Consider the following 69,273-nt stretch of genomic DNA (forward strand, 5'->3'; position numbering starts at 1 on the left):
TTGCCCTTGAGCATAGTCGCTCGCTAGATTTTCCATAAGAACCTTTTTGAAAATATTTTGAAAAGGTGGCTCTGATACCACTTGTTAGAACCTAATGGGGGGGGGGGATTTAGGTTCTATTGGCAACTTTAGAAATTTAAAGCAATTATGCAAATACGCAAGCGAAAGACTTAAAGCAATTAATAATAAGTGCAGTAAATAAATGCGTAATGTAAATAAAGCAGTAAAAGGGATAAAAGATGTTTATGGAAGTTCGACGATAAATCGTCTACGTCTCCCCTTCTTGGTTAATATCAATTAACCAAGGATCCACTAGCACTTTGAACGACTTGGCTTTGATGGCTCCAAGGATAGCCTTACAACTTGACACGATCATCGCGCCGATACAACTCAACACTTGGCCTTAAGGGCTCCAAGGATAGCCTCAACAATCACACAACACTTGGTTTCACACTCAAGTGTTTACACCAACGATTTTCACAACCCCGGATACAACTCGATATATGAATATATTTTGAAAGCTCAAAGGGGCTACAAATTGCTCAACAAATGTCTCAAATAATGCTTAAGAGGATTGAGAGACTTGAAGATGTTGGGATACTAGAAATGGTCTCGGAATGCCTCTATTTATAGTTGGAAATTTGGCATCGATCGGAACTTCTGTTCCCAGCATCGGAGCTTCCGAAATTTGAATTCTGAGTCACGCGGTTTGTACAGGATCGAAACTTTCGATCTCACTTCGGAGCTTCCGATCGGCGCATTAAATATGTTGTCAGGCAAAAGTCTTCCGGAAAAGATTATCAGGCCGCCGTAGTAGATCGGAACTTCCGATCTATGATCGGTGCTTCCGATCTCGTCACTTTGTAGCTTCCGTTCTGTTTCCGAACAATATAAAATTCCTTGAAAATAGATCGGAGCTTTCGAACCATGATCGGAACGTCCGATCGTCCCTTAGCTTCCGAAGATCATTCTGTTCCGGATCGGAGGTTCCGAACTCCAATCGGAACTTCCGAATTCATAGTAGTATAAGTCTTTGAAATTTGTTTCTGATCTTGAATAAACTTGTACGAAATTGAGCTTTGAAAATTTTAACTCTGTAATAAGCTCATTGTAAACAATAGTAACATTTTAACCTAGATTTGTTAATCATCAAAACATAAACAAAAGGGCCTTGTTAATGCATTAAAAACATTAATCTCACAATCGAGATTTATATGCGTTTAAGGCGTAACAACGTGCGCACGCGCGAGCCCCTAGCTCGCGCGTGCACAAGTCAAGCATCCAGAGCCCGCATTAAAGCCGCGCGCGCGAGAGGCGCAAATGGAATAAAAAAAACGGGCCTTTCTCCTTTTTTTTTTCTTACTTTCTTCTCCTTCGTTTCTCCTTCTCCCCTCTAAACCCTAAATTCCCAAATCTTTCTCCTCCAATTTCTCCATTGATTCTTGATATTCTTGCTCTTAAATTGCAGATTTATGGAGTACATCATCGCACTTTCATTTGGGTCCATCAATTGCTGTCGGAATCCTCCATTTGTGCACTCCTCCTTGCATCGCCGCCGTTCACCACCGCTTGCCGCCGCTGTTCCGGTCGACCACCAACATGCCAGCCAAGAGATTCCGTTCTTCCGGTCCTATCGTCGCTAGCTCCTCATCCTCCGCTGAATTCTCCAAAAAGTTCGTCTCTCGGGAAGCCCAAGAAAGGTACGAACATGCTCGACTAAATCGAAATCCTATTGCTGAGCGTGGGATTACTATGGATTGTAATGAATTTGTTGCATTGGGGATTATTAAGAGGAAATGGTCTGTGTTTTGTCGAGTGCCCGAACCCGCCATTATTCCGGTGGTTCGGGAATTTTATGCTAATGCACCTTCCCGAGAGGATTCGAAAGCTTTTGTCAGAGGCAAACTGGTATCATATGATGCAGATACATTGAATAGATTCTATGATACTCCTGCTGTGGATGACAGTAAATTTAGGAGTTTTAAGGCTAATCCGGATTATTCTTTGATGTTGAGAGAGTTGTGTTACACGGGAGTTCATTGGCACGATCCTCTCCGGGTCACTCATTTTTCGGAGAGATTTCTGAAACTTGAGCCGGCGTTGTGGTATGCTTTCATTGCCCGACGACTTTTACCCGTGCTTCATACTGTTGACGTGCAAGCCGATAGGGCTATACTGGTTTATGCTATCACGAAGAGGTGGCCGGTTGATGTGGGCACCCTTGTCCACGATTCCATTTAGTATTCGATGATGAATCCGACGGTGGGTCTCTATTTTCCCCACACCATCACAGCCCTATGTCGTCAGGCAGGTGTACCGATTAGTTCCGATGAGGAGTGGCTCCCACCTTTCAAGACCGTCGACGAGAAGCTTGCTACATCTAAGCAAGAGAAGCGCAATTTGGAATTTTGTAGCGGTCAGCCTCAAGTGGGGAGCTCTTCTAGCAGTCGACCACCGCCTCAGGCCTCTCCTCCTCGCCGCACCGCGCATGACATGGCCATCGAGAGCTCGGCTTTTGATCACTATGACATGAGTTATTTTCAGGCTACTTCCACTCATCTACATAATGTGGAAGACATTATGCGCAGCATGGCGACGCAATTGGGACTTGATACTTCGGGCTTTCGAGCGGCTCCGTATTACCCACCTCCATTCCCATTCCAGTCCACCGTACTACCTCCGTATGCTCCGGTCGCCCCACAGGATCCATCCATTCCCGACGCGGAAGACGACGACTAGTCACCAGGGGAGTCTCTTTTTACGTTTTTGCATTTTGTGTTCTGTTTTGCATTACCGTTGTTCGTAGTTTCTTTGTTGTTTTTGTGTTTTTGTATTTCTGAAGCATTGAGGGCAATGCTTTGGATAAGTTTGGGGGGGTATCTAATTATTTTTTTGTCGTGAGTTGTGTTCATTCTGTTTGCATTCATTTTGTTTCGTTAGTTGCATCTAGTTCGTACATAGCATATCATTTTGTTGCTAGTGTGTTGAGTCAAGAAAGAATTGGATAGCATGGCCAATGATGACACTGTTTGATCTGTTTTGAAAACTATAATTCATGACCGTCTGCCTATCTGACCAATTTGAACTGGTGAAACCAATTAGATGAATGATCTCTAATATACTCGGTGACTTGTGCTAGAATCTGAGTTTGAAAAATGCAAACATAGAGATGATTGAGGCGTCGTTGTGAATCTTGGACCTAATTTTCTTTGAATTCATTATCTCTAGTTTCCCCTTTGAGACCACACTTATATGAGTACGTGAGGTACATTTTCTGAATTTGTTAATAATCATCGTTCACTGTTGATGATTGGTTGTTTCTGCACTGATTGAATTTGTATGAGTTGATGGTGAATTGAAACGTGTCTAGAACTAGTTCGAACACTCTTCGAGGCGCAATACAGGCAAAAACTGTGATTAGGGATGATTTAGGCAATTTTTCTGTGAATCGATTGAGCCTTTCAAGCTACCCATTGATACATTTTATCCCTAGTACCTTATTTGAGCTTTAATGAAATCGAATGGCATGCATGAACACGTGTGGTAGACCCCATTCGTCATCTTTTCACGGACCTACATTCACTACCAACTACTAGCTTAAACACTAATTCCCACCTTAAAAGGAGTAAATTGCATGTGTAAATGATATGTCCTCCTGTGTTTGAATTTGAAGAGTGGAGTAGTGTGAAAAAAAAAGAAGAAAAAAAATGTGTAGTTGTGAAAAAGAGAAAAAAGAAGAGAATTGATAGAATGGGTGGAAAAGAGAAATCGGAGAATATGTGAATCAATGGTTTAATGAGGTGATTTAAAATGAAACAAGAAAAAGGAGGTGAATAAAAATGGTGTAGTCATAATTTACTCCTTGCTTTGAACTGTTCTTCATTTGTAGCCATAAGCCAGGCCTAACGTTCCAAGCTTATTAAGTCCTCTTGACCGAGTCACAGTTGCCCAATATACTAGTGGAGAAGAGTTGTGAGAATTTAGCATATGGACCGTTGACAGACACTGTTGATAAATATGAATTTGTGATCAAAACACGCACACACTATTTTTCTTGGTATTAAATTGTTTATGAGTGTGTTTATTTCATTTGTTTGATCCCCTGTTTACCTTTAAGAAGTCCTCATGATTTAGGAATATATGGATTGAATTTGGATGAAGGTACTTTGGAACATGAGTTGAAGAGATTATAAGTTTATGCGGTGAACTAGTTTATTTATAAAATTTACGTGTTAGTAGGTTTGATGGGATTGGATGTGAATTTTTGTTTAAAATTTTTTTTTTTTTCTGAGGCCATTGCTCCATAGTAGTTCTTGATTCTTGTGTGTGTGTTGTTTAATCTTGCTCGAGGGCGAGCAAGGTTTAAGTTTGGGGGTGTTGATGAGTGTGTTTAGTATGCATTATTTTATAGCATTTTTTGTTTAGTTTGCATGCATTTAGGTTAATTTCGTAAGTTTTATTAGTGTCTTTTGTTATGTGTTTGCATTAGACTCACCTGGTTGAATTTTGTAGGGAATTAAGCAAAAATTGGGATTTATGTTCGTCCAAGGCGCGCGCGCGCGAGCCCCTTGCTCGCGCGTGCGCATAAGAGAAGTCCAGAGCATGAATAGAAGAGGCGCGCGCGGGCGAGCTCATGCCCCGCTCGCGCGCCGAAGAGATGTCCAGAGAGTTACAGAGAAGCCGCGCGCGCGCGAGACAATCGAGGATGCACTGTTTGTCTAAGTTGCGCGCGCGCGAGACTGCCTAGGCGCGCGCGCGCGTGTCCGCATAACCTAATTTCGAGTTTTTTTTAGTTTGAAAAGGACTCCAATTGGCGCGGCCGTATAAATAGAATTTTTATGCTATTTTCAAGGACTTTTGATTTTTTTGGAGTACGGGCAAGCTTACGGCGGCTGTGGAGCGAATTTCTTCAGAATTTCTTCTATTCTAGTATTTTTATTTTATGTTTTTAAACTTGATTTATTGAATCATGTTTGTTAGTGAGTAGTTTCTTTTCTTCGATCAAGGCAACGTGATTGGGCCAGACAGTTTATGTAAAAACTTGATTTGTTTATTTGAGATTTTCAGACTTAATTGATTTTATTGATTATCGAATTATGCGAAGTTTATTAAAGAGGTGATGTCCAAGAAAAGGGGGCAACAAGAGAATGAGGTGGTGAGCTTAATTGAAGAATGTAGAGTTGTGCTCCAAAAGAAGATGCCACAAAAGCTGAAGGATCCAGGGAGTTTTACTATTCCTTGCACTATTGGTTCTTCTTATTTTAATAATGCACTTTGCGATCTAGGTGCTAGCATTAATCAAATGCCTTTGTCTGTTTTCAGGAGCTTAGGACTTGGCGAGGTGAAGCCCACAATGATCGCATTGCAACTAGCTGATAGATCTATCACATATCCGCTTGAAATCATTGAAGATGTTTTGGTAAAAATAGATAAATTTATTTTTCCGGCGGATTTTGTTGTGCTAGATATGGAGGAGGATGCAAATATGCCACTGATATTGGGGAGACCTTTCTTGGCCACTGCTGATGCCAAGATTGAGGTGAAGAATGGTGAGTTGTTGATGGGTGTGGACGGAGAAAGAGTTATTTTTAACATATTCAAGAAATCAAGTAATCCACCCATCGAGGAATTATGCATAATTGAGCGAGTTGTGAAGCTAGATGGTCATCCCAAACTTGATCATGAGGTAGATTCAAAGAAGAATGATCCGAAGGTGTCAAAGAAGAAGAAGAAAACGAAGAAGAAATCAAAGTTTAAAAAGGTTGTTGAATATATTTGGAGGGTGAAAGCGAAAGGGAAGACCCTCAACAAATCGGAACCGGGTTAGAATTGGAATACAGTCGGGCTATGGACTATAAACTAAGCGCTTCTTGGGAGGCAACCCAAGCTAGTTTTTAGCTACTTATAATCCTGCACAAATTGAAAATATTCAATTCCATTTGCTTTGAATTCTGAGTCCTTGTTTACATTGATATACATATGGATGCTTACCTACTGCCGATTATACTTGAGACTAATGTTAATCGAAAAAGTCATGTTGATCTGTGTGAGTAAAAGTTGAACTTGGTTGAGAGTATTTTGAAACTTGAGGGCGGAGTTAATGATTTTATGAAGCTTACGGATTGCATGATTTTACCGAAATTTAGGTGGGTAGAGGAGATTGGCAAATCACACACACACGAGGAAAGCCAAATTACGGGACAACAAACTTCAGAAAATTACTGGGACTTTTAGAGACATTAAATCTGATCTCTACCGTTCACAATGAATTTTGGGATGTTTTAAAGCTACTGTCAAAATTTCAGCTCAATCCGACGGCTAGAAATCAAGTTATGTTTTTTGCAAGAATGCTGCGCGAGTTGGATGCGCTATAGCGCACCCGCGCCCGGAACCGGTGCACCCGCACCCTGTAGCTTTAATTTTGAGAAAATTATCGGTGATCAGCACCCCTGCACCCTAGGACAGCGCACCCGTGCCCTGGAACCCAAAAACGCGGCGTACCCGCGCCTGACGTGTCTTATTTTCGGAAACTTTTAGTCTCAAACTTGAAAAGGACTCTTTGGCATATATCAGATTAGAATCGAGGGTTTTCATGAGTTTTTGAAGGCTAGAGAGGGCTAGAGACCAAGGAAAAGGGAGAAGAAGCATTCTTGGCACGAAGACGGACGAAGCGACTACCGGAGACGGAGAAGCATCATCTACCTTCGTTTTTATTTCATTCTTTTTCCTAATTTTTTAATGATGTTCAAGAACATGCTTTGTTTGATTTTTATTTTCATTATGAACTAATTCCTTTGTCTAGAGGGACGACGTAGCTTGACTTGAAACCATTTTTTTGATATTTTGATTGATATATTAGAATTATTCATTCGTTTTATTTGTATTTTCCTGAATTGATTGCGTTCAATTTACTTGTCATAGATTGAATGATATTTTGTTTAGAATCTATCACTCGAGAGAGGAGATTTTGAATACGACATAGGAAAATACATCTTTGGTGTTTATATTGTTCGAGAGGCATATAACTCCATAGAAGTCATGGAAGAATTCTTGTGCTATTTACCGGATTTAATAATTGAATTTTGATAGAGATATTGAGTTTGCTATTGAATACGAATTTCTGCTTGACACTCGAGAGAGGTAGTAGAAAATAATAAAAATTCTTGGTTAATAAACTAGAAGAATTTATGATATAGATTTCTTTATGAATTAACTTGGTGGATGGTTAAGTGATGTCGAACTTCTAGAATTTGTCTCTCATTGAATTTTTGTCTTGCGAACTCGTCGTTAATTAATTTTATTTATTGCAAATTTTAGTTTGATATAACTCAAATCATTCTCGTAGCTCTACATAGGATTAAGATTTGATTAGTTGCAAATATTTAATATAATATCATTTTATTCATTCTCTGTGGGATCGACTTGGACTCATTTTCTATATTAAAACTTGACACTGTGCACTTGCGGGTACAAAATTACGCAACACCATGATATAATTTTAACACTGAATTTTAGATTGTACCAGTTCTCCAAAAATGAGCATATACCTATTGTCTTAAATTGAAATCGAACAATTCTAGATTAGTTTCAAAGCTATCAAACATATCTATATTTTTTTATTTTGACACCACAGCAAAATTAGGGATGAGTTAATACCAGATCTAATTGTAAGATACTATTGAGACATGAGTTCGAACAAGAATTTAATTATGTACCGATTATGTAAATTCTCCATAACTAATTCATTTCTTAATCAATCTCAATGATTCCAAAACCAGATGCCAGCTTAGAAACACATCTACATTTTATATGCAGACATCAAATCCAAATTCGGAGTAAAACATCATCATAAAATGCAATTTATAGCCACCCAATTTCTTTGCTGTCAGAATTCGACTAATTATTGGTTTATTTCTCTGACACAAAACATATGAAAAAATTAATTTCCTCAGGATTTGAACTAAATTGAACCATGTGCATCCCTCGTCAAATTATTACAACAAACAAGGAATTGTTCAAGGCTCCAATGACAAGTTCTTAATTATAGTTCAATACTACTTGATTAGTCACAAAATAATAAACATTCACAGAATTCCTAGTAAAAGAAATGATACATAAGCAACAAAGATAACACAATTAAGACGATTAACTTTAAACCATACGAACTTAAGTAACAAATTGTAGGGAATCTCACAAGAACTTCAAACTTCTATGATAAGAATCAATGCATGATATGTTAAACATGTGACCGCTTCATAAATTCTGTCAAATAAGAGGCCGTAGGACTTCCTTTTGTTGCAATTCTGTTTCTCATCAAGAATTTGATATGGTGTTGGAATTTTCAGCTGAACCTTCAGATTTATAGTATATAAAAAAACTATAAAATATCATGCATTAAAAATCGATCCGAAATTGATTGTAGTATGTGTCGATCACCTGCTGCGGGCTTGAACTTGTTATGTAAATACTAAATATTATCTTTGTTTTGAAATTCCACCTCTTTTGAAATCTGATAAAAAAACAAAAAAACAAAAACAAAAACAATTAACTAAAATTATATCAAAGGATGATCTATACAGACCTGTGGCTATAGTTTGGTAGGTCCGAATCGAACAAAATTAGGAAATCATGTGTTCCACGAACCTTGGAAAGCCACATAAGACTATAAGAGGAATGTTCCTGCTGGATGTGAATTTTCTCCAACTTGAAATTCACTGTGTGGTTCTTCTGTTTTAACCACATATCTTGAAGGATTCCCTATAGGTTTTTTCACCTTCATGGACATTCATCTTTAGATCTACTACTTTAAGATTCGCAAATGAATCTGCAAGATCTTGTAAATCCTCAAGATTTAATCTTTCTAAAGTAGTCACAGATAATATTTTTCTCAGATACTGCTTTTATATGATTAATTATCATTTATTCATTAGTTAAAGGGTTTTGCACCATTTTGGTTTTATCTTTTTGATGTAACAAAGGTTCGGTACCAAACGAGAGTGGTAACCTTTCTCCTTTTCTAGAACTCGATGTTTGTTCTAGATTTTGGATTTTCATTTGATGATCGATATCCCTTAGAGTCACAAGAATTTCTTCTTGTTTCTTAAGAATTTTTTCAATATGCCGAGGTATTTCATACAGATGGTTATTGTAATATTGTACCGTCTTTGGATTTCATTAAGATATCCGGAGAGCTTAGAAAAATCTGGGGTAATCTCTAAAAATTGGGAGTTAGAAATCATATTTTTTAATCCCTTCAGAGCTTACAAAACCAGAGCCTTATTAATTAAGACCTGTAGTAAAGAATCTATTTTAAATATATTAACTTGTTTATAGGATTTCATATAAATGAAATTCCCTTGGTTCAAACCTTCGTTTGAAATCATTTTTTGTTGAAAATCTCCTCTTCAACAAAGAAAAGTATGATTTAACGAATAATATTACGTCTGAATAATTAACATAAATCTCTGATATCATTTTTAGCATCATTTAATCAATTATAAATAAACATGATATTTTTTTTATTCCTTTTAAACTTCATGGAGAGTGAAAACAAACTTTTTAGGCCCTAGAGAGTAAATCATAACTTTTATTTTGGTTTAGAGATTTTTCACAAATTTACTCTAAATTTAAACATAAAATTAATTATTTTTTTGACAAATCAAAGAAACGAATCATTTAAATCAACATGATAGTTTGAGTTAATGAGATCCTAGTATATGGGTAATACTCAAATCATGTATTCGATGGTTCATATTTTTACACATGACGTAATTAATGATTTATTGTTGACGTGACAATAATAGGACATTAGATCTATCATTGTGTACCCATATGCATGCTATGTTGAACTTTATTAAGGAATACCTATAGTACTGTAAAATAATTAATGATTGTCACATCCTAGGGATACACCATTATGTTTTATCATGTCATCAAACTTTCTGTACGTCAACATTGACAAATATCTCATAGGACATAGAACTTGGGACACCCGTACCAAATGGATAAGAAATCTCATAACTAATGTAAATTTTTTTTGCAAATATATATATATATATAATTCAACAAAATAAAATTGTGTCTGGATACCAAACATGAAGTCACTGGTGGGACATCTGAGTCCATGGGAGAATGAGATCACAATCAGTGGCCTAATTAAAGATGGAGGTTGGGATGAAGATCTAATTCATAGTCGCTTTAACTTTTATGTAGAAGGGGAAATTTTGAAGATTCTATTACCGAGGGATGCTACAGAGGATGTTCAGTTTTGGCGATTTGATTCTAAAGGAAGATATTCTGTTAGAGATGAGTGTCGTTTACAGAGGGCTTTTTTTTGCACCACATGACAACTAGCCACATTTTCCTTATGAGAAATGGTGGGCGTTTTTATGGAGACTTTCATTACCTCCTAAGATCCGTTTGTTTTGGTGGAGTATATCTCATGATAGTATTTTGACTAATCTGAATTTAGCTCGTCATCATGTCCCGGTTTCTACAGTTTGTGATTTATGTGGTTTTTATGCTGATTCAACTTGCCATGCCTTATTTTTCTGTCCAGCGATTAAAAAATGATGGAATAAGACGGCTTTTGTTTGCACGATGAAGATGCCTTATAAAGCTAGTACCATGGAGTTCTGCTTCTGGATGCAATCCCACTTGTCTAAATCGGAGTTCGAGGAATTTGCAATCCATTCCTGGGCATTTTGGAAGACTGTTGTTAGCATTTGAAAAACAGATCAACCAACCGATATCAGTAGTTCATGGGGAGTTGTTGGCAATTCAAGATGGGTTGAATTTGCTGTATGAGCATAATTTCATAAATGTGCACGTTGTATCAGATCCTCTCTTGACAGTGCAAGCAGTCACGGCTGAGCTGGAGCATCTTGGATACGAAGGAATTTGCGTGAAAGATATTTGCCAAAGATTGAAACAACCGGTGGTTTCTAAGTTCTATCATGTTTCTAGATCGGCTAATCGAGTAGTTCATATCATTGCTAGTTTTGCTTCTTTTTATCTTCACCGTATATTTGGTTGAATGGAGTTTTTCCTTTTTGGTTGGTTCGACTTGTATTAGACAATTATCATCAATAAATTTACAAATTTACCAGTCAAAAGGATTGGAGTAAATTTAGGAGCGTGTGATTTCAAATCTACCCTCAAAATTTTATTCATTTGGTTTATATGATTTGAAATCTATAAACTATTTTTTTATTATATATATAATTTTAAATTCATTCATCAACCTATATCTTTTCAGATTCAATAATTTCAAATACTTTGATTTGAAATCCTCCCACAATTAATTCAAATCATCAACCTTTCTTCATGCGATTTTGGAGAAATTATACGACCAAGATCTAACACATGGATGAAGCAATATTTAATTTGTTGAGAACATCAATAAGATATAACTAGTTTTCAAATTTACATGGATGAAGCAATATTTAATTTGTTGAGAACATCAATAAGATATAACTAGTTTTCAAATTTACGCAATCAAGAATTTAGGGGTGTTCATTCGGGTCGAATCAAACCGAAAATTCAGTTAGCCGAACCGAATTTCACCGAAAACCGAACCGAATTTTGCGTCGGTTCAGTTAAAAACCAAAATTTTTTCGGTTTGGTTTTTGGTTTAACCGAATTTCTATTTATTTTATTTTATTTATTTATTTTATATTTATTTATTAAAAAAATTTAAAATGAATTAAAATATTTAAAAAAAATTAAAAAAATTTTAAAAATGGTTTCGGTTCGGTACGGTGAACCAAAGTAAAAAAACCGAATCGAAAACCGAAAACCGAAAATCGAATCGAATTTTCGGTTTAATTTTTTGTTCAAACCGAATTTTCGATTTCGGCTCAGTTCGAACGGTTAACTAAATCTTGAATATCCATATTCAAGATCAATTTATTGAACAAGGTCGTTCAATCGTATTGTAGGCCTTAAACATCCTACAAATTAAAACAAGGAAAAATTAAATAAACCTACATTTTTCTAGAATTGAAGAGTCATAGAAAAAAGCACCTGATTTAGTGGTTGAGGAAACCTCTTTTTCTTCCTTTTACAATTTGTTGAAAATAGTGGTTGTGGTCATTTAAGTCCCTTTGTCTGACTTCTGCCATTCACCTCCTCTCTTGGCGCCTGCTTTAGGTCCTTCAATTTCCAAAGTACTATAATGGACTATTAAGGCTACTTTAAATATATATAATATAATTATGATTTTGTTGACCAGTTTATGTTGTTGAGGAAAGCAGTAGTAGTAATTGAACAATTTGAAGGACTTTTACTAATCTATGAATCTGATTCATTAATTAGAGGAGACATTCGTATCTTGTCCCAGTACATGCATGCATTATCACATCATATTCCTCCACAACATTGTGTAGAGTTGATGCATGATCTTATGTTCCGAAAAATATACCTAAAAGTAGACGTAGTGCATTGAAAAATCAATAAACCTCAAGCGACAAATTTCATATCATTGTGGCAATATAATATTAAAATTTTTTGACCATATGCTAAAGTTTCATTTGTTGACTACAACCGATGGGGGAAAGAAAAAGAAATCCAAAAAATTAGAGCCTCACGCTCCTTGATCCGCGGTGATGAAAACATTTGCATGAACTGGTGCATGTGATTGAATCACTACCTTGTTACCGGACACGTTTCTCAACACATGGATCGGGAAAGAGGCGGCGGCGGCGTCTGCGACGAATGTGTAATCTACACGCTTGATGAGGTCGGGAAACACCAATGCCGAGTTGAAATCTGCCACCCATGAAACACCATTCCCTTGCACGCTCGTTCGTGCTATGGTGGATTTCAAATTCATCCCATTGACGTTGTTCCCGTCGATCACGACTTGATCGACTTTCGTGAAAGGTCCCATCTTTTGGTCCAACTGAACAATGTCGACACCCTTGCCAGACCCAGAGAACATGTTGTCCACTATGTTCACTCCATTCACCACACCCTTTATCGACTTGAGCACGATAAAGGCGTCGCCGAGGAAGAAGCTGTTTGATATGGTGAGCTGCACCGGGTCCTCTGCCACAATGCCGGTGAAATCGAAGTAAGAATTCACGATCCGTGTCTGAGTCAATCCCGGGAGTTTGAGGTAGATTCCCGTCCCGCCGAAACCCGTGGCCTTGTTGTAGCAATGGACCTCGGATATGATGTTGGCTTGACCCGTGATCAATATCCCGAGAGCAGCTGAGAATATGACAACATCGTTGATCGAGTTGTCGTTCCCCAGCAGTTCGATTCCGGTGCCCGTGAAGCTCCTCTCGCCGGGATCACCTCCGGCGGTGATGTGCTGCCCAAGGTACGAGTGTCGGACGGAGGTTTCGTGGCCGCCTTTTACCGAGATACCGACGGTGCTAAAATGGGTTATGTAGCAGTTGTCTATGTTGGTTCTCAGGGATTTAGCCACTTGAATTCCTCCACCCCTGTAATTACAGTCCACCAACAAATCTCGCAGCGTTACGAATTCGTAGTAATATTCTAATCCGCTGGGCGAGGCCGGCGATAAATCTATCAGATAGCCGCCGTTTGGGAAACTGTCGGATGCCTTCAGTGACCCTCCATGAATCTGTCATGCACCAAGAAAATCACCGGTAATAAAATAAGATATTGTTTGCAATCTCTACAAATAAATAATTATGAAGATATTTTTTGCAAATTTGTTGCCAGAATTTCCATAATTACTTATTTTTAGAGGTTGCAAACACTACGTAACATCGTCAATCTGGGATAAGATTAAAGAAGCTAGCTAGCTATTGCAAAAAATTACTCACTAGCAAGTTCCCTCTTCCAGAAACAGGGAATTGTATGGGACGACTGATAGAGTAGCTGCCACCATCAAGATCAATTCTTGCTCCACCAAGATTAACGATTCCGTTCATCAAGAACCCGCTACCCGGTAATTCGAGCGCATCCGATATCGCAGCAATAATCGCACCGGTGCTGTCTTCTTTTCCTGTTGGATCTGCTCCATAAGCTGTGACATGAAACACCTGAGGAGGTGCCGCATTAGCCTGCACGTACAACATAATATACTCGATCGTCACGATGACCATATCGACGATCAAATCGGGGCTCAAGGATTAATTTGCAAGTTACTTACATGGTCACCCAATGCAGCAGTAATAAAACTGAGCCAGAGCATGGCTATTCTCGAGTTCTCCATTTCTCTGGCCTAGAAATTAGAAACAAGCCAAGGGGACTTTTCGTCAATGTAGATTTACAAGACATGCACAATAATTATATGGACAGTGGTGAAATAGCTTGCTAGCTACTTATTATTAGGTAAAAAAGAATTAATTACATATAGAGAGATGTTACGAAATTCGATTAACTATAAGTTTATAACCCATGGAAAGAGAGGGTACCAACTGTAACAAATTAACTAGTAGTTTGAGATTTAAGGAAAGATTTATTCTTCTTCATCATGCAAATGACACCTCCATTCAATTGTTTTATGGAATTAATTAATTAATTCGGGTGATAATTCTTCATGTAACAAAGCACGATCAGACCTGAGTATACGAAAACCAGAGAAAGGGGACAAGATTAATCTACGGGAAAATGTGATGATCGTGATGCACATATTTATAGGGAATGAAATGTCGAACAATTATTTAAGTTACCATAATATATACATGGTATTTTTCTAATAATGAGGCAGTTGGATTCCCATTGTCAACATTTTTCATGCAAACACGTGTTCCATTTGAAATATATAACTCAAATTTTCATAACTCTAAATGTATTTCACGTTTAGCACGTAATATTACATGCATGATACAGGAATAATTTCTGTTTAATGTCAAGTTAAGCGAGCCCAGCTAATTGCATCCTGGACCAGAATTTGAATTTGTTTGAAAATTCAATAACCCAAAAGTGGGCTTTTGAAACTTTTATTATTTGTTATGGGGCTTTGCTTGATGGTCCGGCCCAAAACAACCACGCAACAGAGGAAACAACAAGGCAGCAATCGCAAAAAGAAAAGAATGACCGAGTGACCAATCCATACATAAACCTCACTGCAAAAACCCCATTCCTCCAAAGTAACTTTGATATATCAAGAAATGATTTATTTATAAATTATTGATTTTTTATATTTTTATTTCATATTATAAAGTTCCCTTTAAAATTCTCGTATTATATTATAAAGTTTAAAATTCTCGTATTTCATAATTATATAAAAATCATTTTGTTATATCTCGTGTGTAATTTTGTAAATATCATAACTAGGCTTAATAAACAAAATATGTGAAAAATATGATACTCATGCATTATTTTACACGCATAATATATGTGTCCATTCACTAGATATTATAATATACAAGTATAGATTAATATGATACATAATACATTCCATTTTCAAGCTCCAAATTATTGTGTTAGATTTATTTTTTTTAATTTTTTTATCATCTACTAATTATATTTGATTTAAATGAAAAATTAAATTGAATATCTTTTCTGATCGCGTAAAACATTAAATAAATATTAACAACTCGACACACACATAATATTGTATATACAATACAATATCATATATAAATATTATGTGTTACACGTATATTGATTTTACAAATTTAGTTAGGATATGAAAATTTAACACTTTTATTATTAATTATTAATTAATTAAAATCAACATATAAAAATCAACAATTTAATAAATAAACACAATTATTATTTTTTAGAAGACGAACAAAATTGATGTCAAAAAAAAAGAAAAGAAGACGAACAAAATTATATATAGATATATATATATATATATATAAATATTATTATATCATTATATTATATTAACATTAATAATAAAAAATGTTAAAGAACAAAAATTAACAAGTATATTAGGTCCGTGAGTCTCTCATTTCCTTGACAGCATACATAAATTAGACGGTCTGGCCAATTGCGACCCCTTCTCCCCTCGGAAACCCTAAATTGTTCCCCTTTTCCCAGAAATATTTCAACAACCGAAACGAAAGCCAACTTTGTCGAGCAGGATCGCGGAGAGTAAGAGAAGAATCGAATCGAAACAGAGCGGAATCCGATGGGGAAAAAGAAGAAGAGAGGATCTGTCGATAAGATGTGGTGCTACTACTGCGACAGGGAATTCGAGGACGAGAAGATATTGGTGCAGCACCAGAAGGCCAAGCACTTCAAGTGCCATGTTTGCCACAAAAAACTCTCCACGGCGAGCGGCATGGCCATCCATGTCCTCCAGGTTCACAAGGAACAAGTCTCCCAGTCAGTTTCTCTCTTTTTCATCTTGTTCTCCACCCGCACACACATCCACCACAAGCTGTTCATATTAGTTAACCTTGTTTGGGTTTTCAATATCGATTTTGATGTTTTGTTTTAGTTTTGTTCATTTAACTAACATTAGGGGGATACCTAGGGTTTCTCTGATAAAGCACTCGCGTTAATTCCGGGAAATTGATATCCGTGATTTACTTGAGTTTTCAATTTTCCATAGGAATGCTTAAATTTGCAATTTTTTTTTTGTTTACTGATTTTCATGATTGCATTCCTCACAGAGTTCCAAATGCAAAACCTGGAAGGGAATCAACAGAGATTGAAATTTATGGAATGCAAGGAATTCCACCTGATGTTCTCGCTGCTCATTATGGAGAGGAAGGTATGCTTGCTGTTGTGAATTTTCCCTTGAATCAGGTTTGGCATCACTTTTGGTTTGGTTTAGTATTGACTGGTGAACCATCTACAGATGATATTTTCTTTGGCTCATTTTTTCCATTGGTACTCCTTATATTTTCGTTGAGGGAGGATAGATGTCCTCTAATTGTTCCGTCCGACACTTACGGAATGGGAAAACACATACCCTCCTATTCTAAAGGACTGTCAGTGTAGATATCCTTTTAATCTCTATTAAGAGATTAAGTCCTTACTCCTTACACCGAACAGTCTATCTCCTCCATCTGCTTTCTATATCGCTCCTTACGCAATGAACATATCTTTTCTTTGCACTGCACATGACGAAAGCAATGAATGGATATCAGGACCCATGAGATCTGAACTCCAGCGGTGAATCTGGTAGATATATTACTCCTGCTGACTGCCATTTGTGATGGATGGTGCTGTCCAGGGTATTTTATGTTGTCTGCTGTATGTTAAGTGGGATGTATTGAAAGATAAATAACTGAAACCAAACTGAAGTAGACCATTTTTTGAACGGTTCAGTTTCCTTTAGTATCTCTTTTTCTTTCTTTTAAATTTATCAGTAAATTTAGTTCTTCTTGGAGGACCAAAGAGTTAGGCGAGTGAGCAAAAAACCCGTATTGAATCTGATTATCTGATCAGCCTGAACCTCATAAGATGGACCTCTAATATCTCGAAATTAAATATTGGAATTTTATGAAATCTATTGCATTATATTCTTCAGTTGATAGTTGATACTTTATTTGAACCTTCTTAATATTTAGAGAGCTCAGTGATTGAATTCTGCTGTCATTACAGATTAATGTATCCATTAGGGCTGATATCCTTATGATTATTTTTGTTGTTGCTTTTTACAGAGCAAGAGATTCCTGCAAAAACAGCCAAAGTTGATCTTGCATCATCCCAAATGGTTGGTGGCGTGATTCCGGGAACAATTGGTACTGGGTTTCCTCCCAGGCCAACTCTGGGAACAATGCCCCCATTGTATGTTCTTGTTTAATTAAATTTCGAACTTTAGTTTGTTCTGTATATAATATACAATAACTTTAAGAAAGTGAGAAAATAGGATGGATTGTTTTTTTGGCTTGCATTGTTAGTATCAGATATTGTACCTACTCCGAAAATGCTATTCTATGCTTGTGAATCGGCAAATAATGCTACCAATAAATGTAATTCCTTGTATTCTTTAAAACATTATTATCTTTGGAAACATTACCATCGTTGAGCAAAATACTTGCCTCATGAATGCAGTTATCCGCGAGTTCCTATGCCTCCCGCTGGTTGGCCAGTTCCACCTCACCCACAACCTTGGTATCCACAACATCCAGCTATTTCAGTTCCTCCTGCTCCTTTGCCGCAACAACCTTTATTTCCTGTGCAGAATGTGAGGCTCTCTATACCACCTGCTATCCCCCCGGGGCATCAACAGTCATTACCAATTGCTCCTCCGGGGATGCCTCCTGCTACACCCGCCATTTCTGTGTCTCAACCCTTGTTTCCCGTTGTTCCTAACAATAGTGTTACTTCTCAAAGTTTGCCATTTTCTGCTCCTATGCCTCCAATGAGCCTACCATCAAGTACTTTTGATATGAAGAGCGCAGATTCCAACTTTGGAGGCAGCACATTGCCACCTAATAGCTATCACACTCCCGGAATTTCAGGTTTTGTGTTCTTTTCATGCTCTTTTTCCCTTGACCGTGTTTGACCTTGGTCATTTTATCTGATTTGGGCGATAATTTACTGTTAGATTTGTTCCAGGTCAGAATGAAATTGCAAACTATCAGGTTTTTTTAGAATGAATTTACTTAGAATGTAACTGAGAAGCTGGCTGAATTATGCCTTGATAACTAAACACTTATGCGGTTCTGCTGTAACAGGCTATTGTGTCTTTGGTAATTGGCTACATTTATGAGTTATTATACTTCTCGTTGTTTTGATTATATTTATAATTTCTTTATAATTGCATTGATTAAGGAATTGTTTTAGTTCTAATGCCGTGATCTAGTTATTTATGTTTTCTGTGAGAGTTATATTTGATTGTGGTTTATTTTTTATTTGTTTATACAGGAAAAACATTTGGTTTTTTCCTGTTATTTTGTGAGAAATCAACAATGTTGATATTGGTGCCATGTATGTGCGGAATGCTAATGATTCTGTTGAAGGACACAAAGCAAATTTTTCTTAATGTTTTTACTGCTTTTTGTTCCTTTAGACATCACAACTGAAGATATACTGTGCTGTGTCTAAAGTATTGCCTTCTTCAATTGTTTATTACAGTTGTAACACCTGTAAATTCACATTCTTATGCATCTGGCCCAAATACTGGTGGGCCTTCTATCGGACCTCCTCCGGTAATTGCAAACAAGGCTCCAGTTGCCCAGCCTGCAACAAACGAGGTTTATTTAGTGTGGGATGATGAGGCAATGTCCATGGTTAGTAATTTTCTTTTCTTATCTCAAATTTGCTTATGGAATGCTTTCAAGTGCTTCACCTTTATTGGACTGTGGAGTCATTGCCCTTGGTTGTGTAAATGTTTTCAGGAGGAAAGAAGAATGTCCTTATCGAAGTATCAGGTGCACGATGAGAATAGCCAGGTAAGTCATGATTGCCTAAAGCTAATATTCTTCTGTGGATGGTGGTTGAGTCACTCAACCCAGGTGGTCCGGCATTGCATTTTGTGGTCTAGGAAGTTCATTTTTTTGTTTTGTCTGTTATTATGCGTGTACTTTTATTTATTCTGCTATCAAAATAAAATACACCGAGAAAATTATCTTAGCAATTTGATTGATACGTTGCTACTTTTTCGATCCCATTGATGTGATGAGATGTTTTATCTTACTTGGCCACTCTCCGGTTGGCAAGCAATTCCACCAATTTTGAGGTCAACAAAGGTTCAAGTAGGTATTTTCGTTATCTTTGCAAACAATTAGTAATTTAATTTCTATAATCACTCCAGGGCTCGCGAACCTTGTTAAAGATTAAGATCAGAATCTGTGCATTTACTCTGTAGATTTTATCTATTCTATTTTTTAAACTCTCCTTGTGATTGATCAAAAAGTCTTGGTTTGCTGGAACTACAATTTTTCCGTTCATGTTGTACGATATTATATCGATGTGGATTCAATAGTCCAGGTCAGCCCTTTTGCAAAGTTTGGTATCTTCTGACTGTAAGCTAAGCTTTACTTTTCCAGAGCTGATTATGAGAATGCCTGCTGGTTTTGTTCCCTATAAGTTCTGACGGGATTGTCTGTTTCAGATGAGCTCAATTGATGCAGCAATAGACAGAAGGATATCAGAGGGCAGACTCGCAGGTCGCATGGCTTTTTAGTGATAATGCATGAGTAGTGCAGCAGTTGGGAATGCGTCTTTTCGACTCCAATTTTTAACATCGGTTGGAGAACTTGCTGTTACTGTTCTTTTAATTGATTTGTTGTATTCTTTCGGGATCAGGTTTCAGGATCATAGCCATTTTGTACTGTTGACATAATTAATATATATTTTCTTGAATTTTTAGGATCTGAAAACGATTCTCTTTTCATGGTTTGCAATAAAGGCCAGTCTGATATTTTGTATGAGAGTTGATGCTCAGGTTTGCACTACTCGTTTTGTACCAATTCTCTCAGTTTGTTCTTTCATTTGGTGATGGTATGCCATTGTCTGCAGCGACATTTCGTCATGAGTCGGGGTCACGTGTTTTCTGTTATTCGGCTTACCCTAATATCTAACCATGTTTGTATGACATTGTTGTCGACTGATTCAAAATTGAGTATTTGGCATGCTTGTATGAGTAGCGATTTTTATGAATCAGAGTAGTCGATTTGTTTTCACAAACTGAAACCAAATCAACGCCCTTTGTAATATTCATCGATGATCGATATATAAACAATAAATCAAAGCTTTATTCAAACTAGTTAAGAGACACACGTGTTTACACGTGTTGCGCGTATAATGTAATATTTAAATATAATCATATGATATCTTATATAATCAATTAGTAAGATATAAGATTTATCATTGTAAATTTACATAAATTGTAAGCTGAAAAAAGAAAATTGAAAACGTGGGGAAGGATTGAAGGGGCAGCGAGGTTGGGTTTGGTCGAATTATTTTTTTGGTCCTTCACCACTTTTTTTTTTTTTTTTGGAGCTCCTCTGATTTTGTATCAAAGAAAAAAGAAATAATGACAATTTTTGTTCGTTTTATTTTTAATTAAATTCAGTTTTTCTAATGGTTTTATGTATCATAATATAGTAAAGATAAGTAGAGTTGGTGATATGCATTGTTGTCTGTTGTCTCTATGTCGTACATAAGTTGGGCGGAATAGCCAATTGTAGTTTGGTTTATATCTTTTTTGAATCAAAGTTTGTTTTATATCTTGAGTCGTTGTTTCTACTTTTTGTCTAATTTTGCTATTCTAATAAAAAAAATTATAAATTCGTGAAATTTGGTATTTTTATTCTATAGTAAGATGACGAAATGTGAAAAATTACATATCGAGAGTTGTAAAATGAAAACTTCATAGATGAATACACGAATGTATATATTCAATAAAAGGTAATATCCGTGAAATAAAAAATAATATATTTTCATGAATCAGAAATCTGTCTAATAAAATTGATTTGTTATACAATTTAATTAGAGTTTTTGTGATAAAATAATATCATGATTCTAATTTAGCTGAATCCATACATAAATTTTATTTCGATCATGATTTCATTGATTGATTACAAAAAATTTAAATGTATTTCAAAACTAATAAGCAAAGGGCAATAATTAAACTGTGATCTTGTTGGTTCTTAATGAAACCCGTGTTATTTTCACCAAAAAAAAAAAATCGAACAAAACATTGAGATTTTTCCCCTCTCGACCGTCATAAATATGACTTCAAATTGAAATTAGCTATCTAGTTCCTCTCTTTTTATTTTTTCCTTGTGAACATAATTTTCCGGAAGATTAGTCGGATTCGGGTAATCTCATATTAATTGGATCAGGTTCAGCTAAGAAAACCTTACTCAATTAACCCAGGTTATTCGACCCGAACCCCATTGTAGAGTCAATTGTTAGATCGGCCAATTTTCACCTGCAGCGGCTAGTGGGGGACTACCCGTGTAAGATCGAACTGCAGATTGGGGATCTGATTAATGGTCAATTTGGTACAGAAGTTGTAATTTATTTTTAAAAAAAATATTTAAATAAGTTCAGTTTTGAAAAAGTGTTTATATTAAATAGTTTTAACGTTTAGATAAATGTTGAAAACATTACCTAAATATTTGTAGGGGTTATAAACATTATCTAAATAGAAGTAGAAGCCAAAAAACCAAAAAATTCTAAGTTCTAACTTTAAAAAAAAAATACTTTTTTAACCATACACTATAGTTTTTAAGCTCAACACTTGAAAAAAACGGTCTTTTTAGTTAGCTTTTGTAACCACGCGTAATTTAAGACATAGGTAGTTTTTGAGACAACTTGTAGGAAACAATTATCAACTTTTCGTTAACAAAATTTAAAATTTTTGTTAAGAAAAAAGTGAGAAATATCTGTCAAATACAACCTTGGGAAAAAGAGTATGAAAAATTTAATATGGGTTTGGCCCATTAGTGAATTATGGATGTTGACGGCCCGATACTTGGTTCCAGCACCGATCCAAATTGATTATCATATTTGAAACCCAACTCTAAAACCCACACATTTCCGATTCGAAAAACCCTTTCCTCCTCTGCATCTCACGAAAGCAAGGATTTCTTCTTCTTCGCAACTTTCACACAGATTCTTCTGATTCATGCGCGTCTTTTTTTTCTTCAAATTATGATAGTCGTTCGGGCTCCATTGAGAACACTACGGGCCTCACTCTGCTCCGCTCAATTCACCCTACGAAGTTCTCCCTTTTTACATCGTTTTTACTCGGCCGAGCCTCAGCAACCTGACCCCTTTTCTCCCACTAATTCTGGGGAATTTGAAGACCCACAGGAACCCGTATTTGATAGCTCCCATTATCACGACTTCAATCTTGATCTGAAGCCCAATGATGGCGATAATATTACTTGCAATGATGATGCAACGTGGTCCGATAGGTACAGGGACACCATAAAAAGCAAAGTCTTTGGGGAGGATGTGTCGCATTTGAGAATCTTGAGGAGGGAGGAGGAGAAGAAGCACAAGGCCGCCGCTATGGCAAGGGCGCTGCTGGAGCCGTGTTTGGATGAAGAAGATGAGGATGTGGAGGTGGGAGAGGTCAAGGAGGAGGACCAGAAATCTCTTTCTGTTGCCATTATCGGGGCCCCCAATGCTGGAAAATCTGCTCTCACTAATTTCATGGTCCGTTTCTCTCTCTTTTTCCGATTTTGCATTGCCTTCTGTTTCGAGACGAAAAGCTTTGACCTTTGTCATTTGGTCATGGTTGGTGGAAATTTTCAAAGCAAGCATTTGTTGGTTAACTTGCATCCTTACTCTAGATAAACTTATCAAGAGTAAGCAAGCTATTGAGTAGTTTTTTAAGTGCTGATGGCTGATGCATTTGTTTATTGGCTGCTTACTTTTATTGTGATCTAATAACATTTGCAAATGGTTCAATCTTTTTGGAAAGTTTATTCTGGTATTGTTCTAGCGTTTCATGTAGCTATGTTGGTATTTGATTTTGACCTCGTTTTTTTCCCGGAATGTATATGGTACGTGAAAGAGAAATCATTTACACAAGTAGTTACCAGATTTGCCTTCTTTATAATTGACTTTTTTCCAGGTTGGGACCAAAGTTTCGGCAGTTTCACGGAAGATAAATACTACAACGCATGAGGTGCTGGGAGTTTTGACTAAAGGCGATACTCAAATTGTACGTTTAGATCTGACTACTTGACTCCCTTCATTTTTTTTTTGCATAGATTCCCTTCAGTTTTACGAGTATCATATGAGAGCATATTTGTTTGACAATGTGCTTCTGTTACTTACTTCATCACCTTGATCTGATTTTTCAGTTAGTTTATCTATATGGTGCCCATTTTAAATTCCCTGGAAATTATGTTTTAATCCTTCACATTAGGAAGAATATAATAAAATAACTCTTAAAAAGAATATTTAATTGCCCCATAACCAATTACTGCTGTTGATGGTTTCCAACTAATTGTGATATTCTTTCAGTGTTTTTTTGATACACCAGGCCTTATGCTCAAGAAAAGTGGATTTCCTTACAATGATATCAAAGCCCGGAATGAAAGTGCATGGAGTTCTGTTTACCTATATGATGTTCTGATAGTTATTTTTGATGTGCACCGGCATCTCATCAGGTTCGGCTTTTCTTTCAGTAATTCGGTTGAATATTTTACAATGTGCTGATTATTTTGTCTGATGTTCCCTAATATCTTGTTGGTACAGATCCCTTGTTCTAAATCTGATGTGATCTCTTGAAGCTATACTGTGTTTATTTTATATACGAAGGATGGAATATGTTCATAAGTAGTCATTTGTTTGTATGATGCATATAAATTATTTATTTGTGTGGTGTTATTCAGAAGTTTGTGGTTTCTCATTTTACTCAACTGAAGGCTCTGTCAGCACTGAAAGACATGAGTATCCATGTCTGTATTTGTGATATCATTTAGAAACATAGTGAACTATGTTACTGCCGTAGATCAGGAAACTCATAAGTCATAAGTTGTAATTCCAATGATAAATTTAGATATGAGTGATTTTTTCAACTTGCAGTTGTTTCACTGTTTTGCTGTGGTGTATCCTTGGTTTACTAAGTGGCTTGTGAACTGTGAAGGTGTGACTTGTGTTCTTTTTTTTCTTGAATCTAGACCTGACTCAAGAGTGGTGAGATTGATTGAAAGAATGGGGTCAATAAAGCACCCAAACCAGAAGCGTGTGCTATGCGTAAATAAGGTTGATTTAGTCGCAAAGAAGAGTGATCTTCAAAAAGTTTCCGAGGAATTTAAAGACCTTCCTGGATATGAAAGGTAAATACTTCATCTCCAGTCGGCTATTAATCTAAACGATGCCTGATGCTACTTTTACTTCTTGCTAGGTACTTCATGATTTCAGGACTGAAGGGTGCCGGAGTGAGAGATCTTACTCAATATTTAATGGAGCAGGTAGTGGTTAGTTAACTGGCATCAATTTTAATCAATCATAGATTCCAACCATTGTACGGAACAAGTTTTTTAAAATTTGTACTATGTTCTGCATTTCTGTAACTTTTGTTTCTTGTTTTTCTCATTTTTTTTAATCAGTGAAAATTCATTGTATTTCCTACCTTTTTCTATGTTTCTATGCATACAACAAATAAATGAACAGAGAACCTACCGGAGCTTTACAATTGGCTCTTGTATTAATGGTTAGGCAGTAAAAAGACCATGGGATGAAGAACCCTCAGGTATGAGTGAAGAAGTTATGAAGAACATATCACTAGAAGTTGTGAGAGAGAGATTGTTGGATCATGTGCATCAGGTAATTTAACATCTGCGTTGTATTATTTGTTGTGATGCCTGATATGAGACACAAGTGAGTGTTTATTAATTTTCCACAAACTTAGGAAATACCATATGGCATTGAACACCGTTTGATGGGGTGGAAGGAATTGAGAGACGGTTCTCTCCGGATCGAGCAACATTTCATCACTCACAAGATAAGCCAACGCAAAATTTTAGTCGGTAGTAAAGGATCCAAAATAGGGTGAGCATGCTTCATCATTTTTTCTCACATTTTTAATGGTTCTGCGAATAATAAAAAAATGATGCAGGCGGATAGGCGTGGAAGCGAACGAGGAGCTACGATCTATATTCAAGAAGAATGTGCATCTCATTCTCATGGTTAGAGTTAAATGATACGATGAATCAACATATACACGGATTTTTGAACCAACCAGCTGGTGTGTTTACAAAAGCCAGAAGGGATTGTGAATTATACAGAAGTACTTCTCGTGTTGGTTGAAGGTTAGAAAGGAGTGAATTAGCACAATGCATTGAAAGAACTAAAGCGAAAGGTGAATACATTGTTGAGGAAGAGGTGAATGTAGCTTCCCAAGCAAAAAGCACGCGAGTCCAGAAAATAATCTGTTACGTGCAACTTGGATTTAGTGTACGATGATGTTTTGGTATCTTCTGGTTTTTTAATGTCTGAATTTTATATTTAACCAAGGCTCATATTCATAAAATTGTTGGATTTTTTTATATACACAATGTGATGTTCATTTAAATATTTCTTTAGCATTTTGGATTCCCACGTTGTTTAATAGTTTGTTATTTAATAAATCGGAGGTTTGCAATTATTAAAGAGAGTCTAAAGTCCAATGAATGGCTGTCTAAGCACAGACCACAAGTCTAAACGTGATTTCGTGCTTATGAGTAGATGTTATAAAATTATTTAATAATCAGAATAACTTCATCCTTGTATGGTAGATTAAATTTTTAAATTAAATCACATATATGTTATTCCAAGACCCACAATGCAAGTAGTGGGATGGTGCAGTTGAGCACTCGGAGAACCGAATCGACTCTCGAGGAACCAAACAAAGAAAGAGAAAGTCAAAACACTTATAAGTAGTGGGATGGTGAAGTTGGGCACTCGAGTAACCTTCGGCACTCGAGAAACCAAGCTGAGAAAGAGAGAGGGGAATATCAAGTCAAAGCAATTAAGATTTAGTAGAACTGTTAGTGGGGCTGTTAGTGCTGCAAGTAGTGGGCTAATTGAGGTGAGCAGTTGACGAACTGACTCGGGAACAAGCATATAAAAGGGCATTCATGCAGAACACAACACACAAACAATCATCAATCAAAAGACAGCTCCAAAAGCTTGATCTTCTCATCAATATTTCTACATTTTATCGGCTTCATCTTTTAGCATTTATCCAAAAAATTTCAGCGTACATATTTAGCTTGTTTTTTCTGGGTTCCTCGAACTGTTATAGCATTTTATTTATGTTTTTATGGCCTTCAAGTGTCATTTTGAATTTTTAGTAGCAAGGATGATGAATTCGATTGCTATAAATAATTCTTCTTCTACATTGCTTGTGTTCCTTGGCGTATAACCGGTGGAACTGAGACCGACAGTGAAACCGAGACTCATTTTCGCTTGATTTTTAGAAGTTAGATTTTTATTTTTGTTTTTTTTTTCATTTGGCACTCACGTGCCTGGCACACCTGCAGTCTACCCGTTCGAGCCATTTTTGTGTGCAAACATAATTTTGACACGCCCAGTGAGACCCGACGGATGTTAAAGAGCATATTTTTCCAGAAAGTTTATGAAAAAAATTGAAAGAAAATGCAGTCAAGTGACAGTTGGATATATGAAGTAGATACATATTCTAATTTTTTCAATTTTGATTATTATTTTTCAGGTTCTTGGGAACATGGAGAGTATGGTGCTAATAATTTTTTAGGTTCATATGGTTATGCTCCAGAAAATGAAATATGGGTTCATCGGTCTTCTTTTATTGAGGAAATCGAGGAACATGGTGGACCAGAAATAGTGGTAGTTCCTTCTGCACATTCTGACTCTGTTGCCACAAAAAACGTGGAGGAGATAAGTTTGATGATGGAGAATACCATGAAACAAATGAAGGAGGCCAGCAAAGACTTGTTGACCACGATGAGAAACATGATGAAAGATATGAACAAACTCGGGGTAAGTGGAATCATTGTGGAAAACACAAATGAAAACCACTGTGAACATGTCTTCCATGAGAAAGGAGATTCGGATGGTATCTCGAAATCCATTGAAGTCCGAGGATCCATTGGGAACTTTCAAGCTGATGATAACCGACACTCGGTGAACCCCAAATCCAAAAACTATGTTAAGAGATACACTTCACCACCCAAGAGAGAGGAGAAAGTGTGCAAAAGAACTCCTCAAATCTGAAGTACAACAATAAGACTCCAGATTTTAAACATTTTTTTGTCATTGACCAAAAGTGTTCTGCAGGATTACAACGAACCATTAATCGAGAACACAATTCTATGAATGCTCGAGGGCCCCATATCTCCCCCAACCTTTGATTATCGCATACTTTTTGTACAGGTACAAAAGTAAATATAAAGTGTATCAAAGAACAACTCGAGGGTTGAGGAACTCGTTACGTCCTGGAGGAACCAAAATCCTAAGGTCGAGGAACTACTCGCATACTGGAGGAACCATGACCCACGGGCCAAAGAACATTTTATATTATTGTGGAAATATGGCATCAAAGAACTGCTCATATATATGAGTAGGAACCATGGTCCGAGGGCCACAAAGCGATACTTACCAGCAAAGGAACAACATTTCAAAATCAAGGAACAAGTTTTCTCCAGCATATTGGTCGGTTGGGCCAAAATCTTGCGGGAAACTCAGCTCAATGCGTGGTATTATATCCAGGCATATTGGCCCGTTGGCCAAAAGCCTGCGGAGGGCATTTGTTTGACCCATAAATTAATTTGTTTCATTAATTTATCATTTAGTCAATAAAGAATTTTAATGATAGGTCTCGATGAATTAAAGCCCAATAAAGTTACAAGAACTGCAAAGAATTGGTCAACAACTTCCAAGACCCACAATACAAGTAGTAGATAGTGCAGTTTAGCACTTGGGGAATCAGATCGACTCTCGAGGAACCATGCAGAGAAAGAGGAGAAGACCAAGTCAAAACAATTATAATTAGTAGGATGGTGAAGTTGGGCACTCGGGGAACCTTCGGCACTCGAGGAACCAAGCTGAGAAAGAGAGAGGGGAAGACCAAGTCAAAGCAATCAAGAGTTAGTAGAGCTGTTAGTGGGGCTGTTAGTGCTGCAAGTAGTGGGCTAATTGAGGTGAGTAGTTGAGGAACTGACTCGGAAACCAGCATATAAAAGGGGCATTCATGCAGAACACAACACACAAACAATCATCAATCAAAAGACAACTCCAAAAGCTTGATCTTCTCAGCAATATTTCTACATTTTATCGGCTTCTTCTTTTAGAATTTATCCAAAAAATTTCAGTGTACATATTTAGCTTGTTTTTTCTGGGTTCCTCGAACTGTTATAGCATTTTATTTATGTTTTTATTGCCTTCAAGTGTCATTTTGAATTTTCAGTAGCAAGGATGATGAATTCGATTGCTATTAATAATTCTTCTTATACATTGCTTGTGTTCCTTGGCGTATAACCGGTGGAACTCAGACCGACAGTGAAACCGAGGCTCATTTTCGCTTGATTTTTAGAAGTTATATTTTTATTTTTGTTTCTTTTTTTCATTTGGCACTCACGTGCCTGACACACCTGCAGTCTACCCGTTCGATCCATTTTTGTGTGCAAACATAATTTTGGCACGCCCAGTGGGACCCGACGGATGTTAAAGAGCATATTTTTCCAGAAAGTTTGTGAAAAAATTGGAAGGAAATGCAGTCAAGTGACAATTTGATATATGAATAGATACATATTCTAATTTTTTCAATTCTGATTATTATTTTTCAGGTTCTTGGGAACATGGAGAGTATGATGCTCATAATGTTTTAGGTTCATATGGTTAAGCTCCAGAAAATGAAATATGGGTTCCTAGGTCTTCTTTTAATGAGGAAATCGAGGAACATGGTGGACCAGAAATAGTGGTAGTTCCTTCTGCACATTCTGAATCTGTTGCCACAAAAAACGTGGAGGAGATAAGTTTGATGATGGAGAATACCATGAAACAAATGAAGGAGGCCAGCAAAGAATTGTTGACCACGATGAGAAACATGATGAAAGATATGAGTAAACTCGGGGTAAGTGGAATCATTGTGGAAAACACACATGAAAACCACTGTGAACATGTCTTGCATGAGAAAGGAGATTCGGATGGTATCTCGAAATCCATTGAAGCCCGAGGATCCATTGGAAACTTTCAAGCTGATGATAACCGCCGCTCGGTGAGCCCCAATTCCAGAAACTATGTTAAGAGATACACTTCACCACCCAAAAGAGAGGAGAAAGTGTGCAAAAGAACTCCTCAAAATCTGATGTACAACAATAAGACTCCAGATTTTCAACATTTTTTTGTCATTGACCAAAAGTGTTATGCAGGGTTACAACGAACCATTAATCGAGAACACAATTCTATGAATGCTCGGGAGCCCCATATCTCCCTCAACCTTTGGTTATCACATACTTTTTGTACAGGTACAAAAGTAAGTATAAAGTGTATCAAAGAACAACTCGAGGGTTGAGGAACTCGTTACGTCCTGGAGAAACCAAAATCCTAAGGTCGAGGAATTACTCGCATACTGGAGGAACCATGACCCACGGGCCAAAGAACATTTTATATCATTGTGGAAATGTGGTATCAAAGAACTACTCATATATACGAGTAGGAACCATGGTCCGAGGGCCACAAAGCGATACTTACCAGCAAAGGAACAACATTTCAAAATCAAGGAACAAGTTTTCTCCAGCATATTGGTCGGTTGGGCCAAAATCTTGCGGGAAACTCAGCTTAATGCGTGGTATTATATCCAGGCATATTGGCCCGTTGGCCAAAAGCCTGCGGAGGGCTTTTGTTTGACCCATAAATTAATTTGTGCCATTAATTTATCATTTAATCAATAAAGAATTTTAATGATAGGTCTCGATGAATTAAAGCCCAATAAAGTTACAAGAACTGCAAAGAATTGGTCAACAACTTCCAAGACCCACAATACAAGTAGTGGGATAGTGCAGTTTAGCACTCGGGGAATCAGATCGACTCTCGAGGAACCATGCAGAGAAAGAGGAGAAGACCAAGTCAAAACAATTATAAGTAGTAGGATGGTGAAGTTGGGCACTCGGGGAACCTTCGGCAATCGAGGAACCAAACTGAGAAAGAGAGAGAGGAAGACCAAGTCAAAGCAGTTAAGAGTTAGTAGAGCTGTTAGTGGGGATGTTAGTGCTGCAAGTAGTGGGCTAATGGAGGTGAGCAGTTGAGGAACTGACTCGGAAACCAGCATATAAAAGGGGCATTCATGTAGAACACAACACACAAACAACTCCAAAAGCTTGATCTTCTCAACAATATTTCTACATTTTATCGTCTTCAACTTTTAGCATTTATCCAGAAAATTTCAGCGTACATATTTAGCTTGTTTTTGCTGGGTTCCTCGAACTGTTATAGCATTTTATTTATGTTTTTATGCCTTCAAGTGTCATTTTGAATTTTCAGTAGCAAGAATGATGAATTCGATTGCTATTAATAATTCATCTTCTACATTGCTTGTGTTCCTTGACGTATAACCGGTGGAACTGAGACCGGCGGTGAAATCGAGGCTCATTTTCGCTTGATTTTTAGAAGTTAGATTTTTATTTTTGTTTCTTATTTTCATTTGGCACTCACGTGTCTGACACGCCTGCAGTTTACCCGCTCGAGTCATTTTTGTGTGCAAAAAATTTGTATTGAATATTAATTGTGATTTATGGTATGGTTTTGTTAGAAGTTAGCTTATGTAAAAACTATGTCAAAATTTATGTAATATTGTTAGCGATGATACGTCGGCATAGATTAAATAGATTATTGATTTATTCATCTATTACGTTATAAAATATTCATAAGCTTCATGTATTATGTTACATAAAATAGATAGTCTCCATTAACTAAATTTTTTTTAAAAAATAACTATTTTTGAAGGAATATAATAAAATAAAATAAAATTTTTTATTTGTCAATTTTGAAATTTTAATATGTTTTCTTGGGAAAAAAGAGTGTTCAAATTTCGGATAAAACCAAAAAAATCATAAATTTAAACCAAAAAAATCAAACACCGAACCGGAAATCGTATTTTGTAATTCAGATATAAATTTTAAAATCAAAGTTTATTTGGTTCGATTTTGGATTACATATGTCAAACGTGAACCGACCGAAAAAATGAAATTTCATTAAATTAATAATTTTATTTATATTTGTATTTATATTACATATATTATGAAATGATATTTAGTGAATGAATAATATTTTGAATAATTCTTAGTTGATTGTTGTTTATGTATTTCATTGTTATTTTTGTAATTCATAGTTGTTTAATTGATGGTTGTTTAATGTAATTTTTAGTTGATTTTTATTTATATAATTCATTTAAACTTTATTTTTAAAAATTTTACTAACAAATCATTTTAAAAAATAACATATTATATTTTACAATATATTTATATTATTAATTTTAATAATCGTAGCAAAAAAACCGAAATAATCGACCGAAATAATCGAACCATTTTGGTAGAAAATCGAACCGAATCGAAGAAAAATAGTTTGGATATCGGATTATATATTTCTAAAACTAAAACCGAAATAAACGAAATAAAAAACCGAAAACGGAATCGAATCGGCCGATGAACACCTCTACATTTTATTGTGTTATGTATTAATGATCAAACCGATCAAATCGGACCCGTTTAACGGTCCATTATAGTATAAAATCGAACCAAATCAAAATAAAATGATTTTATTTCGAATTATATTTTTCGTAAACCGAAAATCAAACCAAAATTTGACAAATTAAACGAACCCAACCATGAACAACCTCGGCGAAGCAAAATAAGCCTATGCTGGGTACCAAGTAGTACTAGTAGAATAGAAGGCGCACAAGAAACAAGCAACAACCGCGAAAAATAACGTAAAGACGGGAGGTTTCAAGAATTGTGGGAAGATGCCGGTGGCGAAACCAGAATCATCCGATGCAAGGGTCATCGCCCACATCGACATGGATTGCTTCTATGTTCAAGGTTTTCTCTTGTTCTCGATGTATTTCCTCTTATAAATATCAGATTCTTCAAGATTTCTGGCTTCCAAATGCTGTTGAGGGGAAGTCTTTTCTATTATTTATGAAGATTGTTTTTTTTTTGGGGGTAAATGTTCATATGTTTTTACTCAAAAACCAGTGAGCCTTATGTGAATTGTCGTGCTGTTCATATTCTCCGAGGCATTTTTTTCCCGCATTATTTGTTCGAGAGTTGTGGTTTCCTGGGAATATATTTTGATGCTATACACAAAATGTGTTTCAACTTTGCTGCTAAGTACAGACCATGCCACTTCGCAACTAAGTACAGACTAGGGTCACTCCTTTTCTATGATTGGGTCCTTGGGATACCAATAAACGGATTAGAGAGTGCTGGGGTTTTTTCTGGTGAAGCATTACTCAGGACAGGGACTTGAAAAATGTCTGAAAATTGTGTAAATTGCAAAGCAATATGTACCATATCTGTAATTTTTATAGGAGTGGGCAAGAGAGAATGCCTTGTGGTAGGAGGCAAAGATTTACCATTTTTCAAGTGATACGACACAATCTGTTTGGACGCTTTCCATTTCACAACAGGTTGTCCGGAGATTTTCTCTTTACTTGTCTGGATTTTATATTACAATTGTATACTCGGAGATTTCTTGGATATTACGTCAATTAATTAAGCTCTTACCCACTGAACCCTTGGGATTATAAATGTAGACAGGGGTGTGCCGAGTTGTGACATTTTCTCGAAAAGCTGGTATTTAGCTCAAACATGTTTCATGTATATTAAGGCATTAGTTCGGTGGGTCAGGTCATTTGGCATTCCACACCACACAGTCACTCTATCTCGCTGATTTTCTAGTTTCAACAGAGTACCCAATCGTTTTTCAAAAAAGACACTTTTGAAGTTGTTTACACGAGTGCTCCAAAGCATGATTCGTCTTCCTCCTACCGATGTTAGTTATGAAGCTGAGGAATTTGCAGAACATATTCAACGGATCCATAATGAGGCGAAGAAAAATCTCGAGGATGCTGATTCTAGGTACAAGTCAGCTGCAGAAAAACACATGCACATTTTTGCTGAGGGAGATTTGGTAATGGTGTATTTGCGCAATAATATATTTCCCACCAAGCTCAAGGATAAGAAGATTGGTGATAATGCTTATAAAATTGATCTTTCAGCTAATATGAACATCTCTACTTTCAACGTGTCTGATATCTTTGAGTATTTTCCACCAAATGAATTTTCTTTGCATCGAGAAAACCCGAGGATGAGTTTTCTTTGAAGAGGAGGAGAAATTGATGCAGCTCATGTTGAAGAGTTTTGATATTATTTGTTTCTTGCTTAAAATTGTTTTTTTTTATGTTATGATTTTTTATCTTTGGTATTAGGATTCAAATATTTATGTTGTTTTCATATTTTAGTTGAATTAGAACTCTATATGTAGGTTTATTACTTGAAATTCATTCATTATTTTTATTTCAGTTTCATGTTATTTTGTTTTTTTTCTCCCAATTGAGATTTTTAATTATTTCGTTTGAAACCCCTTCTACTGCACCAGTTCCAATAGAAAAAACAGTGGGAAAGGAGATGCCAGCACTTGGAGTAATTCAGAGAGATGATGTTTAGTGAGAAAAACCGATATCTATTGTTTTTTTTTTACTTAGTTCTTGTTCAGATGTGAATAGTTCTTCGGTTCAAGTTGCCTTCCTGATAGAGTTGGTAATCGCCAGGCCTGGTGAAAGCAAAATAGTCTTTGTTTTCTGGTGAGAGATGGTCATCAGACTTTTCCTCCATTTCTATTTTGAGTTTTGGCTTGTTGCAACATGCTAATTATGCTTACCCTTGAACTATTGACCAGGAATGGAATTGAAAAATGCGATAAATTAGTGTGTGAAAATGAAAGAAAGATTTTTGGTGTGAAATGTACAGGCCTCAGCTCAGAAACCTTTTAAATAGGCACATCTAAATTTCGGAGAATTGCGTGTCCAAACATATACAATTGCTCAATAAATATATTTATATGGAACTCCCTGTATGTAAAATTTAAAAGTTTTTAGGCTTCATGAGGGGGATGTAATTACGATTTCCAGATTGCAGGTTTGTGTAATTTGGACATTGGTAGGAATATAGATATACCATTAGATTTACTTACTTCATCTTGCTTGATTAAATTAGTTATGACTCTCGGTTTTGCCTAGGCTCCTTCGATAACACAAGAGGCATTTCTTTACTCTTGATTAAACAAAAACTGGTAGGTCTTGAAAGCTATTCTTGTTTACTTTGGCACTACGTCACTCCAAATGTGTTGTTTTGAAGCTACAATCATAAGTGAATGTCTCTATATGGTGAATGCTGTCCTCTTGAGTGGAAACCCTCTGCTTGATTTTCTTTATGCATTGCATTATCATCTTATAAACCGTAACCAAACTTCTGACTTCTGAGTATCTCTGTAACTTTCTTTTTTTTTTTTGATAAAAAAACTCCACCTTATTCACTTTGTCTTAAATGGTTATTGTTTCTGTAGTTGAGCAGCGTAAACAGCCAAATTTAAGAGGTCAGCCCACTGCCGTCGTACAATACAACTCCTGGAAAGGAGGAGGGCTTATTGCTGTGGGTTATGAAGCCCGTAAATTTGGGGTCAAACGGTAGATACTCAAACTCTAAAATTGTTTTTGTGATTGAAATTTTTCACTGCTCTTGAATGTTGAAATCTTCTGTGTTTTTTTAAGTTCAATGAGAGGCGATGAAGCAAAGAAAATCTGTCCTGAAATTCGGCTTGTCCAAGTTCCTGTGGCTCGTGGGAAAGCGGATTTGAGTGTGTACCGCAATGCTGGTTCAGAGGTCAGAAAACTTTAAAATCTTCCTTGATCATCAACCTTATATATCACCTAATTGTATTTGAAATGTTTTCAGGTCATATCTATCCTTTCTGGGAAGGGTCGATGTGAGCGTGCTTCTATTGATGAAGTGTATCTTGATCTTACTGAAGCCGCAGAAACAATGTTAACTGAACATCCCAATGGAATATTGGACCTAATTAATGAAGAAGCAATTAAGTCACATGTGCTGGGGCTTCATTTGGTAGGAGCAAAGTTCTTGCAGCTTCAATTGTGTGTTAGTGTGTATGATCTGAGTCAATTGTGTTATTTAAGTTTAAATGACCAAGTATGGCAAGTAACCGTGCTATTAAAGTAACGATAATAAGGTTGAAAATGTTCCCCTAAATTTGTGCATTCCTACCCCTATTCACCTATCCTGAACCCCAATGGAGCACAGCCACACACATTGAACATGCTATTCTCTAAGTCAGAAACTTTCTTGCCAAAGGCAAGGTTTCAATGTGGACATTCGGCATTCTTGTGATGGAGAGCCTGTCATTGTGCGACAATTTTTTATTTTTTGTGGGAAAAGGATTTGAGCAGAATGTGGTGAAAAGAGATGAACATGCGGGAATTTCCCTTCCCTTCCCTTTTTATTCGCAGATTCCTTTATCTTGCATTTATAAGAGCTGCTTTATTTGTTTCTCACTTTGTGATCCAGGATGACCACAACGCTAGAGATTGTGTGAGGGAATGGTTTCTTATGAACAATGGTGATCATCGTGATAAGTTATTAGCGTGTGGAGCCCTTATTGTTACAGAACTTAGACTGGAAGTGTTGAAACAGACTGAATTTACATGTTCCGCGGGCATAGCTCATAATAAGGTCAGAGGTGTTTTCAGTTGTATAAATGTGCTATAATTATTGACACGTCCACAAAAAAAGTGTTTCTATCTAGACTTTTAAAGGGGTATTTATGATGTGATCAGATGCTGGCAAAATTAACAAGCGGTATGCATAAGCCGGCTCAACAAACCATTGTGCCCTTCTCATCTGTAAAGAAGTTTCTGGAACCTCTTCCCATAAAGAAAATGTATGGTGATTTGTAGCTTTGTGTTTTGTAATTGTTTCAAATAATATCTTCGAACTCAAATGGTTATTACCGTTATTGTTTGTATACTGAATGCCATGATCTGTTTGTTTTTTCAATTGTATATGTTTTTCTTCTAGTACAGTTTAACTATGACCTTATTACAGGAAACAGCTTGGCGGAAAGCTTGGAACTTCTCTGGAAACTGAACTTGGCGTGAATACTGTCGGGGATCTACTGCAGTTTTCAGAGGAGAGCTTGCAAGAACGCTACGGAAGAAATACCGGGTTGTCATCTACTTATCGTTTGCATGATGCTCAGATTACTTTTCTACATGTGAGGGAAAATGTTGCCGTTAATGAATTGGCTATTTAGATAAGTTCTGATTGATTCTTAATTCTTATACTTACTCTAACAGTCTAACTGCTATTGACATCACAAGCACATCCCATAACACATAAAAAATAGCCAAATTTGATAAGATTCTTATCGTACTTCACAGAAACTCAAATTAATCAAGATCCTTAAGAATTGTTTCTACGCCGTTGCGTTTCAGTTTCAGTATCTGGTGTTTGTGGGTTTTGCCTGAATTTCAAAAGAAAGGAGAAAAAGTTAAAACTACATATTTGCAATTTATGTAACTTCTTTGCCTGCATTTTCATTAAGCGAGAATTACCTTATCTTACATGCAGTACTTGGTTATGGAATATTGCAAGAGGGATCTGCGGAGAAGAAGTTGAGGGTCGCCTTCTCCCCAAGAGTCATGGTTCTGGGAAGACATTTCCAGGACGTCAGGCTCTTAAGACTCTCCCATCTGTACGTATTTTCACAAGAGATGATCCTGACAAGTGACTCCTCTTCCTTTCAGTTTGCTAATAATACTGCATTTTATTCCTTTTACTTGTTTTGACATTCCCTTCCTTATTTTATGCTATAATTGCAGGTCCAAAAATGGCTCAATGAGCTTTGCGAAGAACTAAGTGAACGGCTGCAATCTGATCTAGAACAGAATAAACGGATCGCTCATACTCTCACACTGCATGCAAGTGCGTATAAGGTCTGTGGTCTTCCTCAATGGATTTGTATTTTGATAGACAAGAGAGAAAGACTAACTTATCCTTTTCCGTAAAAAAAGCTATTGCAGTAAAAGGTTTATGGCAGTGAACGAATCCGATAACTTTGTATATTTCAAATGCAGTTGAATGACTCCGAATCACTTAAAAAATTTCCCTCAAAGTCCTGTGCATTAAGGTATGGGAGTACCAAGATTCAAGAGGACTCTTTCAGCCTATTTCATGCTGGTTTGCGTGAATATATTGGCGTATACAATGTCAAAACGAAGGGAAGCAACCAACATGAATGGGCAATAACTGGTCTCTCCGTCTCAGCCAGTAAAATAGTTGAAATACCATCTGTGAGTCGAAGCAACTCCGTGTCTTGCTGCCTTTTGCTTTCTTGTGTTTGAATCTTTTTCTGTTTGTCAACTGCCGTGTCGTTATCTATCACCCAATTTTATCTGTCAGTTTATTTTGCATACACAAACTTCATAAAGTTATTGTTGTTAATTGAAAAGAATTTTTGAACGTTGCTTTCAAATACGTCTATAAGCAAGTGGTTGCTTAATTCTATACACCTATAACCAAGCATGGGTTGCAAGGATTGCAAAACAAAGACCCATGGCTGTTTGACAGTTCTAGAAATAATTTTGACCAGTCACTTTCAGTATTTTCCCCCTTATCCATTTCTTAGAGCCTGGAATCTACTTTATCGTTTTTCGACTCCTAATGATTTCATGTCAACAAAACTTGAATGTTTGTCATCTCCAATTATCTTTATTTACTTCGTCTCTTATCCAACAAGGACTGATTTACGTTTACAGTCCATTTTTTCTCATTTTTATCTGCAATACTTTTTCAGGGGACAAACTCAATTACAAAATATTTCCACAACAAAGATCAAAGTGGTACCGCCAGAAAAGAATCAGATTATGTATTCACCAATGATGCAGCATCTTCATCATCCTCAGGTTCTATATGATTCCATTCTGGTCTATTGCAACTCTTTGGTAATACTTGTTTCTCATTCTCATCTATCTATAAGCTTCAGGTCACGGAAGCTTCAAACAATTACATTTAGCTGGTCCAGAGATAGCCCCTTGTGAGGATGAAGCAAAGACTCAGCAGGATGGTTTGTATCCAAGAGAAAATGAAACAGAGGTTAGCAAGGCAAGGTTTGATTTGGTATTCTGAATGAAGTGTTCTTATTTGCATGAAACTGAACATGAAGATGACATTGAGGCTTTTTTTCCCCTCTTTTTGTTTATATCAAATGCCTCTTGACGGGAAAATTTCTTATGTTATTAAACTTAGAAATAGACAATGTTTTACTTTGTAGTTTGAATGCCAAATTTGTCTAGGGGTATTGTAGTTTAAGTGTTCATCTTAATATGGTTGGAGCAGGCATTGTTACATTCAGGATAGTTATGCTGCACATAGATGAGATAGGATAAGCATCAAAGAAATCATGCCAGCATATTTTTCACTTGTGTGCGCCAGCAGACACATATATCTTGAGGCACATGAAGATAATAACAAGCAGAAGATAATTACTTCTGGCATGAATGCTTAACCCCCTGTTAAAATTTGTTGAGGGAGAGAGTTTCTACTTTTCATTTTGTCACTGTTTTATCAGGGCAAACTGCATGAGAATATAGGGATTTCGACTGGAGAGAAACAGGTATTCCCCTGTAAAAGAAATTTCGGAGGTTAAAAGGATCCCTCCCATAAATTTTGTAGCCTGGATGTTCGTTGCATGTTTTACAAATAATTGCTGTCATGAAGATATAGTTAATGAAACAAATTGCAAAATAATCTGAAGAAGTGAAACTTTGATGATTCTGTTGACTGATTATGAATGCATATAACAGATGTATTACTAACTAATGTCTTCTTATATTGCTATGTGATGTAGGATTCAGTTTTTGGCACAAATTTTGCAGATAACCAGCCATTATCTTTCTTCCAAATGAAAGAACAAAAAGAAAGGCTCGAAGAAGAAATTTTGTCGTCATCATCCTTAGGTTGTTTCCATGTCATGGTGCCCATAGTTTTAGTTTGCCCTTTTTTCCCTGTTTATTAGTTTGATTTCATAGCAAGGGTTTCAAAGCAGGTGTTCAGAGCTGGGTGGGATCAAAACCAACTCAGTCAAACATGGAATTTGTTGAGGAAGTAAGTGGACTTGATATGAAATCAGGGAAACAGAAAAGGAAGTTTGACTCAGAAAAGGTGAGAGTTTTCACTGTTTATTCCCTGGTACATGGAGTTAAAAAATTTTCTGTGGCTGGGAATGGTTTGACGTATGAGATTTCTGTATTGGGTATTCGATAAGTTTAAAATCGTGAATTTTGTCATTTCTAATTCAATTATTCTGTAGTTGGAATTCCATCAAGGCATCAAGGTTGATAGGATGTTCTTGTTATTAAATATTTGAAGAAATTTTGCAAAACATCGTTGGTTGAAAATTCCTTGCAATTTTTGGTGGTACAGAGAACCACCCCATCAATCTTGAGATTTTTCCATAGCAACGTCGAAGCATCCTCTTCCTCTGGTAATTTTTTTCCTTCCTCTGGTAATTGTTTGTGAAGCGTTCTTCAAATGGATGTTGTGTCGATTCTAACATGTTTCCTCCAATAACAATTAAACATGATATATAATATCTTTATAATAGGAGATAGTACAATGGCATAGGATGATCCATATAGCCGACTCCACCTAGTGGGATAAAAATTTGTGTTGTTGTTATAACATGTTTCTTGTCCATTTTCTTTGGTATTTGGTGCAGATGTTCAGGCCACAACTGATGAATGCAAATGCGATTCAGGGGAAGATGTACTAAGAAGAAGTAACTCATGGAATTACAAGAGTGATGAAATAGACCCTGTCGTCTTGAATGAGTTACCGCCAGAAATACAAGCTGAAGTCCGTGCTTTGCTTCTTCAGCCACAAAATCAGGCGAAAACTGTGAAAAGGGGTTCCAGTATCGTTCACTATTTTTTACCAAAAAAAAACTCGTAACTTTTTTTTCTTTTTTAAATTTCTTTCAACGAAATTATACACTTGATAACTATGTCTGTATAGTATGCACAAAATCATCTTCGTCGATTGTAATGGTTAAGCTTTACTAATAGCAATATAGCATGCACATAGGAACTGTGGAATAGTTTATTGCATAACAGGAAGAAAAGATTATGGTTCATTGAGTGCGTTGGAAAACAGAAATACTCTCCGTAATGGCGGGTTGAAACGGGGTGGACCGGCCGGTTTGGATGGCTCTAATTTCATTATTTGTTATCTAGTGAGTCTTACATGTTTTTCGTTTGAATTCAGACGTAGGAGTGTTTATTTGGGCGGTTTTCGAAAACCGAATAGAATTGGGCGGTTCGATTTTAACCGAAATTATTTCGGTTTTTCGGTTTTTTGGTTTTATTTGAATTTTTCTCTAAAAATCGGTTTTAAAAAAACTAAATATTTTAGTTATTCGAATGATTTTTTGGAAAAAATTAATGTTTAAATCAAATATTTGTAATTTAATGCTTCGAAAAATATATTTAAAAATAATTGCACTTAGAATAAAAAAATTGATAATGTTTTTAATTTCAATAATAATAATTTATGAATTTATAAAAATAATGTAATATATAATGCAAATATGTGTATATATAATATAATAAAATAACTTCATTAATTTTTAATTATTTCTATTTCAAAAATCAATATTTTTTAAAATCATTAAATCAATACATTTTTCAAGTTGAATCAACAATTCTTTCACCAATTAGATAAGTAATTAAACCAATTATGTTTTTTTAAAAAGAACAAATGATGACTTTTGTTCTTTTAGTTTTTCAATAAAATTAATTTTATGGGCACACAATATTGATGTACATATTAATTGATTGATAAAAAAATTCAAATTTAAAAAAAAAACAAAAAAAAAAAAAAAGGTTTTTCGGTTCGGTTCGATTAACCGCGAAAAAAAACCAAACCGAACGGAAAAACCAAAAATCCGAAAATAAAAAAACGATCGAATTTTCGGTTTCGATTCGAATCGGGCGGTTATCCGAACTGTAAACACCCCTATTCATACGTTAATCGAATATATTGTATTGAGATATGCAGAGATATTAATTTTTTTTTTTTTTTTTCTGACAGACAGATTGATAATCTTGGCCAACAATGGGAGATACGCTTCACGTGTAATATTTACTTTTTTTTTTAAATTCCAAAAAGTATAAACAAATCAGACAATTTATTCATTCATTTGCTGAGAGACATTCACGTCTGAGATGCAAGATGCGTGTCGTATCTTCGACCGGTTTGACGAATCTTCAGTAAAACACTAAAATCAAAATAAATAAATAAATAAATAAATAAATAAATAAATACCGCCAAATCCCAAAATATCGTTATCCCGATTCCCAACCATTGGGGCAGGCCGGCATGACATTTTGTCCAATCTCAGACTACTTGCTTTGTCTGACTTAAGACCTGCATTTTCAAGAAAATGCAGGTGCTAATGTCAAAGGAAAGCATTGCAAAATGGGAATAGGATCAGAGGAAAATGTACACGGAGACGAACAACAACGATCAAGAAGTTACTGGAGATGGAGCAAGCAAGACTTCTTCCCGGAAAAGTCTTTCGAGAATTGGGCAGCCTACAGATCGGCCTTATCACACACGTCGGCCAGATTCAAGGACCGCCTCTTGAGTAGGTCCGATGAAGCCACGGAGCTCGTGGAGCTTCGAAAACAGAGTGAAAACAACATGAAACGCTGCCTCAACTGGTGGGACCTCACCTGGTTCGGATTCGGATCTGTTATTGGCGCTGGAATCTTCGTGCTTACTGGCCAAGAAGCACACGATCACGCGGGACCGGCCATTGTGTTGTCCTATGTAGCCTCTGGCATTTCCGCGATGCTCTCCGTCTTCTGCTACACGGAATTTGCCGTGGAAATCCCTGTGTCTGGAGGGTCGTTTGCTTATCTTAGAGTGGAACTTGGAGATCTTGCTGCCTTCATAACAGCAGGAAACATACTTCTTGAATCCATAGTCGGGACTGCAGCGGTGGCTAGAGCTTGGACTTCTTACTTCGCCACACTTTTGAACCGCCACCCCGATTCACTGCGAATACAGACCAATCTCAGTGACGGGTTCAACTTATTAGATCCCATTGCTGTTGGGGTTATCGCCATTTCGTCGGGGATCGCAATGACGAGTGCTAAAAAAACATCCTACTTCAACTGGATCGCATCCGCAGTAAACACAGTGGTCATTGTTTTTGTTATAGTAGCAGGCTTCGCTCATGCCAAGACATCCAACTTAAAGCCCTTCTTGCCTCATGGTGCTGAAGGTGTGTTCAAAGCAGCAGCTATTGTCTACTTCGCCTATGGAGGATTCGACAACATCGCGACAATGGCAGAGGAGACAAAGGATCCCAGCAGGGACATACCCTTAGGACTGATCGGATCAATGTCGATGATCACCGTGATATATTGCTTGATGGCACTCTCATTGAGCATGATGCAGAAATACACAGAAATAGACACCAACGCAGCTTACTCCGTGGCATTTCAAAGCGTGGGTATGCATTGGGCGAAATATCTCGTCGCGCTTGGAGCTCTCAAGGGAATGACCACTGTTCTATTAGTAGGAGCGCTTGGACAAGCACGCTACACGACTCATATTGCTCGAGCCCACATGATCCCGCCATGGTTCGCCCTCGTCCATCCCAAGACAGGCACCCCCATCTACGCCACGCTATTGGTCGCTATATCCAGCGCTTGCATCGCCTTCTTTTCAAGCCTGGATGAGTTGTCTAGCTTGTTATCAGTGAGCACCCTGTTCATATTCATGATGATGGCTGTGGCACTTCTGGTGAGGAGGTACTACGTGCGGGGAACGACGCCTAGGACGAATCTTTTGAAGCTAACACTGTTTCTTTCGATCATCATCGCTTCTTCAACGGCGACATCCGCATACTGGGGGGGATTGTTAAGAGGGATAATTGGTGACTGGCTTGGGTACACTGTAACCATCCCTTTGTGGTTCCTAGGGACTTTGGGGATAGCGGTGTTTTTGCCGCAAGAAAGAGAGGCGAAGGTGTGGGGAGTTCCACTCGTTCCATGGCTGCCGTCTCTGTCAATTGCAACCAACTTGTTTCTCATGGGTTCATTGGGAGCCAAGACATTCATACGGTTCATTGCCTGCACGGCTCTCATGTTCATTTACTACATATTCTTCGGGCTGCATGCCACTTACGACATGGCGCACCAGCAAATCAAGAACATGCCAGACGAGGAAGAGAAAAACCGCGCCCCATGTTAAAATTCCCATGATTTGCTTTGTGTGATGATAATAAAATCCCAGTATCTATCGAGCCAACCATTCGTGAATCAATTTCAAACATTCGGGGTTCCATACTCAATATTATGCATGCCACTACACTTGTGCATGAGTATGTGCGTCAAGTATAAGATATCATAAACGATTGTTTGGCAGAAGAAACATATGCTTTATTATACCATTCTCTGAAGTAAAAAGTCCACCTAAAAAGTAATTCTCTCAACTCTACTTAAATTACTTCAATCTCTAAAATAACCAATTTCGATATATAACTTTGGGAAAAATGGTTTGACAAATGAAAACTACACGGATAAACTTAGGATCTCATTTTGTGTAATAAAATTTTAAATAAACATTTTTTTATTGCAAAATATAATTTACTAGTGAAAAAAAGTATAAAAATATCCTGCTGGCAAATTCAATTATCTAAAACCTCAAAAGACAAACTTAAATAAATCGTTTTATCCAATGTTTGGTTGGTTTCTCTGGGGATGATTGTTTGTTACTCGCATCGCATGATTGCTAATATAACGCCGGTGGGTTTCCATGTTATTGGATAACGTTTTCGCACAAGTGTCGCCTTCCCTTTCGTGCTCCGCCTCCGCTTCCGGCAGCCACTACACACACAGTAGCTGACAGATATGTCTATCAACTCCATTTCTCCGTCGTACTTCCGTTTCCACCAGGTGATAATATCTTCACTCTCATCTGCTTTGTGTTCCTCTTTTTTAACTAATGCTTTACTTCTTGAGTAGATATGGAATCCGCAGCTTCTGCAGCCCATTAGTTTGCGCAGCAAGAGCAGAATCCTCGTGCCTCCTCGGGCAACTGCCGCCGCGTTGGTTACCGATGAACAACTCGCCAATTCATCTGATTTATACCCAATGTCAGCTTCTTCCTTCCCACTCTTTGAACCCTCTTCTCCTCCCCAGCTTACTCCCGCTTCCGAGGTTAGCTCTCGTTTCTAGTCAATCGTTTGCTATAATGCTTATACTTTAATATTTATTTTACCAACATGTTGTCCCCGATAGTTGGAGCTTGCGGACCCGGATTTCTATAAGATTGGATATGTTAGGAGTATGCGAGCATATGGAATTGAGTTCAGAGAGGGTCCTGATGGTTTCGGAGTGTATGCCTCCAAAGATATTGAGCCTCTTCGTCGGGCCAGGGTTAGTTCGGTTCTTATTAGCTGATAATCTTCACCAAGACTATGGCATTGTTGAGTATGTGAAATTTCAAAAGTTTCTGCTTCTTATTGATTTGCATTGGAATCTTCTTTTGGCTGTGCAGGTGGTTATGGAGATTCCATTAGAATTGATGTTGACAATAAGTGGTAAGCTGCCTTGGATGTTTTTTCCAGATATCATACCAATCGGTCATCCTATATTTGACATTATTAACTCGACCAATCCTGAGGTAACTTTGTGATGATGTACTCTCTTCCCCATGTTATTGATTTTAAAAATTGCGCCATATTTTTTGTTGCATTAGACTTTTTCCTTCTTAAAAAATCCCCTGCCTATTTGCCACCTTGAAGTCATCTTACCCTGCTCTATTGGACATGTATTATTCGGCTGTCAGACAGATTGGGACCTCAGAATGGCATGTTTGCTTCTATACGCCTTTGATTGCACGGATAATTTTTGGCAGCTGTATGGTGACTTCTTACCTAGTGTTGATGAATGTACCAGCTTTCTTCTAGCTACAGAGGTTGGAATCTACGTTACTAACTTGGAAGATCCATTTGCAACTTTATCATTTAATTCTAATTCAACTCTTGTCTAATATTTTTAGTCAAGATAAAATTTTGTAATTCTTTTTTTTTAGTATCCTAGTTTTAGACTTTTACTGTTGTGAATGTAAATCATCAGCTAGTGTTAGGTTTGAGAAGAGTTTCAGAATACATCTTGTGGAAAAAAGTAACTTCTTTTTGAATCAGTGGCCGATGAAATTCTATTTATTCCATCTCTTGCATGCAGTGAATTCTATCTAGATTTAGGGAAAAAAATTACTTGCATGCATCATTATTTGCCTTCATAATTTAAATTTTGTCAAGCTAGATTCAAGGTAACAAGCTCAAACTTATTTGGGGATACACCTGTTTTGTTTATGCCCGAAATATTTCCATTTCTCCTGCATCTACAAAGTTCAGGAGGACCTTCAAGAGTTGCAGGATGAGAAACTTGCTTCTGCTGTGAGAGCACAGCAACAACGGGCATTTGAATTTTGGGAAACAAATTGGGTACCAGTTAATATTTTATACTTTGTATTTTTATCCATTTCTGACCATTTACCGAAGTTTAATCCCATCTTTATGTTAGCACTCTGCAGTACCCCTTAAAATAAAACGTCTTGCTCAAGAGCCTGAGAGATTCATGTGGGCAATGAGTATCGCACAATCTAGATGCATCAAAAAGGAGATACGAATTGGTGCCCTAGTTCAAGATGCAAATATGCTTGTCCCTTATGCTGGTTAGCCTCTGTAATTTTTTTTTAATTATTATTATACTTGTCTGATGTGCTTCACGACACACACACACACGAATGACAAAAGTTCGGCCAAACTATGGTAACGCAGTAAAGGATAATACTCTGCAATGTTGTTCTTTTGGCAATAGCCGTTATTTCAACTTCAGATAGGATTTAGAGTGCTATTGTTTTCTAGTTGATAAAAAGTAGAATGGTTCACCATCTGAAGCCTAAATGATCACCAGCCATTTCTCAGTGTATGCACACATCCATATTTAGACTTTAGAGGCAATTGAATTCAGGATTTATGGAAGCTATTGTTTTCATAAATTTGATACATCCTGGATATTTCAATCCTTTTGTTTTTTATTTGGATTCATTCAATTTGAGAGAAGGATTGTGGGTACGTCACGAAAACTCATTGATCTAAGATTTTTTGTTCTTTGTTCGTAGATATGTTGAATCATTCTTTTCAGCCGAATTGCTTTTTCCACTGGCGTTTCAAGGACCGGATGCTTGAGGTGTTGGTAAATGCTGGACAACAAATCAAGAAAGGAGAAGAGGTAATATTGTATGTTCTGCATCAAGTAGGAGAGCCAATATGATATCTCTTAAATTCTTGCATAGGAGATGAGGGAATGCTGTGTTTTGTCTTCTGAATCTGGTAGAAGCATCATTTGCAAGAATTTAAGTGTCATCACTTTGGCTCTTTTGGTTACCAAGAAAAACCAAACGAAAAGTGTTTCTGAAAAAAATTGACAAAAAGAAAGGGTAGTTGATTGGAAAGATTGGTCTCCTAGGTATGTTGCATCATATGCATGTTTTGTTAATTGGAATTTTTTTAAGAAAGTGATAGTTCAATTAAATGCATAAAGAAAGTAAAGTCTCAAATACTTGACAAATTTATATAAGCAAAATAAGCAAATCAGCTTAGAAAATAGAATTGAGGTGAAGAATATTGTTTACGGGTGCTACATGATAGGCATCTATCTCACTGCAAATCCATTTATTTTATCAAAAGAAATAGATGAACAGACAAACTAATGCAAGGCTAAATAATTCTTAAAATTTCTCTTAATTGCAGACAGGTAAAATGGTTAAAAGATTTCTTAGTTATCATCGATTTGAAACCCATGTTGTTGATGCATGTGCAGATGACTGTAAACTACATGAATGGGCAGATGAATAACTTTTTAATGCAAAGATATGGATTTTCCTCACCCGTGGTAATTCTTTCTCAGTTAACTTTGTTTGTACTCCGCAATCCTTAAATTTTAGTTTTTTGTCCTCTACATTTCTGGTTACATCTCTGCCAAGAGAGGATTAACTATCTGATGACCTTTGTAGCTGTAGATTATTCAGAGGCATTTTCGACTCCTAACTATTCGTTAGGGTTTATATGCTGTTAATTGGCACGCCTCTGCTGCAACAGCTTGCACTTAAGTCAAGATCAAAATTCAAAATTGACTATTTGATTTATAAATTTTAAAGACAGGAGTTGGAGTCAACTTTGGACCTGGGGTAACTCAAATATCAACCCTTTGATTCAGATTTGTGAGTCCTGTTGTCAGGATATATCAATATTTAGCAAGATTTTTGACACTTTCAAAATGTGGAACTCTTGTTTGCTTTCATGAATTCAAGTGCAAGCCTTAGAAGCATTTACGCATCCCCGTTATGCTCTTGATGGATTGAAATAACAAGTTTTTGGCTTCTCAGTTTTACCTGTTTGATTTTGACAAACCTGATAATTTTATATTGCTCATGTATTATCTCTGATGCCTTTTTTGATATGTGAAGGTTGATATTTTCTTTGTAATAATTTTTCTTTTGGTTAACTCCCCTTTTTACATGAACATTGCAGAATCCTTGGGATGTTATCCAGTTCTCTGGTCACTCACGGGTTCATCTGGATTCTTTCTTATCTGTCTTCAATATTTCTGGCCTCCCCGAAGAATATTATCACAACAGTAAATCATTGCTTTTTTTCTCATATGCCATTTTATGTTTAACATTTATTTGGAAATAAAAAAGTCGAGTTGTTTTATGACTCATGAAATAGAAATATATTATCAGGTAAACTATCTGGTGATGGGGATAACTTTGTTGATGGAGCAGTCATTGCAGCTGCAAGAACATTGCCCACCTGGTCGGAGGGGGAAATCCCTCCTATTCCAAGTCTTGAAAGGAAAGCTGTGAAGGAGTTACAAGAAGAATGCCAGCAGATGCTTGCAGGGTTTTCCTCAACCGCAGGCCAAGATCAGCAAATTCTTGGTAAGTTTACGGTTCAAAGTAATGTTTTCTAGCCATGGTAAATTTAATCGATTTATTCACGTCACAGAGTCGATGCCCGAGGCTAGGAGGACTCTGGAAGCCGCGATAAAGTATGTAAACTTACTGCGCATGGTGCTTGGTGTAAGTAATACGAGCCGACTGAGATACAAAATATGCATATTGGTTGTTATTTGCAGGTATCGGATGCATAGAAAATTATTCATAGGAAAGGTGGTCCAGGCATTGGATATCTATCAAGAAAGGTTACTATACTAATTATGGATGATTGATGCTAAGCTGTGGAACAAAAGGCTAGAAGGTCATAAATGATGGCATCAACTCAAGTATCAGGGAGCTGGTGCACCTAGCTCTTTGATGCAATGTGTTGCAACTTATGATTCCCACTATCAGATTCAGAGGAGAATATTTTTGTTGATGCCAGGGCATTAGTTCAACTGTAACTTGCAGGCTTGTTGCCCACGTTGCTGGTGTATTGAAATTTGTTGAGCTAGCATTAACTTTTGCAACTTGGGAGAACCTTGGAAGTCTTACTGCCACACTGGAATCACTGTTCTGGCAATTTTTCTCAACCTACAAATATTGAAAATTTAATTCGTGGACAACTTTATTTAGACATCGAAAGTTATAGTGGAGAGTGATCACTCGAGACAATTTCAGAACCCACTACGTCAGCTCCAATTACGAAGATTATTCCCAATATAGGTTATTTTCTGCGCACATTATAAGACCGTGTTTGCTTGACCAGTACTGTTAGTAAGGGTAAAAAGAACAATGTAATTTTTTAATTGAACACAGAACTTTGGAACATTATTTGACCTAGAACAGAACAGCAGTTTGGAAGGGTAAACAACACCTCCATTTTTTCCTTCCAGCTCCCATATTCTAGTTAGCTTCTCTTCTTTTGACTTTTATGTTCAGTACTGGATGTTTCTTTTCCTTTGTATTCTTAAGATCCGCTTTAGATTCTTCACTTGTTTTGTTTCAAATTCGTGAATACTCTTGCTAGAAATTCATCCAATGTTAATTGAGACTTATGTTGACCATAGAGATAAGCTCGTACGGTTTGTTTGTGGAGCTTGGAGCTTCAATTTGGTTGCCAGGGAAAAAGTTGAGTGCATAACTCTGTTATTTTGATTTTCTTCCTACCACTGTAGATTCGCATCAACTGCAGTGTATATATATTCCAGCAATGACTTATTATATTTCAAAACACTAGCATCTTTCATATAATGTGTGCATTAAACTCCCTTTATGTTAAAATAATTTTGTTTAGTTTTTTTACAATTTTTTGAATTTAGGTTTAATTAATAAGGGGAAAAAAAGAAAAGAACTTGAGGACCAACGATTTAAAGCTACCATTTTATTACCACATTACCAAATACAAAAAAAAAAAAAAACAAAACAAAAACTGACAGGTGAACCATGGATATACTTTTACAATGAAAATTCAAAGTCAAGTTTGTCTTATTGTGTTGGTATGTTTGCATATCAAAATTTTACATTCGGAAACATTTCAAGGTTTCTATCTCTCATTTTATATACATGTGTTGTTGACTACTAACTGGAATATTATGTGTCGAGGAACGAGAAGCAAGCTCTCTCTCTCTCTCTGTAGCATCGCCTCTTAAACAGATCTCAGAGGCTCGTCTTGGTGGTGGACAACCTGATTTTGATTCTGGTGGCTGTCGAGTGGCATGTACTGAGACATGATAGCCATGATCTCCTTGTCCATGTATGACTGGAAAACACACATACATGCTAATATTTGTCAGTTTACTGTAGTAAATAAAAGGTTATATTCACTGCTAGTAGATACTTGCCCTTAGTCTGTATCTGTAGAATATGTAGCCAGCGACTCCAACAGTCAGTACTACCGCTATTACCGACAAGGTGATGAGTCGCCCCACTTTCGTATTACTCCTTTCTGTTCATCCATCCAAACATAATGTGCAGTGAGTGGTACTTGAGTCTCTTAAATGTATTTTAAAAAAAGGGATTATCGGATGTTAGCTTTACCAATACAGGTATTGTGTTCCTTTATGTAGATTTTATTGTCCCCTTTACAGCTGCATTCAAATCCACCCCATGTATTCTGACAGCTGCAACCATCACATTGGCAGGCAAGGTTTTCCTTGCATTCATCCACATCTGTTATTGATTAATGGTGCATGCATTATGTATATAAGGACTAGTGAGAGATGTATGAACAATCTTCCATCAATGCATTCAAACATAAAAGTTACACGCACACACACACTAGTTTTGTTGGAAGAAGAGAAGGACCTTCACATTTATGACCATCCCCTCTAAAACCAGAAGGGCACTTGCAGCCTGATTTTTCAGATTCCTGCAGATAGTCGGTGTGAGTCTCAATGGTTATATTTTGAAAATTACTTAATAGTTTTCACAAGTTAATGTAGTAATAAATGGTAATGGATTAATTACAATGCAGGCTGAGAATGTGAGCCCTTCTTTGGAATCAGACCAGCAACCTCCGTTGTTTATCCAACACCTTCCAGCTCCTACACCTAAACACAACAGAAAGGGGGTGAGAAGAGCATGCAACTATGCGCGTACGTTGTTCTTCGTCTCGTCTCGTGTGTCTCTGGAACTTAAAAAACCTACCTTGGCAAGATGAATATCCATCTCCTTGATATTGAACACCATTCACCGAGGGGCACTCACAGACTCTTCCCCTGAATGTGTCCTGTGGTATAATATCATCATCAAATTTTAATATATTACATCATTATTAGATTCATGTGTCTTTTAGCAAATAAAAAAAGATTAAAATTCTGATATACTAAATTTTTTTACTTTTAATGACATTTTTAGATCCATGAATATTTCAGAAAACGGAAAAGATCCCACATGTACATGAAAAGTGTCCTATATAAATAAACTAAATATAGAAAGGAGTACTTTGGTGGTCTCTACGGATTCTCCTATGGTATATAGCATAAGCTATGATTATGACACATATTTATGTCACTTAGTTGCTTTTACTCCTCTAATTAGCTATAGTGGTGTTGGGTGATGGATCCATTCATACCTTACAGGCAGTGACATTTGCTTCTGGATCCTGCCAACACCCACCATTGTTCTGGAGGCACTCGTTAGTCTCAATATCTGTTCATCACCCGCAACAATATCATTCCTTATAATAATACAATCGCGCACGAACGCGCGCGCACACACACATATATATATAATTCTAACTTCATCCCTAAAATATGTATCATCCCTTTGGCATGGGCCATCCCATTCAAATTCTTGGGTTTTCCCTTTTCTTTTCGAATCTAGTTGGATGTACAATGTGAAATAATACATTACCTGTGCTCAAGCAAATAGGAGGATCAGTGGTCTCCTTAAACCCAGCACATATGGCCTTCAATATTGCGCCGCTCTCCAATTTACCTATATTAACAATAATGAATTACACTGGATTAATATAAAGTAAGAAAATTGACATTAGCTATGAAATCTTTAGATATTTAGATTTCTGTGTATCTAAAAATAAAATCATATTTCAATCTGTGTCATAGACTAAGTGCAAGGAACCAGCTAGTGAGCTGGGGCACTACTTGTATTTGCATACCTCTGTATTGAACATTATTTATGACCATCGTTGGTAAGATTGTAACATCACCACGTGATCCGTGTCCGACCTGAAGATCTTGTTCTGCTTTCAGGATTTCGTTTTCCCTGTCGGCTTCGGTGTCACCCATGCACTTGTTTATCTTCTCCATGGGGAGATCTGCGTGCGTGTCATTGTTTCAGAAGATTGAATGTATATGGTTTAAGGATTAATAAATGATGTGAAATGATTATATTTATACCGAGTGATTTGATGACTTGCTCTGCACATTCTTTGCTGTATTTCTTTTCCTTCATGGAACACCTGATATGGAAATCAGTGACATAATCCCACCACACCCATGACCTCTGGCTCTCATTCGCAACTCTGTGCACGCAGAGCTGCCTCAAGTTCTCGAACACAACGTCTTTGCCTTCGTATCCCTCCCTGAAATCCTGTTCGGGATCGGGGGCGCAGTATCTCCCTCGGTTTATGCACTGAGACTTGCACTGGTTGGTCTCCAGAAAAGCCTCGGGACAGTACCATGTTATGTAGTGAGGTGTGAATAGTGTGTAGCCTCCTTTCTCCAGTATTTGAGCGTGTCCTTTGAAATTCTTGATGAAGTTCATCTGTTCGTCGCAACGGATTCCGCACTCGTCGTTGCTGTTCGTCCACAGCTCGTATTCCACCCTTTGATCCGGATGGGGCATCGACTCCGTCCAGTCTATCTTCAACACCACCTCCTCAGTACTTCTCTTGAGTGCATCCTTGAGCGTGTTGCCGAAGGAGCGGTCGATCAAAGCCGAAGGTATTCCGATCTTCTCTGTGTATCCTTGGGCATCCGAGCTCTCCTCAGGAGAATCCATAGTGATGAGAAGTTCTTCTATCGTGTCAGCCACCAAAACAGCCGCTGCCCCAGCTTGCTGCCCGTTCCACACCTTCAATGCGAAGTAGCAATCGCCGCGGTCGAGAAGAAGAATGGTGGGGCGAGAGGAGTTGGATTTGAAGGGCTTGTTGCCATCGAATGGAACACATCCCGTTGCTTGGGATGATGATTGAGGATAACGGAGAGTGCCGAACATGGATCCGCCATAATCAGGAACTCCAAAGTTGGCTATAGCCGCGTCGTGTTTCGACCGCAAATCGTAGGGAGACACCACGCTGACGCTGCTCTTCTCCACAACAAATCTTGCGTCCACGTACTGCAGAAACACAGCCTCTGCTGACACCAACAGCATCACCAGCAGCGTCAAGAAAGAAGCCATGTTTGGATTGGATTCCAAGGGAAGTGGTGGCGAATGGTTGATTATATGGTGGAGAAGAAGAAAATGCAGTAGTTGTTACGGGAGGAAGAAGACTTGGGATCGTTGAAGTCTACGAACTGATATTGTATGAATACATTTGTTTACATGTTGCTTGACTTTACGGCGGGCGGGGGGTGGTGGTGGTGGTGTGTTATTTGTGACGTTAAGGAAACACGCAGCACATGTAATTAATTATCTAGCTACGAATCAGTAAAAGTATCGGGCAAGACTAAATTAATTGGTTGATGTCATCTACTAATACATTTGTTTAAGTTTAATTAATTGCATTGACTTGGATAATCATAATACACACACCGTGTGTATATATAATTAATTGAGTAATATTCGTGTAAAATGGTCTCATTTGTGAAACGGATAAACTCTACCCATATTTATAATAATAAGTAATACTTTTGGCATAAAAAATAACCCTTCAGAGTCTCGTAGAATTTTTTGCCTAATTATATATAGAGTAGTTTTCCAAAAAAAAATAAAATTATATATAGTGTAAGTATGTTGTGAGACGGTCTCATGAATCTTTATCCGTGAGACGTCCAACTCATATTTACAATAAAAAATAATATTTTTAGGATAAAATATAATATTTTGTTATGGGTAACCAAGGTTCAAGTAATAGATTCGTTTTACAAAATTAACTCGTGTGTTGAAAGGAAAAAAAAACACAAGAAAAAAAAGAAAGAAGTCGGTGTGGGAAGGAGGTTTGGTATATGGAGGCTAATTAACTCGCTAAACCTAACATTTGAGTTGTATGTTATTTTAGGTTCCAAGTGCTTTTCCGCGCAATTGACATCTTGTTGTGGGCCTCAATTAATGCAATTTGATTTTTTTTTTCTTTAAAAATTAAAATGCATTCAACGTAAGTTTTTAGTTGGTTTATATTATTAATATCACACGACTCAAATTTTTATTTAGATGTTGAGATGTGATTGTTCAATTACTTGATACGCAATAATTTTATTTTATTTTTTTTACATTTTGTCATGTAATTTACATGTTTTTTATTTTTTATTTTATTTTGGAGAGTGTTGTAAATGATGAAGGACGGTTGAATTTTTTTACTATTTTTTCTTATACATGATTTTATATAAGTATGCAATGCAATTACTAATAGTAATAATTCTTTATGGAATATATGTGATTAAATAATACATAAAAAATTTTACAAGATACAAATAAATATATAAATCCAACTATAAGCTAACAAGATAATTAATAAAGATTCATCGGCCATAGGTTTGGGAGATGAAAGATGTGAGGGGCTATTATGTTTCGGATGAGAAAGTGTGTAATACATAATAATATGATTTTTTTTTTTGTAAAAAAATTGTTGATTTTGATTGTCTCGCCTACCCCTGCTCATCTTCTTCTGTGTAGAGAACCGTATAAGAAAAAGGTGCTGCGCGGCTGATGGCCTCCTCTCGCCTACGCGGCCACCGTAAACATTGGTTTTCGGTTAATTCATGGTCGTTTATTTTTTTCTGTAATTTTAATTATTTTTCACTTGAGTATTAACGTGTTATTGGGTATATAATAAATTACACAATATTTATCGTAATATCAACAATTGTTTGATGACACATTAATATTCTAAGACACAACATTATCACTCGATGAAAAAGGACAAAAAATGAAAAATGTACAAATAGTGTACTAAGGTCTAAGACCATAGTTCTCCATTCATGTGAGCGGCATGTTGTGAGGAATAATCGCTCTAAATCAAGAATAGTGCTTCATAATCCAGACGGATGCGAATTAATCAATCCCCTTTTAATAACAGACACGCATGTATGTATATTCGATATGGAAATAAAATAAGTAGCCAGACTTGTGGCTTATCAAATTAATTATATATTTATTTTTACCACATTTTTTCATGTATTATATAATGCAAATAGGAACCACAATTGATTGAAAACAACAGGTTAAAAACAACTAAGAAAAACCGACGTTGCTTAGCGTGCAAGTTTGGTAATATGGCCATGGGCTTACCTAATTTCTACACTTTTTTTTGTCCATTTTATGTAGATGACGATCCTAATTATTTACTCTTCATCTATATTATGATAAAGTACGTTTAACATATTTCATCACCTTTAAAAAAAAAATTTATAAAAAGCGTTTATTTATCTTTCTATCTATATCATTAAATTTTTATATATAATTCATAATAAAAAAATGGAAAATCAACACAATTAAATAAAAAACCTACACAATCTAAGAGTGTTAAAATTGAACTCAACATGTCAAACCGACATGAGTTTTTTAAAAATATCGGGTTAGGCTTGGGTATTTTTGGGTTCGGATCGAATCAGATTGAACCGGAAAGCTGACCCGAAAAATTATTCGGATTCGGGTTGGGTTAGGGTCAACCAGAGATGACTCAAAATTTATTTATCTATTTATTATTTTTATATAAAATTAAAAAATATTTGCTATATTTTTATATATTTTATTTCTGGAAAATTTTTTATTGTATATTAATTTAATGGAGTTTCGTCATTTAATGTTTATTTTGTAAAATTTTGATTTTTTTGAAATAATTTTTTATTTTTTTTAGAAAATATACTTTAAAATTTTTATAACTAGAATTTTAAATTTAAATTATATAAGATCTTAGATTTTGTTATTATGCGTTTAAATTAATTATTATTGTGTGTTTTGAATTTTATTTAATTATTTTAGTAAAAATAAAAAATAAAATCGAGTTAGTTCGGGATGATCAACTTAGTCGGGTTAGCTATTTTCGAATCGATTCGCGTTCGGGTTTAGAAATTTATAAATAATATTTTCGTCAACTCAGCCCGACCGATTGACACAATGACACCCGTCAAAGAATCAAGTTAGTTAATTGGATATAATCGGGTTCTATATAAACTCTTTATCTTTTTTTTTAGGAAAAACAAACTTCATTAAATCAACCAAGTTAAATGTATCCAAAACCGAAACGTTTTTAGTACTATCTTAGTATCTTTTACATGGAAAATTTCATCCTATCCTATGAGTTTTACCCCATATGATAGATGAAAGACGTGATTTGAACCAATGAAAAATTTTTATCTATCTCATAAGCACCATGGGGTAGGATCGAAGTAACCCTCTTACATAATATTGGAATTACTTAATTGTGATTGCAGAAACCAAATACACGACAATCGATGTATCGTTGGCACACAAATCGGACGTAATATTATTTTTAATTTTGGTCAGACTCAGAGCTGCTGGAAGTATTATAAATAAATAAATAAAGCCCCGTTGTTGTGCTGACTATAAAATTTCTTGAATTAACATGTCCTATACTATACAATCTCCAGTTGACTTTGTGTAACTAGCCAGGTCTCTCAAGTACAAAAAATACACCAAAAACTCTTGGGTTTTTGACCCAGCACCACCAACGTCCCATTAAAAAATAAAATCTCGACATCAAATTGTCACCATCTTTTCCTAAAATATTTATATATAAACGTAGTATATAAAAAGACTACATCGACCAATCGAACGTACAAAAAAAAAAAAAAAAAAAAAAAAACTCAACACAACAAATAAATAAAAATCATAAAATTATTGTACTTTATTTTAGAACAAAATTATTAATAATTGTCTTTATCATTATTGAACTTTATGGAACTTTTTATTAACAGAATATTATTTTGCTCAACCCACTTTAGTTCAATCTTGGGCCAGCCCAGCCCATCTATTCGGGTTACGGACCAGACAATCATCCTCTGGGCCATCGGGTAATGGCTTGATGAAAATATTAGCAACTTGTAGATCAGTTGAGATATATTTCAGACGAACATTTTTCTTTTGAACATGATCTCGAATGAAATTGTGGCGAATGTCAATGTGCTTTGTTCTAGAGTGTAAGACAGGGTTATATGTGATAGCAATTGCACTTGTGTTGTCAAAGTAGATAGGTGCTTCAGATGAATCAACACCATAATCTCTGGGTTGCTGTTGAATCCAGAGCAATTGTGCACAATAAATTCCTGCGGCTAGGTATTCTGATTCAGCTGTGGATGTAGCAATAGATGTTTGTTTCTTGCTGAACCAAGAAATGAGCTTGTCCCCAAGAAATTGACGAGTCTCACTTGTGCTTTTACGAATAATTCTGCAACCTGCATAATCTGCATCTGAGTATCCAATAAGATTGAAACTTGAGTCCTTTGGATACCACAATCCAACATTCTGAGTTCCCTTTAAGTACTTTAGAATCCTCTTGGCAGCAATGAAGTGAGATTGTTTCGGATCAGATTGAAATCTTGCACACAGACCAACTGAGAACATAATGTCTAGTCTGCTTGCTGTACAATAAATTAAGGATCCTATAAGGCCTCTGAATAGAGTTTGATCTACTGAAGTTCCAGCTTCATCCTTATCTAGTTTGATTGAAGCACTCATTGGGGTACTAGCAGCAGAGAAATTCTCCATTCCAAATTTCTTCAGAAGTTCTTTTGTTTATTTGACCTGATTTATGAATATCCCTTTATCCATCTGTTTGAATTGTAATCACAGGAAGAATGTCAATTCTCCCATCATAGTCATCTCGAATTTATCCTTCATCATCTTAGAAAACTTCTTGCATAATTTGGGGTTAGTTGACCCAAATATGATATCATCAACATAAATTTGTACTAATAAAGTATGATCGCCTTTGACAAATTTAAATAAAGTTTTATCTATAGAGCTGCCAATATCAAAAACCACGATTATTAAAAAAAGTGAAAGAGTATCATATCAAGCTCGTGCATCTTGTTTTAACCCATAAAAAGCTTTATCCAGGTTGAACACATGATCTGAATAAGCTTGACTTTGAAATCCAAGGGATTGTTCAAAAAACACTTCTTCTTGAAGAAAACCATTTAGAAATGCAATTTTAACATTCATTTGGAACACTTTAAAATCCTTGGAGAAAGCATAAGCAAGAAATATTCTAATAGCTTCAAGTCTAGCTACTGGAGCAAAGGTTTTATCAAAGTCTATACCTTCTTCTTGTCTATAACTTTATGCTACTAAACGAGCCTTATTTCTTACTACAATGTCATTCTCATTGAGTTTATTCTTAAATACTCATCTAGTTCCTATTACAGATTTATCAGAAGGTCTAGGAACTAAATGCCAGACAGAATTTTTTACAAATTGGTTCAATTCATCTTGCATAGCTTTTATCCAATTATTATCAAGTAAAGCTTCTTCTACTTTCTTAGGTTCCATCTGAGAAATGAAAGCAGCGTGCATTAGTTCACTTATCATCTGACCTCTGGTTCTCAAAGGTGCAGATGGATTACCTATTATCGAGTTTGGAGGATGAGTTTTGGTCCATCTATAATTTGGGCCAAGTTGATCTGTATTGCCTTGTTGATCTTGATCATCTTGATTTTCAACGGGATCTGTATTTTTTGGAACCTCATTATCAATTGGTGGTTCTTCTGGTCTCTGTTCTTCAATTTGTTCTGGTTCACATAGATTTTCTCTATTCCGTCTGATCTGGATCTCTTCTTCATTATCTGAGTCAAGCTTTGAATCTTCTATTCTGTTACTAAGATCATTCAAGCTTGGAGATTCATTAGCAACAGATGTTTCATCAAAAACAATATGAACTGATTCTTCAAATGTTAGAGTTTTAGTATTAAATACTCTATAAGTTTTACTAACAGATGAGTATCCGAGAAACAAACCAGCATCTGATCTGACATCTAGAGCAGTCAGATGAGTCTTTCCATTGTTGTGAATGAAGCATTTACAACCAAATACCTTGAAGTATGATATCACTGGAACTTTACCATACCAGATATCATAAGGTGTTTTTTTGATTTTCTTATTAATCATTGATCTGTTCTGAGTATAACAAGCTGTACTTACAGCTTCTGCCCAAAATTTTTGTGAAATATCTGAATCACCAATCATTGTTCTAAAATTCTAGCAGCTTCTTTTAGAGTTCTATTTCTCCTTTCTGCAACACCATTTTGTTGTGGCTTTCTACATGCAGAAAATTCATGTTTGATTTCGTGACTTTCCAGATAAGTAGACAAAGTTCGATTTGTAAACTCGGTTCCTCTGTCACTTCTAATTTTAGCAATCATTTGAGATTTCTCATTTTGAAGTTTTAAAAGAATTTTAATCAATTGAGTGACAGTTTGATCTTTGGATTTTAAAAATATCACCCAAGTAAAGCTTGAGAAATCATCAACAATAACCAGGGTGTACTTCATTCCTCCTAAGCTCATTACTGGTATAGGAATAAAAAGATCCATATGCAGCAGTTCTAAGCTTTTGGAAGAAGATTTACAACATTTGTTTTTAAAAGTTGATCTGACTTGCTTACCTAGCTGGCAAGCAGTGCAAACTTTATCTTTTGAAAACTCGATTTTAGGCAGACCTGTAACCAATTCATGTTTACTCAGATTGGCTAAAGCTTTGAAGTTCAAGTGATTGAGTTTCTTGTGTCATAACCAGTTCTGGTTCATCTTTGTGGCTACCAGATAGATTGAAATGAGTGGTGGATCCGACTAATTTACTTTATAGGTGTTTCTACTTATTTCTCCTGTCATAATGATTAGTCCAGACTGATCTGTTATGGTGCAAGTGTGCTTTTGAAATTCTACACAATAATCATAGTCACATAATTGACTAATGTTAATCAGATTATATTTCAGATTTTCTATAAGTAAAACATTTTTAATGCTAATATTTTCATGGATAAGCTTACCTTTACCCATGGTTGTACCTTTAGAGTTGTCTCCGAAAGTGATCTTAGGTCCTAGTCCTGGTCCTAGTCCTGGTATGTATTCAGATAGCATCCTTCTGTCTCCGGTCATATGCCTTGAGCACCCACTATCCAAGTACAAGACTGCTTGTTTACTTTGTTCATTTTTATTTACCTTCAAAAACAAGATAAAATAACTCTGGTCCCTATTTCTACTTGGGTCCACGCTGGATTAATCCCTTTGAAATTCATACTTGGATTATCGTTACAGACTTTCCATGATATTGTCCTTTGGAAGTGACAATTCTATCTGATGTATATATTGTGTTGTGTGTGCCAATGTAGTGATCATATCGATTATTCCTGTTTGACTTCCAATACATTCTAGAAGAGTTTTTAAAATGTGGTTTATGTTGAGTTGATGAAATTCTTTATCTTTCAGGACTATATCCAGACCGATTTGATCTAGGTTTAAGCCATCTTGACTTAGATCTATCTGGTTCAACATATCCCAACCCTATGTGTAAGAATTTACTCTGTTGAGATATTGAATATGTCATAGGGATCTCTGGTTCATATATCGTGTTGGATCTCACAAACTTCATATATTTAAAGTTGTTATTTTCCACACAAGATTGAGTGGTTGAGGTAGATGAACTTTCTTCATTTATGTTGTAGCCTAAGCCAGATTTATCTCCAGCTTGCTTTTGCATTCCGGTAAGTTTATCTATAGCCATGAGGCATATGTTGGCTTTCTCATCGTCGTCATCGCTATCGCTCCAAGTGACTATGAGTGCTTTCTTCTTGCCTTTGTCATTTTTCTTCTTGAGAGGGCATTCATTTGCATAATGCCCTTATTGTTGACAGTTGTAGCATGTCACTTCTTTGTCTGTCTTCTTGAATTTATTTCCTCGCATGAATCTTTTGAATTTCCTTGCGAAGAGCACCATGTCTTCATCATCATCATCTTCAACTTGGTTAGATAAGGCAATCCCCTTTGCCTTGATCTTTTCATCTTCTTTCTTTATTTCCTTCCTTGTAGAAAATTCCAACTCATGGGTTTTTAGAGTCCCATGGAGTTGATCAAGATCATGGGAAGCGGTGTCGCCTTTGTTAGATTCTATGATAACCGTCCTCTTTGCATCCCACTCCTTGGGTAAGGCGCGTAGAGCTCTCCTCCACACTTGCTTGGTTGGATATTGTTCTCCAAGTTGGGCTAGCTCATTGATGATTTGAGAAAGCCTTCGAAACATGGTATCAACATTCTCACTAGCCTCCATCTCAAATGTCTCGTATTTGAGTTGAAGTAGATCGATCTTTGTCTCCTTGACTTGATTGGTCCCTTCGTGGTATATCTCCAATTTGTCCCAAATCTCTTTTGCGGATGAGCACATTGAGATCCGGTTGTACTCGTTCATATCTAAGGAACAATGAAAAATATTCATAGCTTTAGCATTTTGAGATATCAATTTCATATCCTCCTTTGAAAAGTCGTCAATTCCCTTAGGAATTTTGACTCCCTCAACCTCTTTCGTAGGTATGTAGAGACCTTTCACGGTTACTTTCCAAAGGTCATAGTCTACGAATTGGATGTATAGGGACATTCGATTTTTCCAATACCCGTAGTTTATTCCATTGAAAAGAGGAGGATGATTTGTTGATTTCCCTTGAGCATAGTGGCTCGCTAGATTTGCCATAGAGCCTTTTCGAAAATATTTTGAAAAAGGTGGCTCTGATACCACTTGTTACTTGTTAGAACCTAATGGGGGGGGGGGGGGGGGGGGGGTTTAGGTTCTATTGACAACTTTAGCAATTTAAATCGATTATGCAAATACGCAAGCGGAAGACTTAAAGCAATCAAAAATAAATGCGGTAAATAAATGCGTAAAAGAAATAAAGCAATAAATGAGATAGGATATGTTTATGGAAGTTCGACGATAAATCGTCTACGTCTCCCCTTCTTGGTTAAGATCGATTAACCAAGGATTCACTAGAACTTCAAATTCTTGGCCTTGATGGCTCCAAGGATAGCCGTAAAACTTGACACGATCACCGCGCCGATACAACTCGATACTCTTGGCCTTAAGGGCTCCAAGGATAGTGAAACGACCCTAACTCTATAATAAATAAATATGCGGAAAAATTTTTATTTATTTATTTTTTTTATACTACTAAATAAAATATGTACATATATGCCCATACATATATGCACAGAATAAAATATTTAAAATAAATACATGACTAAATAAATAAACAATTAAATACTTAAGAAAATGCATTCTTTAAAATAATTTAAACATCTGAGTCAACCCTAGAATTTAAAATATACTGCATAAATAAAATAAATAAAATGTGTGCATGCACTAAAATATTTAATAAAATATTCCAACAACCTCAACCACTAAAAATATTAAAATATTTCATGACACTCATGCACGGTGACTCAGAAGCTGTCACGGTCACGGGGCTACTGCAGCGCTGCTCATACGTCCTCACCAACGGTAGGAGTAACCTGCTCCTCTACGTACTCACCTGCACCATATCTGTGTAGTGAGCCTAGAGGCCCAACATGCATACTAACAAGGGTTCAAAATAATTTAAAACACTTTAATACTAATACATACATATACATGAATGAGCATGCTTAAAAATTACATAACATAACTTACATAAATAAACATACATAACATACATAATATCATACATACTAGAGTTGTTGAGCATTTATTTTCTTAACATCGAATGGTCCTATCCGTAAGTGTGACCCATACTTATAGTGCGACTGATCAGTCTAAGAAACCATCGTACGAGGCTGGTGGCGAACCACCCATACATAAATGGCAGAAACTGCCCATACATAAATGGCAGAAAACTGCCCATAAATGGCCACACTACTTCAATTTTCACCTAAAATATTTTATTTGCTCAACCATAGAAATTCAATCATAGCATAAAAATTGATTTCATGAATGCATGTACTTAAATAAATTGTGTGTCCTTCATATATATTTAATTTAATTTTCTTACTAACATATAAATATTAAAATAACTTAAATGCATAAAAATAATTAAATATATAATCAGGACACGTGCAATTTTCTCATGGATGGTTCTGGACTGCTGGCCCTACACTCAAGCCCATTAACTTAAATCTGGCCCATTAACATACTTAAGCCCAATATCTTAAACTTTAAGCCCAATTAATTAATCTAAGCCCAATTAAATTAATTAAGCCCATTAAATTTACACTAAGCCCAATAACACTGAAACTGGCCCATTGGGCCCAAAAACCCAAAGACTGACCCAATAACTTTCATGAGCCCAAAAGCCCATAAAATTAATGGACTAACTTAATTAAAATTTTAAAAGTCCAAATAAAATTATTTGGGAGTCCAAATAATTTTATTTCAATTAAATTGTCTCAAAAACCCATTAATTTATAAAATATTTTAAAAATAAAAAGACTCGAGCCCGGCCCACCAAACTCGGACCCGGACCCACCCGACTTGACCCACTACTTCCTAGACCCAACCCAGGCCCTTGAACCGACCCGGATCAGCCCCCCCAAAGCCCAACCCGATCACCCTCTTCCCTGCACTGCTGCGGCCACGAGCAGTTGCAAAGAACGCCGGCGGCCGCCATGCTCCGGCCACCCACCGGCCGGAGAACCACCCCTAGGACCTAGCCCACATCTAGACCTTTCTAACAAGCCAAGAACCAGCCCAATCCGTTGTCCATAGAGGGAGAACGAAGCTTGGCAAACCAGCCTACCCGCAGCTCGCGCACAGACAGGAGCAGCGGTGGAGTTTTGCTTCGTTCTCGAGACACGGACCACCTAAAATCGTGAAACCACTTGCAAAACTCAGAAAACTTCAAGGGGGTTCTAACCCAACCGACCTTACCCAAAATAGTGGCCTGAGGAAGAAGATCTCAGCCTTCTTCCCCAGAACCCTAAACCTGCGCGACAGGAGCATCAGAAGTGAAGCACTTCGTTTCCTGCCTTCCTTAGCCTCAAGCCCTGACTTGACTCGATTCTTAGGCACCCTAGGACCTTACCTGACCGAACCCTCAGCCCCGAACCAAGCATGGAGAGGAAAAACGTGAGTTATGCATATGAAATTGAAGCACAAGGCACAAACAACATCATAAAAATCGATTTTCTGAAAAATACTTAAAGGATTTGAATGTCTACCATAATTTACATGATATATACACTGATACGACGTAAAAGTAAGAAAAAGATCATGCCTTTCACCGTAGATATAGATTTAACGCGTGTAGGAAGGACTTCGGGACGACGGGGCGACGACGGGATGCCTTGGCTTGCTTGGAACCTTGAAACCGACCTCCTATGGAGTTCCTAGGGTTGAAGATCGATGAAGAAGAAGGTGGAATGAAGGTGACGGCTGATGGGGGAGGAAAAGTGATCGGCTAGTTGTGTTTTAGGTAGATTAGGGTTTAATTTTTTGGTGTTAATTAAATATAGGTTAAATAATAAAGATAAAAAGGTTTTAAATAATTAATATACAACTTAAACTCTTAATTGAACATTTAAAAATCTGATAACATAAAATAAATCTCGAATTATTAATTTAGGGGAATTTTAAAAATACTAAAAAGTCAATATTTTGACTAATTTTGGATAAAAATGACCCCTAAAATTAAATAAAATTAAATACTTAAAATTTTGAGATAATAAAACTCAAAATAATATTTTAAGGCTCCAAAAAGGCTCATAAAATAATTTGGATGGAAAGTCGTCATCTCGTCCGTCCACGGTCCCGTCTACGCGATTAAATAATAAAAATACTAAAAATCATAAAAATTACTAATTATGGGTTAAATGCTTAAAATAAATTTAAATCATGCATAAATAATTCACATAATTATTTAACCCATAAATCATAAATTTAAATAATTAAATATCCTAATTATGCAGGCGGATTTATGTAATTAAAAATACCGGGTGTTACAATTCTCCCCCCCTTAAATTGAATTTCGTCCTCGAAATTAAAGTACTTACCCGAACAACTCCGGATAGCGAGTCCTCATATCCTCCTCGGTCTCCCAAGTAGCTTCCTCCTCCGAGTGATTCAGCCACTGGACTCTGACCATCGGTATGACCCGCGTCCTAAGCCTCCGCTCCTCTCTAGCCAAGATCCGCACTTGTCTCTCCTTGTAAACAAGATCTGGTGGCAACTGTAAGGGCTCAAAATCCAACACATGCGACGGGTTGGAGACATATCTCCGAAGCATGGATACATGGAAAACATTGTGCACTGCCGCTAGCCCTGGAGGTAGAGCTAAACGATAGGCCAACGTGCCAACTCGCTCCAAGATCTCGAATGGCCCTATATATCTCGGATTAAGCTTGCCTCTCCGCCCAAAACGCGCTACTCCCTTCATAGGTGACACCTTCAAGAATACGTGATCACCTACAACGAACTCCAAATTGCGTCGTCTGGCATCTGCATAACTCTTCTGCCGACTCTGTGCAGTCCTCATCCTATCTCGAATCTGCGTCACTATGTCAGCTGTCTGCTGCACAATCTCTGGACCCAACAAAATCCGCTCACCAACCTCATCCCAATGCACCAGAGATCTGCATCTCCTCCCATACAGTGCTGCATAAGGAGCCATACCTATAGACGACTGAAAGCTGTTGTTATAGGTAAACTCCACTAATGGCAGTCTAGTCTCCCAAGATCCTCGAAAATCGATTACACAAGCTCTCAGAAGATCCTCGAGAACCTGGATCACTCTCTCGGACTGACCATCTGTCTGGGGATGAAAAGCTGTACTGAACAAAAGTCTAGTCCCCAAAGCTGTGTGCAGACTCTTCCAAAACGCTGAGGTGAATCTCGGATCTCTGTCTGACACGATAGACACTGGTATGCCATGCAGTCTAACAATCTCTCTGATGTAAAGCTCTGCATACTGTGTCAAAGTGTAAGTAGTCCTTACCGGCAAGAAATGAGCTGACTTGGTGAGTCTATCCACAATCACCCAAATCGCTGTACACCCTCTGGTACTCCTCGGTAAGCCAACCACAAAGTCCATCGTAATATTCTCCCATTTCCATTCCGGAATAGGGAGAGGTCTAAGAAGTCCTGCTGGACGCTGATGCTCTGCTTTGAATTGCTGACAAGTCAAGCACTCTGACACCACTCTCCCGATGTCACTCTTCATCCCGGGCCACCAATAAAATAACTGTAAGTCTCGGTACATCTTCGTACTTCCGGGGTGAATGGAGTACGGAGATGCATGAGCCTCTGCTAGAATCTCGGCTCTCAACTGATCAACGTTCGGTACCCACATCCTCCCACGGTACTGAACAATGCCATCCTCCACTGTATACAAGAGACTACCTCTGGCCTCATCTCTCTGTCTCCATCGCTGTAGCTCCTCATCAGTGGACTGTCCCTCTCTAATCCGATCTCTCAAAACTGGCTGCACCGTCAACACTGACAAGCTCGGTGCATGGCCGCTCGGATAGCACTCCAACCCAAACCTCTGAATCTCGGTCTGTAGTGGTAACTGTACAGCCAAACATGATACCACTGACGACTTTCGACTCAAAGCATCTGCCACTACATTAGCCTTACCCGGATGGTAGCTAATGTCACAGTCATAGTCCTTAACCAGCTCAAGCCATCTGCGCTGCCTCATGTTCAACTCCTTCTGGGTGAAGAAGTACTTGAGGCTCTTGTGGTCAGTGAAAATCTTACACTTCTCGCCGTAAAGATAGTGCCTCCAGATTTTCAACGCAAATACCACTGCTGCAAGCTCCAAATCATGCGTCGGATAGTTCTGCTCATGAATCTTTAACTGTCGCGACGCATATGCGATAACTCTGCCACTCTGCATAAGTACTGCGCCCAAACCAAGCTTGGACGCGTCGGTGTACACCACTAACTCCTCATGTGGCACTGTCATAGCTAACACAGGTGCTGAAGTAAGTGCATCCTTCAACTGATCAAAGCTCCTCTGACAATCTGGACTCCAACTATACTTCGCGTTCTTCTTGGTTAAGGAAGTCAAGGGTACTGCAATAGAGGAAAAACCCTTGATGAACTTCCTATAGTATCCTGCTAAACCCAAGAAGCTACGAATCTCCGAAGCATTCTTTGGAATCCCCCAATCCCTCACTGCCTTCACCTTGGACTGATCCACTGCAATCCCATCCCTAGAAATAATGTGGCCTAGAAACGCCACCTGCTCCAACCAAAACTCACACTTACTGAACTTTGCAAACAGTCGATGCTCCCTCAAAGTCTGCAAGGCTGTATGCAAATGCTGTGTATGCTCCTCAATGCTCCTCGAGTAGATCAATATGTCATCAATGAATACAATGACAAACTGATCTAGATACGGCTGGAAGACACGATGCATGAGATCCATAAAAACTGCTGGAGCATTGGTTAACCCAAAGGGCATCACCAAGAACTCATAGTGTCCATATCGTGTCCTAAAGGCAGTCTTAGACACGTCGGAATCTCTGACTCTCAGCTGATGATAACCAGATCGCAGATCGATCTTGGAGAATACCGAAGCTCCCTGCAACTGATCGAATAAATCCTCTATCCTCGGTAGCGGATACTTATTCTTCACTGTGACTCTGTTGAGCTCTCGGTAGTCAATGCACAATCTCATGCTGCCGTCCTTCTTCTTCACAAACAACACTGGAGCTCCCCATGGAGAAAATCTAGGACGAACAAAACCCTTCTCCAACAGCTCCTGAATCTGCTCCTTCAACTCTCTCATCTTTGTAGGAGCAAGTCGATACGGTGCCTTAGAGATAGACACAGTATCCGGCAACAACTCAATACTGAACTCCACCTCTCTCACTGGTGGAACTCCTGCAACATCGTCAGGAAAAAACATCTGGATAGTCACGTACTACCTCTATATCTGATAAAGATCTGCTAGAAACGTCTGAGGTAGTGACCACACTAGCAAGAAAACCCTGACATCCATGGCGCAATAGTTTCCTCGCACGAACAAGTGATATCATCTGAGGAATACTGCTAGACTGAGATGCAAAGAAAGTAAACATCTCACCTCCTGCTGGCTTCACTGACACTGTCCTACGACGGAAATCAATCGAAGCTCCATTAACTGATAGCCAGTCCATACCCAAAATCAAGTCAAACCCAGTCAATGGAAGAACCACTAGATCTGCTCGAATGGAGTGTCCCTGCAACTCCAATTCCAGATCCCTGATGACACTAGTGGTAGTGACAATCTGTCCGGATGGCATGGTAACATCGTAACCACTGTCTACAACCTCCGGTGAAATGCCTATCCGTCTGATAAAATCTCGGGAGATAAACAAATGCGTGACTCCTGAATCTAGCAACGCAAACGTGGAGTTGCCTCCAACTAGTATTCTCCCTGCACGCAGAAGATTCCCAACAATTCATACCACTATGCTCCCAAGGTTAAAACACTACACTACCTTAATTCTAATCACAAGGAAACAAAATTCTTATTCTAGCATGCTGATAATTAAACTCATGTAACAGGCATTCAGATATAATCGCAGTAAAACAAAAGCAAAGAATTGAAAAAGTTCTAGGGGTTAGGTATACCGGTGATCAAGGAGGTATCTGGGTCTGCCTCCTCTGCCTGCATCACATACACTCGCCCACTGACGTTCTGCCTCTGCGGGCAGTTGGCAATCTGATGCCCTGGCTCCTTGCAACGATAGCAGACTCCTGCTCCCAAAAGACACTGCCCGGAATGCATCTTCTGACACTTCGGACATACTGGATATCTCCCTGGAGTAGGGGCCCCGCCCCTAGTCTGCTGTTGTGGCTTCCCCTGAGGCCTCTGCTGTTTCGGGCCCTTAGATGGCCCTGTAGACTGCTTCTTCGCAGGTGGCTGCGAAGATGGTCGCTGATACCCTGTCTGCATAAACTGCCTCTTACCCTGCTGCTCTCTCTGTATCTCTCTCCGTCCCTCCTCGGAACGCAAGGCCCTGCTGACTGCAGACTCATATGTAAAGACGTCTGCCATACGCACGTCGTGCCTGATCTCAGCCTTCAGGCCCTCCACAAACTGTCGCAGCTTCTCCTGCGGACTATCAGCAATCATGGGCACAAAGTGACAGCCCCTCTCAAACTGGCTCACGTACTCCACAACAGATCTGTTCCCCTGACGGAGACTCATGAACTCCCGGATCATGCGACTGCGCACATCCTCAGTGAAATACTTGGCGTAGAAGATACGCCTGAA

General features: G+C 37.2%; 9 protein-coding genes across 16 annotated transcripts; 5 read left to right on the forward strand and 4 right to left on the reverse strand.

Annotated features, from left to right (window-relative positions):
- Nucleotides 1–12,583: 12,583 nt before the first annotated feature.
- Nucleotides 12,584–14,225, reverse strand: LOC140889195 (polygalacturonase QRT3-like). Its single transcript, XM_073296901.1, has 3 exons — nt 14,126–14,225; nt 13,797–14,036; nt 12,584–13,591 (listed from the first exon to the last, which is right to left on the reverse strand). The coding sequence occupies exons 1-3, from the start codon at nt 14,186–14,188 to the stop codon at nt 12,584–12,586; spliced, it is 1,311 nt and encodes a 436-aa protein (XP_073153002.1). The 5' UTR covers nt 14,189–14,225.
- Nucleotides 14,226–15,896: 1,671 nt separating this feature from the next.
- On the forward strand, nt 15,897–20,527 carry LOC140889196 (protein SUPPRESSOR OF FRI 4). 4 transcript variants are annotated; one of them, XR_012152132.1, is made up of 9 exons: nt 15,897–16,257; nt 16,548–16,648; nt 17,544–17,670; nt 17,938–18,347; nt 18,964–19,118; nt 19,227–19,280; nt 19,943–20,077; nt 20,201–20,275; nt 20,350–20,521. XR_012152132.1 is itself a non-coding variant. In XM_073296903.1 (7 exons), the coding sequence occupies exons 1-7, from the start codon at nt 16,061–16,063 to the stop codon at nt 20,012–20,014; spliced, it is 1,116 nt and encodes a 371-aa protein (XP_073153004.1). In that variant the 5' UTR covers nt 15,897–16,060; the 3' UTR covers nt 20,015–20,199. The 4 variants fall into 4 exon arrangements, 2 of the variants coding, with proteins under 2 accessions (XP_073153004.1, XP_073153003.1); XR_012152131.1 differs by having other exon boundaries at nt 19,227–20,077; nt 20,350–20,527; XM_073296903.1 differs by lacking the exons at nt 20,201–20,275; nt 20,350–20,521 and having other exon boundaries at nt 19,943–20,199.
- A 1,855-nt stretch (nt 20,528–22,382) lies between these two features.
- LOC140891901 (GTP-binding protein ERG) lies at nt 22,383–25,913 on the forward strand. Its single transcript, XM_073300572.1, has 8 exons — nt 22,383–23,001; nt 23,423–23,512; nt 23,818–23,963; nt 24,477–24,635; nt 24,704–24,770; nt 25,018–25,125; nt 25,211–25,350; nt 25,418–25,913. The coding sequence occupies exons 1-8, from the start codon at nt 22,492–22,494 to the stop codon at nt 25,500–25,502; spliced, it is 1,305 nt and encodes a 434-aa protein (XP_073156673.1). The 5' UTR covers nt 22,383–22,491; the 3' UTR covers nt 25,503–25,913.
- Nucleotides 25,914–32,201: 6,288 nt separating this feature from the next.
- Nucleotides 32,202–40,525, forward strand: LOC140890553 (DNA polymerase eta). Of its 2 annotated transcripts, XM_073298426.1 has the most exons (17): nt 32,229–32,354; nt 33,916–34,120; nt 34,882–35,002; nt 35,087–35,198; nt 35,271–35,438; nt 35,898–36,062; nt 36,167–36,270; nt 36,435–36,554; nt 36,960–37,083; nt 37,211–37,324; nt 37,466–37,681; nt 38,185–38,293; nt 38,374–38,492; nt 39,238–39,346; nt 39,436–39,551; nt 39,813–39,873; nt 40,108–40,525. In XM_073298426.1, the coding sequence occupies exons 4-17, from the start codon at nt 35,091–35,093 to the stop codon at nt 40,338–40,340; spliced, it is 1,866 nt and encodes a 621-aa protein (XP_073154527.1). In that variant the 5' UTR covers nt 32,229–32,354; nt 33,916–34,120; nt 34,882–35,002; nt 35,087–35,090; the 3' UTR covers nt 40,341–40,525. The 2 variants fall into 2 exon arrangements, with proteins under 2 accessions (XP_073154526.1, XP_073154527.1); XM_073298425.1 differs by lacking the exon at nt 33,916–34,120 and having other exon boundaries at nt 32,202–32,354; nt 40,108–40,524.
- A 1,287-nt stretch (nt 40,526–41,812) lies between these two features.
- LOC140892326 (cationic amino acid transporter 5) lies at nt 41,813–43,858 on the forward strand. The gene has a single exon (XM_073301175.1). The coding sequence runs from the start codon at nt 41,865–41,867 to the stop codon at nt 43,647–43,649; it is 1,785 nt and encodes a 594-aa protein (XP_073157276.1). The 5' UTR covers nt 41,813–41,864; the 3' UTR covers nt 43,650–43,858.
- A 255-nt stretch (nt 43,859–44,113) lies between these two features.
- On the forward strand, nt 44,114–49,148 carry LOC140892467 (protein PLASTID TRANSCRIPTIONALLY ACTIVE 14). Of its 4 annotated transcripts, XR_012152833.1 has the most exons (14): nt 44,114–44,353; nt 44,423–44,617; nt 44,699–44,836; nt 44,958–45,083; nt 45,249–45,377; nt 45,820–45,915; nt 45,989–46,139; nt 46,590–46,699; nt 47,291–47,362; nt 48,001–48,106; nt 48,213–48,410; nt 48,478–48,520; nt 48,608–48,793; nt 48,873–49,148. XR_012152833.1 is itself a non-coding variant. In XM_073301363.1 (13 exons), exons 2-13 carry the CDS (start codon nt 44,552–44,554, stop codon nt 48,684–48,686), a joined length of 1,314 nt encoding a protein of 437 aa, XP_073157464.1. In that variant the 5' UTR covers nt 44,114–44,353; nt 44,420–44,551; the 3' UTR covers nt 48,687–49,148. The 4 variants fall into 4 exon arrangements, 3 of the variants coding, with proteins under 3 accessions (XP_073157464.1, XP_073157462.1, XP_073157463.1); XM_073301363.1 differs by having other exon boundaries at nt 44,420–44,617; nt 48,608–49,148; XM_073301361.1 differs by having other exon boundaries at nt 44,115–44,353; nt 48,608–49,148.
- A 143-nt stretch (nt 49,149–49,291) lies between these two features.
- On the reverse strand, nt 49,292–53,496 carry LOC140892466 (vacuolar-sorting receptor 6-like). Its single transcript, XM_073301360.1, has 10 exons — nt 52,271–53,496; nt 52,030–52,188; nt 51,765–51,848; nt 51,484–51,560; nt 51,057–51,138; nt 50,877–50,959; nt 50,715–50,778; nt 50,448–50,579; nt 50,252–50,355; nt 49,292–50,169 (listed from the first exon to the last, which is right to left on the reverse strand). The coding sequence occupies exons 1-10, from the start codon at nt 53,271–53,273 to the stop codon at nt 50,056–50,058; spliced, it is 1,902 nt and encodes a 633-aa protein (XP_073157461.1). The 5' UTR covers nt 53,274–53,496; the 3' UTR covers nt 49,292–50,055.
- A 3,503-nt stretch (nt 53,497–56,999) lies between these two features.
- On the reverse strand, nt 57,000–57,761 carry LOC140889980 (secreted RxLR effector protein 161-like). Its single transcript, XM_073297726.1, has one exon. The coding sequence runs from the start codon at nt 57,759–57,761 to the stop codon at nt 57,000–57,002; it is 762 nt and encodes a 253-aa protein (XP_073153827.1).
- A 639-nt stretch (nt 57,762–58,400) lies between these two features.
- Nucleotides 58,401–59,237, reverse strand: LOC140889981 (uncharacterized). Its single transcript, XM_073297727.1, has one exon. It carries the CDS (start codon nt 59,235–59,237, stop codon nt 58,401–58,403), a length of 837 nt encoding a protein of 278 aa, XP_073153828.1.
- Between the last annotated feature and the right edge of the window lie 10,036 nt (nt 59,238–69,273).

The sequence above is a fragment of the Henckelia pumila genome, chromosome 3 (assembly GCF_033568475.1).
Source record: "Henckelia pumila isolate YLH828 chromosome 3, ASM3356847v2, whole genome shotgun sequence".
Lineage (NCBI taxonomy): Eukaryota > Viridiplantae > Streptophyta > Magnoliopsida > Lamiales > Gesneriaceae > Henckelia > Henckelia pumila.

Excerpts from the sequence above, each read along its gene's own strand:
- LOC140892466 (XM_073301360.1), bottom strand. The coding sequence starts at position 53,273 with ATGGCTTCTTTCTTGACGCTGCTGGTGATGCTGTTGGTGTCAGCAGAG. Across the intron at positions 51,561-51,764 it reads TCCTATTTGCTTGAGCACAG|ATATTGAGACTAACGAGTGC; the intron begins GTAATGTATTAT and ends GGTGATGAACAG. Across the intron at positions 51,139-51,483 it reads CAAATGTCACTGCCTGTAAG|GACACATTCAGGGGAAGAGT; the intron begins GTATGAATGGAT and ends ATTATACCACAG.
- LOC140889980 (XM_073297726.1), bottom strand. The coding sequence starts at position 57,761 with ATGGAGAATTTCTCTGCTGCTAGTACCCCAATGAGTGCTTCAATCAAA.
- LOC140889196 (XM_073296902.1), top strand. The coding sequence starts at position 16,061 with ATGGGGAAAAAGAAGAAGAGAGGATCTGTCGATAAGATGTGGTGCTAC. Across the intron at positions 17,671-17,937 it reads CTGGGAACAATGCCCCCATT|TTATCCGCGAGTTCCTATGC; the intron begins GTATGTTCTTGT and ends TCATGAATGCAG. Across the intron at positions 18,348-18,963 it reads TCACACTCCCGGAATTTCAG|TTGTAACACCTGTAAATTCA; the intron begins GTTTTGTGTTCT and ends TGTTTATTACAG.
- LOC140891901 (XM_073300572.1), top strand. The coding sequence starts at position 22,492 with ATGATAGTCGTTCGGGCTCCATTGAGAACACTACGGGCCTCACTCTGC. Across the intron at positions 24,636-24,703 it reads GACCTTCCTGGATATGAAAG|GTACTTCATGATTTCAGGAC; the intron begins GTAAATACTTCA and ends ACTTCTTGCTAG. Across the intron at positions 24,771-25,017 it reads CTCAATATTTAATGGAGCAG|GCAGTAAAAAGACCATGGGA; the intron begins GTAGTGGTTAGT and ends ATTAATGGTTAG.
- LOC140892467 (XM_073301361.1), top strand. The coding sequence starts at position 44,309 with ATGTCTATCAACTCCATTTCTCCGTCGTACTTCCGTTTCCACCAG. Across the intron at positions 46,140-46,589 it reads TATGCTTGTCCCTTATGCTG|ATATGTTGAATCATTCTTTT; the intron begins GTTAGCCTCTGT and ends CTTTGTTCGTAG. Across the intron at positions 47,363-48,000 it reads ATGGATTTTCCTCACCCGTG|AATCCTTGGGATGTTATCCA; the intron begins GTAATTCTTTCT and ends TGAACATTGCAG.
- LOC140892326 (XM_073301175.1), top strand. The coding sequence starts at position 41,865 with ATGGGAATAGGATCAGAGGAAAATGTACACGGAGACGAACAACAACGA.
- LOC140889195 (XM_073296901.1), bottom strand. The coding sequence starts at position 14,188 with ATGGAGAACTCGAGAATAGCCATGCTCTGGCTCAGTTTTATTACTGCT. Across the intron at positions 14,037-14,125 it reads CTGCTGCATTGGGTGACCAT|GCTAATGCGGCACCTCCTCA; the intron begins GTAAGTAACTTG and ends TTGTACGTGCAG. Across the intron at positions 13,592-13,796 it reads CTGGAAGAGGGAACTTGCTA|ATTCATGGAGGGTCACTGAA; the intron begins GTGAGTAATTTT and ends GGTGCATGACAG.
- LOC140890553 (XM_073298425.1), top strand. The coding sequence starts at position 32,279 with ATGCCGGTGGCGAAACCAGAATCATCCGATGCAAGGGTCATCGCCCAC. Across the intron at positions 37,682-38,184 it reads AAATAGTTGAAATACCATCT|GGGACAAACTCAATTACAAA; the intron begins GTGAGTCGAAGC and ends ATACTTTTTCAG. Across the intron at positions 39,347-39,435 it reads TTTGTCGTCATCATCCTTAG|GTGTTCAGAGCTGGGTGGGA; the intron begins GTTGTTTCCATG and ends GTTTCAAAGCAG.
- LOC140889981 (XM_073297727.1), bottom strand. The coding sequence starts at position 59,237 with ATGATTGGTGATTCAGATATTTCACAAAAATTTTGGGCAGAAGCTGTA.